The following is a 72,089-nucleotide window of genomic DNA, read 5'->3' on the forward strand; positions in this document are numbered from 1 at the left end:
GGATCTGGGCAATCTTCCATATATCAGGAAAAATACCAGTTCGCAAAGATTCATTAAAAATTAAAGTAAGAGATGGAAGTATAGCGAACAAGACACGTTTCACCAGTCGAATTGATATGTCATCAGACCAGTTGCATTGGTACTGATTCTGTTGATTACATGCAGGACATCCAACTGCATCACTGGCTTAAATTGGAATAGAGGATATGCATGCTCCGTGGGGGGCAGACTTTGTAGTTGGTTGATGTAATTTTGCAGAGCAACATTATTATTTGGTTGAGAAATTAAGAGAAAGTAATCATTTAAATCATTCAAGGGAACTTGGGACTGGGACTGAAGAGGGCTGCTTGCCAAAGCCCAACTTTTTCACATTACGCCACATGAATCGTTGAAGTCTGTTTCTTATTAGCAGAATAACGTGTTGATGTATCTCAATCTAGAATTTCGAAGGCTCTGCTTAACCCTGTTTCGGAGTCGGCGATACTGATCCATGGCCACCGCATCACCAGTCCTCCTGGCCTTCCGTAGACTGCGTCTCGTTGAGCCATTAAATTTAAAATTTTCTTGTGTGAGCCAAGGCACTGGGCGCCTTTTATTCACTCGTTTTTTTTAACAATTGGAGCATGCTTGTTGAAGAGTGACAGAATCAATGAGTTTAATGTGGCAACCATTTCATTAACGGTCGACTGAGTTTCTACAGAGTGCCATGGTGCTTGAAGTACATCTTCTACGAAGACATTCTCATTCAAACGCCTAAAATCCCTATATTTCAAGAATCTTTCAAAAGGCTTAGGCGTTTTATAGGAAAGCACACAGAAAATAAGATCGTGTTTTGAAACTGCAGGGATTGGAAGTTGCCCTTTGTGAACAATATCATTAAGATCGCTAACTGCTATAATGTCTAAGAGGGTGTGGGATTCAGCAGTGTGGTGTGTAGTGTCCAGTGGTATAATAGTCATGTTGCAACAGTTAAACATAGTAGTCAGTTGTTTTGTAATCATTGTTCTGTGTTTTCATGAGTAAATCAGTGTTCATGTCACCCATGATTAGGACAACGACTGTAGCACGGCATCAGGCGCAAGAGAACATCCTCAAAGTCAGTCAAATGTCCAATCTTAGGAGGGCGGTAACAAACTCCCAGAAGTTAGGGCATCCGAACCAGACAATCAAATTTCTAAGAACAGATATTCTGGTATAGCCGAGTACTCCTGAGGTGAAGCATCCAGTAATTTAACCCTTAAAGTTTGTCTGGTGTATACCGCAACACCTCCACTCCCCTCTATTGATTCTGTCGTTTCTGTGGAGGACGTATCCACTTATTGATACCTCACTACTGGGAACACTCGGCTTTTAGCCATGACTCTGATATTAAAATAATGTCAAAAGTTTGCTGCCGAAATATAGCACTGATATCGTCCACGTGCCCCCTCAATGACTTGAGCATTAATATGGCAGCTTTTAGTTGTTTGGGATAAGGGGACAGTTCATGTAGCAGGACTTGAGCGGTATCAGGCGGAGGAATGGATGGGGGATGGGGAGGTGAAGGGAGAAAGCCGGGTCGGAGTCACTGTCAGCCGCCGACATCCCCACAGCTGAGCCGCGACCGCCGGGCGCCCGCCCCGCCACCAGACCACGCTGCTACAGACACACATACACACACATTCATACAATCCTTTCATTTCAACACAATACATCACTATGAAAAAAATTAACAAATATTCCATGTTAGACACGAAGAGATACAAAAATACACACACAGCCTTGTACTCCATAGATAATACCAATAAATATATACAGTGGTACTAAAATAAATAGGAGAGAGAGTAAATAATAATGAACATCTAAATTAATTGATACCTCATAAAATTGAAATAGTATTAAGTGTGAAAATGGTATGTAAATAAAACAAATTGAAATAATAAACTTTTCAAAAAGTTGGTAAACAAAATACTTCTTGTTAAACATAAATTAAATCAATTATTACGTATACTGTATACAACATAGATAACACTAAAAGTTCCTACAAATATTATTATATTGTGTTGTCCTAAACTTAATTATTCACAAATATACACACACTCACTACTAAATTACTAAATTTAATACTGCATACAACCTCGCACAAGAACATGGTACCTGTATGCCCGCAATATATATCCAATTGCCTGCTAAATATAATCTTGAACCCAAACATACAAATACACACACACACAGCTCTACACCCACACATACAATTAAAGAAAAATATTTACTTATTTTTAAGACATTAGACATAAGACATTAATCTACTATCCTAAATCATTACATTTAGAATTTATGTCGTTATGGAGATGAGGAGAGGGATAAAAACACTAATTGTCTAATGACCATGTAGCCGAGCCCTGTTTTCTTCTCAGAGGTTACCCAGTTAATGCGGCCGTCTAATGGTCCAGACATTTCGCGCCCCATGCTTGGCGATCGCCTGCTGGAGCAGCTCTCGCCGATGGAGCGTCAAGTCCTCCCTAACGGTCACTGGAGTCCCCTTCAACTTCTTCTTGTTATTGAAGACCTCCCTCCGTACACGGTAGCTGACAAACCTGACGATTGATGGGCCGTGGTTTCGCCGGGCCGCGGTCATCAGGTCGGCGAGCAGCTCCGACGCGGTGGGAGCGATCTATGTCGGCCCAGGCTAAACACTGACCTCCCAACCTCTCTTTAAATAATTTTACCATCATCTCATCTGTGTCCTCTCCCTGTTCCTCCTTCACACCAAACACCCTCAAGTTGTCGCGCCGCTGATATTGTTCGAGCTCCATCAGCCCTCTGAGCCCAACCCCCGATTTACAAGTGACAGCTGTTGCCTAAGTCCCGCCACCTCTGCCTTTAATAATTCTATTTCTGCGAGCGCATTTTGGACGGTGGCGTTGAGAGTGGCTGACACTGTCTCAGAGACCTGAGTCGCCACGAGCTGGACAATGCGCGCAATAACGCTGTCGTCTGAAAAGGCAACCCGGACGGCAGCTATTGTGGCGGCCCTGCCTGCTATCAGGGCTATCTGATAAGGCCGGGTCGGACACACAGCTCGCTAGGCAGGTGGCTTGACCTTGGCCCCTGCTCCACTGCCACTACGCGTCTTGACAGGCGAATGGTTAACTGACATTTTTTGATTTTATCAAGTAATTAATATCAATTGATAAGTAAGTTCACACTATTGTCTTACCCTTACACACCAAAAAGGTCGACACAACCACTTAGTCAAAAGTCCAACAAAGTCTAATAACTTTTTTACCAGTAAAATTAAATATTTAGGCGGAGCACAAACGAAGCACGTGCGTAGGATACTCTATCATACTCTTATCTCGTCATTGACACTGGTTTGTGACAGCACAACTATAAGTGTAATTAGTTTCAGTACTATTTTAAATTTGAACACATTCTTATTCTTTAAAACATTGAGTAAACATGATAGTAACGACACTTCTCATTTAAACTTTTCTGTAACCGCTTTTGACCACAGAGAAACAAAATAACTAGATAAGAAAAACCTCTTTGCAAAAGTTGACTTTTGTTTGCATGTTTTAGCAAATATTAAGTTGCAGTGGTTGGTGAGAACTGCATTGCAAATACCAAAGACAAGTTAGTTACCATCTAACTTTTGCTATAAACTTAAAGACTGTTGTAATACCCATATTAGTTGTCTTTTGACCAAAGTTGGTTACTCAACCATTTATGTATATTCTTGATTAGATAAACAAGGCAACATTAACTATAGTAAAAAAATAAAATAAAATAATAAATAAATAAATTAAAAAAAATTATGGTTGCCTGTAAAGTCGGTTTTACGGGCGAAGATTTTACGTGACAACGTCTTTTTCTCGGTAGAATATTTATTGATATGAATATTATTAAATTGCACAATAGGAACAAGGAATTGAATGAAAATAAGAATTGCACAAATTTTAACTATAGAAATATATTTTGTTTACTAAAACATTGTACATAATTTGAAATTAATTAAAATTTGTTATTGTAAATGGTAAAGTTGAATAAAACATTTACTAAAATTGGAATTTGAAATTCTTGCTAAACACAGTTAAATTCTAACTCCGCGCGTGGTGATTGGTCGGTTTAGTTCGTTTGTTTGGTCGCATTGTTATGACAGGTTAGAGGTTATAATTTGTTATTTTAAATGTTTGACTAGCAATACGCGCTGTTTCTTCTCAATCGACTGAATTGCGATTGATTGCAGAGTGATTTAAACTAATAATTTACTTAACACTATCAACATTTGTCAATAGTATGACATAACCTACAAACTCAGTTTCTCAACTTTTGTGTCAATCTAACAATTAATCAATCAATCATAGTTTACGATAATGAAATATCAGTGTACAATTATTTACCTTTATTGTTGTAGTTGTTGTAAATGACGAATCTAAGCACTCCACATTTTCACGAATAAACATAGTTATCTGCTTTATCCCGTGCGGCGGACCCACGGTTATCTGCTTTATCCCGTGCGGATCCCGTGCGGCGGACCCACTGGACGGGCATCGTAACGTTACCGGGCGTTACACTTTTTCATGAGTGACTCCGAGCCGCAACCTAATTTAAGACGTTGTCATAAATTTTTTTGACATATTTTCTTGAACGTGTAATCGAGGAAACATCAACATTGGCGTCGGAAACATAATTCATTCGAACTTGAATTGATTGTACACGTGTAAAGCTACGTAATTGTGTGTGAAGCCGCGTTTAAATGCTAGTAATGTGTGCAAGTAAGAAGCTTGTTAACTAAAACTTTTTGGTTTTATACTTCTCTAGTGATACTATCATGCAAAAAGTATATGAAATGAAATAAAATGAAATGAAATATGCCTTTATTCAAGAGGCGGAGTTAGGGCTATTTAGCCCTCTCTACCACTCAACCTCATATGGTGTAATGCGATGATATAATTTATGTATGTATTCTTTTGCTAGTTATAATAATTACAACATATGTTCTAACTTCATGTTACCAAAGACGAGCAACTGTTTTTGTAGAAATATCATGTTAACATTTCTGAAGTAATGTATTATTATAAAGTAGCAACTTTAATAATAATCGTACATTTAAGTACTTGAACAACACACATAAAATACTTCAACTGCAATATATGAACAAAGCAAATTAAACAATGCCAACGGAAAGAGAAGGTCATAACCACTGACACTAAGTATAGGTGTTACTCCTTTGTTTAGATTATGCACATAACAAAAATTTTACATTATTTTTCCTCTACTTCTTTAAATTGTGTTGGACGAACTTATTGGAGTAGCACGGTAATAAAAATGTTTATGAATACCCAATTTATATATTTTTTTTTCAAATTAAAATGTACTATTGCTATATTTATTATATATTGAAACAAGGTGTTACACTTAGCAGACAAAGTACAGAATAATTTAATAATAAAATGTTTAATAGTAAGATAATAAGGTCTAACTGTTCTTTAAATATGTTATATAAATATACGTCTAAATATTATTCTCTGTTTATTAATAAAGTGTTTAAGATTCGAATAAGGAAAGATACATGTTAGTGACATATTATTGAGGGTAAAATAATAAATGAGTTTGAGATTTTGGCTAACGCCGTAGAACTGCTCATATAAGAATAATCGTACTGTATATTTACTGCCACTGTCAAATATTTTAAGTTTTCAAAAGACTGGTGCATTCCCAATGCTATAAGGATAATGACCTAGTTAGCTTTAAGCTGTGTTAAGTGCATGTTCATTGTATTATATGTTGTATTTATTTAATTTCTACTGTTATTTATTTAATGTTATATATTATATTTTAATTTATTGGCACTATTTATTTATGTTCGCTCTTATCAATCTTATAATTCCGTTAGCTAGTTGATTGCTTGTTCCTGTTGCACAGAGAGTTTTTATAAATATTTTTTCCTTTACGTAATTATTTATTATTCTACTTTTGTTGATATCTACCTATACTTTAGTTGTTTTTTATTGTTTTTTTATATAAAGTACAATTTATTTGAATCATTTTTCTGAGTTGTTTCCATACTTGAGTAATTAATTATTGTTGTTTGTTAATCTTTATTTTTATTTTTTGTTATGTTTTTGATATTTATAACTTGTTATATCTTTGGATACTTATTATTTATTATCAAATTTTTGTATAGGCCTACCTATTTTGTTACTTTATGTAGATTTTTCATCTGATTGTATTAATTTTTTCCCTGCTGTATTCTACCATCTATGCTTGTCTTTGTAAATTGGCTGCTGCCGTTGGAAATAAATAAATAAATGGTGAGGGAGAATTTTCTATCTTTTCTGTGGTTGAAGTCAAAAACTTTTTAGGAACATTTACCAGAATTGCAGTTGGTTTAAAAATATGTGTGCATGTTATGTACTAGGAAACTTTAGCTTCCCTTTTAGAGTCTTTGGATGTTATGTGATATAGAATAATTTTAAAATAGGTTTTGCTCCTTTTACGTAAGTGGAAGTACGTACATAGTATATCGTGAACTTACTGCAGTTGTTATTTTTAACGAATCTCTACTTACGTCCAATCTTTCACAAACATCGACAAGGATCTTCCGGAATATAAAAAATACACGGTAGATAAATATAGTCTATACAGAAGTTCTTGTTATTACAGTAACTGATTATTGCCCGTTTCAAGTAAAAACAATTTTCCCAACTTACGTCTGCCACTAATGTAAAACCATTTTGTCGAGAACTAACTTCATTCGGTGCTGTGGAATATTTTATAAAATTCTTTGAAGCCATGCAGCGTTTTTAAATATTGTGAATAAATATTTTTGTTACGTTGTAATAGGAAATTAAAGTTTCTATGTTGCATGTTCTGTAAATTTATACAACCGCAGGCTCCTAATATTTAACACAGTATTACACAACATATATCACTGTATTTCCTAAAAGTAAATGTGCTCACTTGCTGTAGATTTCAAGTTAATATTACATTGGATATGCTTGCTAGTATAAATAATATAGTATTGCTTATTAGCACAAATACAAAACAGTAGTCGGTAGCTTACGTGTTATTGAGTTGTAATTATTGTGATTATTTATTTCAAAATAAAATTATAAAATATCCTAAACTTGTATTACAATTTATGTTAATGTTGTCACCACATATCATATGTACAAAAAAGGTGCTTACATTTGTGAACAATCATCAGATCACAGTATAGGACAGCTAATGAGTTTTTCATGCAGAGGCGTTGGAAATATTTTCAAGCGTGTACCTTAACATTCTGTCTGCAATATAAACAACATGGAGACTGCCGACAGCAATGCATAGTTAAACATCAGCGTACACTAGCAATAACATTATACAGGGGATCCCGGGGACGAACTGCCAATATTTACAGGTATAGTTCTTCCACAAAAAATAGCCAAAACATCATAATAAATCATTTGAAACTCAAAAATTACTCGAATAGCCGACAGTCGATTTTGTTCAATTAACTGTTTTTAAATTGAGAACGGATAGCTGTACTTAGTATAAATTTGATATACAGCTTTATAACCTAAAGATAAAATTAAAAACAAAATTATATATATAACTATTTACCATCTTTATTTGTAATGTGCTATCTTCTTAAAATATTTGAACGTAAATACTTTAAAAACGACATAATATGATAAATATCAAAATAAGTATATTTTATTGACATAATTCAATAAATATACAAAGATACCAAATTTAAGAAAAATTTTTTAAGATATAAGGCAGATAAATGCGCTTTTAAAACACTTAAAGAACATTTTCCACTGTCATTATGTGACAGCACTGTTTGTGAGCCACAGCAATCTAATGTTTTTATTTTGGCTGCTCTTATCAGTTAATTAGTCCATTACAATGTTGAGTAATATACACACCTATTGCAGGATTTAGGTTTTTCTTATTCAAACACAAGAAAATAAAATTCTTTCAGTGGAATTATGAAGTAATGACTCACCATGAGTCAGTCTCTGTTCGCTTTGATAAAATGTAGCTTTACAGGTTAAATTCCTATACAAGCAAAAACGCGAATTTCAACCGTATAATCGTTTTTAATCTGTTAAATATATTATTTACATTCAGAAATATAAATAATGGCCCAAATCAGCTTTAAGTTTTAATTTTTTGCCCCGACGTAAGTTTACTAAATTTCGTATTATGTAAATTGATGTTTTAATTCGAATATTGTCAAATTAGGACTGATGATGTATTTGTGAGAGATATATGATTAATTATTATGAAATTTAAACGTTTTAATACATGCCATCAGTAAGTAACTGATGATTAACTATGTAATCGTTTAAAAAGTATATTAATAATTGAGTATTTTAGAACTGGGTTTATTTAATAGCTGCAAGTACGTAATTCAAAATCAAATTATGAAAGAGATATTATTAGGTTGTAATGTACGTATATATGAGGATCCCTCTGTTTAGTTTAAAATATATTTGCTAACTAGAATTCAGTGGTGTGGATTGCTTTAATGAATTTACCGCAATAAAAACATGGGTCACTCCCTCTCAGAGAGCCCTTACATGGTAACAGATGCAAATGAAGATTTATGTACGAGTACTTTGTTTTATACAGCGCAACTGGTATTTTTATTCCTTTTCCTGAATATTTGTGGGGAACGTAAGCTAATTAAGCAAATTCAATTTAAGCATTTCTATGTTCGTAATTTCATAACAATAATGAAAAATGCGAAAATGTAATATTTACATGTTTATATATTTACAGGTAGCAAAAATTTAATTCATTATACAGGTAAGAGGTTAAACGGCAAGAGTAAAATAAATGTCAATCATTTGTCTCTTAACCCACAGGAGGTGTCTGCCTCTTTTTTTGGCATTACTGTAGTTTATGAACTCAACTCGTCTATTCATATTGATTTCTTATGACAAAACTATCTTCAATTGATGATATTTTCTATTCGAGAGCTAATGCTTGTTGTTGTTAAGGAGAAAGTTGAGGGTATTTAGATAAAAACATCGATTCGCATTGTATTTTTTTCAAAGTAAATCTTGTTACTCCAGAGTACCTACATACTTAAAGTTAAATATGTTTTAATAACCGCTATCTTTTATCAGAAGTGCCTTCAACTATCAGTAATATACCCACGACAAGAGTAACATGCTTTACCCAATCTATACACTATTACACTTCTTCCGTACTATTCAACTCTGTGGCTCTATAACGTACTGCCGTGAGTCATCTCTCATATTCATAGTCGTTTTGGGCTTGACCAACCAAGTTATAAATTAACCATGGGAGAGGACCACGCAATATACTGACGTCAACGTATAAGCGAGCACGATCACTTTGTGATAGGCTTACACAAGCCGAGAGCGCCAACATATCACAGTTGAGAGGTATCAGTTGATTGTTGCTCCTGGCTTGTGCAAGCGTATCATTAAAACTGGTCGTGCTCACTTATTCGTTGACGGGTTTCATAAAAAATGGCCTTTAATTGTTATTAAAACTGCAAAATAGTTGCAATCTTGCAGAATTTTTATAACCTATGTAAAACAGCTATGTACCAAAAGACAAATTGTTTGCTGCTCCCGGCTTGTGCAAGCATACCTTTAAAGTGGTCTTGATCGTTTATGCTTTGACGAATTTCGTTGAAAGAAGTACCGTTGGATATAATTGTAATGACATTGTTGAAATAGTTGGTGTCTAGTAAATGCTTTAACTAAATGATAAAACATTTATACTGGGAGTTGTGTTATTTAACTTTAAAAACTTTCTACTGACAACATTACTATTGTATTTAATATTACAAAAGGTTACCCCATATATTTTTTAAAAATTTACTCTTACCTATTCAAACCTATGTGGAATTTGGTCTCTTATTTTAACTAGTTTTAGAGATAATAATATTTTAATACAAAATGACGGGTAGTGGCTAAACGAGACATTTCTCGACCTATAATTATACGTGATTGTTAGTTTAAAATTATGAGTACTATCAGGCACAGAAGTTTATGACTTCCTGTAAATATATATATATATATATATATATATATATATATACATATTATATAATTTCAATAAACATAGAATCGCAAAAAGTACTTGCTCCGCCGGGTCTCGAACCTGGATCTCTCACTTGCCGGGTGAATGTGCTACCATTACACCACAGAGTCCTCACTTTTTACGATTCAATTATTTAGTATTTGGCCGTACAATGGCTATTGCCATTTATACGAATTTAATATATATATATATATATATAAAATATATATATATATATATATATATACGAACAGATCTGCGAACCTCGGTTACTGTACTTCACAATATAGTAGTACTAATAGAGTATTACTACTAGTAGTACAAAACTATTGACATTGATATTCTTGTTAATAAAAGTAATTTTTAAAATCTTAAAATTTGCATAACAATAATGGTAGTTTGTTAAATTGTTGGACCTCTGTTATATTTCCAAGATCGAACATTGATGAAGTCACAGAAAGGTTATTTGCAATTCGAATGAATTCAATCGAAGAAATTTGTTCTCTTTGACATTTCTTGGTTACAAAATGAACCTGCAAATGCCCCTAAAAGGCTATTATCATTCCGTAATTACAAATATAGCATTTTTGGTACACACCTACAGCAATCGATATTTAACCTTTCGAAGCTCAAGAAACGCTCAAAAGTTTAGCTTTTAGTGTGAAATTTACGTGATATTTGATATTAAAATACCACAATTTATATATCTTAAATTATAATTATAAAAAAGATATTATAATACTTGCCCAGATTTATTATCTATTTGCTGCATGGTGCGCGTGGAGGTTCACTAATGCTTAGCGCAGGAATTCGTAAAAATTACTTTGTATACTTACACATTAGATTCGATTCAGTATGGATGATCTTGGACGCAAACCGTGAACAAACTCTGAACCATCGGGAACACTCCATAACTTGTTATACCAGACGCTTCTTCGCAGAAATTTACGTAAAAGTTCAACGTGGCAGCTGCCTCTCTAACAATGTTAAGCACTTATCCTCTTTTAAGTATACTTTGAAAGCAAGTAATTTATTTGGTGGCTAAGAGCAAACATTGTTATCTGTGCAAGTAAGAGAAATTAAGAGCTAAAATAACCTCTTAGATAACGAAAAATCTTTACTTTTTGTGATGTGTCTGAAGAAGATAGCCTTGCTATCGAAAGGCCTCACAAAAAATAAAAGTATTAAATATTGGTTTTATGTTTTAATGTAAGTAAGTTAATTATGAATGTTTAAGGAAAACGTAAGGAAAAAGCCTTGGTTAACACCAACACAATATCTATTGCACGATAATAACAGTTTTACTTACATTTAATTATAGCAATTCTCTATGCCAATTTATATATATATATATATATATATATATATATATATATATATATATATATATATATATATATATATATATATATATTGCAGGTGATCCAACTGAGTGTTAAAATTTGTTACGCATCATCAGTTGGCATTTAAAGAGGGCTAATTATATTTACCGTAATAATCAACGAAGAGACGTAATTTAGTATAGCCTGTAATAGAGCATTGCCAGAGCTAAATACAATAGTATACATTGCATAAAGTCTGTAGGTGCAAGTATAAAGAATGATGTTATCCAGGTTAAATAGATCCAAAAGTCGTAATTTAATTTTACCACTTTCTATGACGGAACTTACACCTTTGAGATTACTTCGAGACATAGTTGGTTCCATATTCTGTGCGTGAACGTGTAAGAAGTTATCCAGGTTCGCTGGATAGGTAATATATGACTGGCTTACAAAGTAAACTATACAGTCTAAAGAGTCATAAGTTCAGATTAACGCTATCTACGTTCACCTTTGAGACTACTCCAAAATATAGTTAGTTCCAAAGCCTGTGAGCAAACGTGTAAGACGTTACCCAGTTAGCCGTGGTAATATACGATTGGCTTACAAAGTAAACTCTACAGTCTAAGAGTCATAAGTTCAGATTAACGCTATCTACGTTCACCTTTGAGATTACTCCAAAATATAGTTAGTTCCAAAGCCTGTGAGCAAACGTGTAAGACGTTACCCAGTTAGCCGTGGTAATATACGATTGGCTTACAAAGTAAACTCTACAGTCTAAGAGTCATAAGTTCAGATTAACGCTATCTACGTTCACCTTTGAGATTACTCCAAAATATAGTTAGTTCCAAAGCCTGTGAGCAAACGTGTAAGACGTTACCCAGTTAGCCGTGGTAATTTACGATTGGCTTACAAAGTAAACTCTACAGTCTAAGAGTCATAAGTTCAGATTAACGCTATCTACGTTCACCTTTGAGATTACTCCAAAATACAGTTAGTTCCAAAGCCTGTGAGCAAACGTGTAAGACGTTACCCAGTTAGCCGTGGTAATATACGATTGGCTTACAAAGTAAACTCTACAGTCTAAGAGTCATAAGTTCGTAAGTAAGATTACTACTTCGTATGTAAGAATTTACATTCTTGAGATTACTCCGAATCACACTTAGTCAGAAAACCTGTGAATAAACGTGTAAGATGTTATCCAGGTTAACCGTGATAATATGTGACCTGCTTACAAAGTAAACTCTAGAAACTTAAGAGTCATAAGTTCAGATTACCACTTGCTAAGTATGAATTAAGATGTTTTAGATTATTCCGAAACACAGTTAGTTTCAGAGTTTGCAAGTGAACGTGTAGGATATTATCCAGGTTAAACATGGAAGAACGTGTATTAAAAAAAATTTGATAATTTATGTCATTTGTATATTGATATTTTTCTAAGTATTCGCTATTTTGTTTTAAATTCTTCAACAGCAGACGAAAAAATAAACACAGTTATTAATAACCTTTAACAGGTAAGTGTTTAAATTAGTTTAAATTTATTACTTAGCTTTCCAAGGTGACCAAAAAACTTTTTGTTTGTTTGAAAGACGTAATTTAGTATAGTATATAATTGAATATTACAAAAAGACATTGACCCTATAGAATATTTTATCTGTAGACATTCCAAGTAGTGTCAATATACTATTCACATTATAACTATATTTTACGACTTAAGCGTTCTAAATTCAAAATTACAACTCACTATCTAAGAAGTTTTCAAATTAAGAAGTATTCTGAACCTCAGGTAGTCCCAGAGCTTGTAAATGCTCATTTAAAGGCGTTATCCTCGGTAAGAAACAAGAAAGATCAATGACAATATACTACATGCATACAAAGGAAACTCTACTAGACGAAGAGTTCAGATTACCACTTACTATCTAGGGATTTACACCTGTGAGATAATTTCGAAACACAATTAGATCCAGAGCCGGTGAGTTAACGTGGAAGATGTTATCCAAGTTAACCGTAACCTGCTTACATAACAAACTGTACAGACCTAAGAGTCGTTAGTTAAGATTTCCACTCGCTGTGCAGGGATTTACACCTTTGAGATAATTCCGAAACACAATTAGATCCAGAGCCGGTAAGTTAACGTGGAAGATGTTATCCAAGTTAACCGTAACCTGCTTACATAACAAACTGTACAGACCTAAGAGTCGTTAGTTAAGATTTCCACTCGCTGTGCAGGGATTTACACCTTTGAGATAATTCCGAAACACAATTAGATCCAGAGCCGGTAAGTTAACGTGGAAGATGTTATCCAAGTTAACCGTAACCTGCTTACATAACAAACTGTACATACCTAAGAGTCGTTAGTTAAGATTACCACTCGCTGTGCAGGGATTTACACCTTTGAGATAATTCCGAAACACAATTAGATCCAGAGCCGGTGAGTTAACGTGGAAGATGTTATCCAAGTTAACCGTAACCTGCTTACATAACAAACTGTACAGACCTAAGAGTCGTTAGTTAAGATTTCCACTCGCTGTGCAGGGATTTACACCTTTGAGATAATTCCGAAACACAATTAGATCCAGAGCCGGTGAGTTAACGTGGAAGATGTTATCCAAGTTAACCGTAACCTGCTTACATAACAAACTGTACAGACCTAAGAGTCGTTAGTTAAGATTTCCACTCGCTGTGCAGGGATTTACACCTTTGAGATAATTCCGAAACACAATTAGATCCAGAGCCGGTAAGTTAACGTGGAAGATGTTATCCAAGTTAACCGTAACCTGCTTACATAACAAACTGTACAGACCTAAGAGTCGTTAGTTAAGATTACCACTCGCTGTGCAGGGATTTACACCTGTGAGATAATTTCGAAACACAATTAGATCCAGAGCCTGTGAGTTAACGTGGAAGATGTTATCCAAGTTAACCGTAACCTGCTTACATAACAAACTGTACAGACCTAAGAGTCGTTAGTTAAGATTTCCACTCGCTGTGCAGGGATTTACACCTTTGAGATAATTCCGAAACACAATTAGATCCAGAGCCGGTAAGTTAACGTGGAAGATGTTATCCAAGTTAACCGTAACCTGCTTACATAACAAACTGTACAGACCTAAGAGTCGTTAGTTAAGATTTCCACTCGCTGTGCAGGGATTTACACCTTTGAGATAATTCCGAAACACAATTAGATCCAGAGCCGGTAAGTTAACGTGGAAGATGTTATCCAAGTTAACCGTAACCTGCTTACATAACAAACTGTACAGACCTAAGAGTCGTTAGTTAAGATTACCACTCGCTGTGCAGGGATTTACACCTTTGAGATAATTCCGAAACACAATTAGATCCAGAGCCTGTGAGTTAACGTGTACGATGTTATCCAAGATAACCGTAACCTGCTTACATAACAAACTGTGCAGACCCAAGAGTCGTAAGTTAAGATTACCACTCGCTGTGCAGGGATTTACACCTTTGAGATAATTCCAAAATGTAGAGCTATAATGTTTACAGTATTAAAATAAAATGTGACTCATGAACATTATTTGTAATATAGTTTGTGGTAATGTAGCCTTCAAAATAGTAGCTTTGTTAGCTTTCCCTCACAAATATTTACAAAACATTTGTAATATGATTGTTTTGTATATGCCATACAAAATTTATTTTAAGGTATATATATATATATATATATATATATTTACATAAATATGTGTGTGTGTGTGTGTGTGTGTGTGTGTTGTGTGTGTGTGTGTGTGTGTGTGTGTGTGTGTATTATATGATATAACAAATTCAAATACTGTTATGTGGTAGTTGTTAATCTACAATTTATTAATCCACTCTTTAAATAACCTCTTTGATTACTTAGGTCAAACAAATCTGAAGAAATAATTATTAATATATATTCAATAATTTTATATATTCAATTATTTACAGATAACAATGGACTCCCCTTTAAAAGAGACTCACTGGAGTGTATCATATTTCTATTACTTCAAGTAAGAGCCTGCGCTTGTATTCTGACTCGAGATCGATTTTAAGGCTCCACGCACTGTTCTTTCTTGATTATCGAGTCCGGTTGGAAAGTTACTTAGATCACATTACAAAAATCAACTTGTTCAGAGACGTCTGCTGGAGAGTAGAGCTGGCCGTTAAATAACGTATTCGTGTGGATATCACTAATTTCAAGTTTTACCTGTTAGCTTAGTATTAGGTGATTGTTGGAACCTTGTTATTTGGATACCGTTCTTCTCTTGGATAGCTTTATTCAGAAACAAGCGGCTGGTGGGGCCGTTTCCCCCTGACTGTTATCGGTAGGTAGCGTTATTGCATAGCAATAGTGCTCTTATCTGGGACCCTATTATTTCGATAACGTTTCTGTACTGGCTGTTATCAAAAGCTGGCGTTATCTACTAACGATATTTGTAACATTTGAACATCTGTTATTTGGATAATGGTTTGTACTGGCTGTTATCGGTTTCTGGTGTTTCGGCAGTATCATTAGATTATTGAATGACCTCTTGTTATTCAATACGTGTGGTTAAGTAACTCTGTTGGGCATACACATAAACGAATTTTATTGAACAAGTAAACAATCTCGAGAATCTTTAACTAAATGAATATAAAAGACATTTGTAAAATACGGTTGATTTATTGTTTAGTAAGAAAATTTAAGGAACAACACAAAATTATATTGCATTATACTTTTTTATGTACTTCATTAATTTTAACATATTTTATTACTGTATTGAATTAAAAGGGTTGTTACTAAATTATCAATTATTAAAGCAATAGCCTATGTCTTTAGTTCATAAGTAGTACATTTATGCCATGATATATTTAATATAGGTGCAATTTTATGACTTAGTAGGCTAAGGTAGGTAAATCTTTTTTTATACATTCATAATGAACTTAATGCTATATTGTATAAACAATACCACAATAAACAGTTAATAAACGTACATAGTTATATTATGTAAACGGTAGTGACTACAATAATAAAACACTGGTTAGGTGAGATTAATAAAATAATTAGGTATAATCAAACAATGATAATCGGAATATTATATACTAAAGAAATATATGATTTCAAATTATTAATATTATCGTTTTCTTCTTAATTAATTATTAATTTTACTATACGGTTATTAGAGGAATTGGAAACCTAAAAATGTTATTGCATGATAGTTTTGATTAATCAGTAATAATTGGTGAAAATTGAAAGCTCGGTTCGTTTGTTTATTATTGGACAGTGGCAGTTCTGCAACAGACAAAATAATAGCGCAGTCGATAATAGTACAAGATAACTGTAACAGGAAATTCCCATTATCCAGTTTGAATAGGAAGGCTGATACATGATTTTCGTTGCTGGGGCTGTCTGGAATTAATTTATTAAAATAACAGGTTGCGGTTTGTGGATTAACACTCAATAACGTATTTGGTTTGATACAATCCAATACAACAAAACAACTATAATTCTCAACTATACTGCAGAGTAATATTACACCAGGGCTGATTTCCTTAGCAATGTTGGAAATGTTTCGATTTACTTTCAGTAAGCTTCTATATAATGTTGATGTTAGGGAACAGTTCCGCAATAACGGCTATTAGTCGATATTTGTAATTTAAATGAGAAGGGTTGGCAGGAATGGACGTCTGGAAATATAGGCTACTATTTAAAAGTGCTTAAATAAACTAAAACTAGTTAATGGAACGCAGAAATTTGTACACTGTGCTGAATTCTTGGGAGCTATCCTAAAAGTTCTTGCTGTCATTATATTCCTAAGGGAACATAAGTGTTCAAATTCGTAGATTCCAGGGATCTGTTGGTCGAGAAAATATTACACAAAGAAAGGACGTGTACGTTAGAAAGAACTACACCAAATTTCCTTCCAGTTTAATCGTGTTTGACTATTACAATTTTGCTGTTCTAGCCTCACTTAATGTGATAGATGAGGTATGATTAAATATATAAACAAACACACACTCGTACATATATATCAATGATGTTATCCTTCTCAACGGTTTATAATTGTGGTTTTACATCCTATAAACGTCCAAATATAAAATAAAAGAGACATATTGTGAGGTATTTGAAAACGTACTTTAATTATTTTCTGCTGAGATAAAAATCGTCTCCGAGTTTCTGTTTTTAATTCAGTATTAACAACTGCCAACACTGTACCTATACATTGTTGCAAGTGTACGATATTCAGGGTGAGTCAGATAAGGTGTTTTAAACGTATACTAGGTAACGGTTAGAACTATAACAAAGAAGTTAAATGCAAACCTTCAAAATCAATTACAACTAATCTAATTAAAATTGTGTAAATCTACTTTTATTGCTGCGGCTACACACCTTATTTAACCCAATTTGTGTAGCAATAACAGAAGAATAATCTCGTATATGTTATATTTCTATAAATATTATTTTGTAATGTAAAATAAAACAATTCTGCTATATAAAACGTTTCTCCTTTCCTTTACATTACAGAATTTTTTAACATTAAATATCTAGTAATTTATTGCAGTGTGTACGTAGATTAAATACGTTGTGGAAATTAAAATACCGTATATATAAAAATAGCATTTACTACGAAATATCTGTGGTGGCTAAGTTTATAACAACCAGGAACTATTTAAGGAATGTGTATCAATTTGTACAACACTATAATCCTTTCGCATGTACTGCAAGGGCACGTCTTCCTGAACGTCACAGTTAAGTCACCACTTAAATTGCGCTGCTTAGCAGTAACTCGTTTGAGCATACCGGTTATGTTGCAGGGCTTCTAATACTGTTGTAATGCGAAGTTGTTTTAACACATATGAAAGTTTTATGTCACTGAAATATGTGTGCAGTTATGTTACTGAAAATAACACAATATAGAAATAAAAAATTAGTTTCGTTATTTATTTATTAAAGGGGCTAGGGGGGTTGCTGCTGGAGGTCTGTGGGGTTGATGGGTGGTAATGCTTGTTGCAGTCATGTAGTCAATCGGTGTAACTTTGTTAATGAAACCTTCTTATAAACTATTGTATTTAATATATGTAGGGACAAACAAAATATACAGTTAATTGTCCGTGTGAAATCTGTCCAACATGTTAAATAAATAGTTATGTTGCTGGCTGGAACAATTTATGGTCCAAAAGCATTAACTAAATCTATTATTCGTGGCACTTTACAAATTCTCTCTGTCTGTCGTTCGAGATTTGTAAACGAATTAATCTATATATTTCCAATGTGGTATGAAACTTCATTTCTACGTAAGAAACATTTAGTTTTGAAGAGGATGCATGTCACTCGATGCGATTTGGCTAACCGTTATAAATATTTTTACATTGCTCTTATGGATAACGACCATAGCCACAAGAATACAAAAAGTTGTAAACTAACTCTGTTCAATCATATAGTACTTTAACAAGTGACATATTAAAACATGTAGCCTAATGAAATTATGTATACGCCTAACATTTTACTTGGCGATGTCTAGTGGAGTGGCGTACTCCTGCTTTGTATTTTTTTTGAATGTTTAGGCACAAACATTACCAGTTGAGGAATCATTTGTACGGTTTTGTCAGCGGTTTAGTAATTAGTAGGGTAGGGCTCAAATCTACGTCTGCTGAATTCCATGTAAGCCGCTAAGAACTTGTTGCCGGTCCGGTGGATTGGAACTGCAGGGTCTCATGAGCTACTACCCTCGATTTCATAAAAGGATTCCATTTCAATGTACAAATAAAAGGTCATCCGATAAGTGTGTATACAATGTTATGCGTTTATGATAAAAATAAATACAGAACATTGCTTATGACAGTCTAGATTGTAACTATCATTTTCTGTCCTCTATTTACATTCAGTAAGACTAGTGCATTTTAATTATAAACGAACATTACAGTTTTTGCCTAATGTATGAATATGTTCATGTCTCACAAAGCAGACATTGCACACAAAAAAATACAATACGGACGGAGTTATAATATTCAAAGTTCTTAAAATCAAAATTGTATAGTAATTCTAGCAAAAATAACTATTAATTCAGTTCTATAACATACATGGTTACTTCGTAATGGAGATAATTTTGGTGCAAACTGACTTACATAGTTTAAGAAGGTAGTATTTCAGTTTTATTTTTTAATAATAAAACACACAATCCAGTATTTATTTATAGTTTCCCCGGTTGGTAATCTTATTGGCTTTCCTTCCATTGCGATTAATTTCGTATTCTGTAAAGGTTAGCCTATACAATGTTTTATGGACCTTCGTGGGATGTGCATCTATAAATTTGTAACAATCGCCTTATTAAAATATTATTAATCCCTTCATATACTATTGCGGTAAAATTTAAAAATACAACTCAATAGCACACGTTTTAAATAAACCACTATTAAAATAAAATAAACCTGTAGCCTGTGCGACTAGTACATAAATATAAAGTTAGCTGCCAACAACATTGAAGAAATGGTTATTCCATGTCAGGCTGCTAATACATATCAGATTGAGGGTGTAGTAATATTCTTGATTGTGTCATATAATACTTTTAGAATTACGAAACTCGCTATTTTAAAACCCATCAAAAATCTAGATAGTTATAACCGCAAATCCAGATTCAAATATTTTAATCATGGAATAACTGTATCGTTATCATAATAGATTGCAATATGAATAAATGTCTTACATTATAATAGCCTCGGAAATAAATAAATTTAGTCGGTCAATCTATAGTTTCAAACTATACAAAAGGTTTTTAAATATTAAAGTCATCAAATTCTAATATTATACGAATCAGATCTGTGAGTAACTATAGTTAATATTTTCGGTCTATTTCACTGTTGCTGTTCCTGTTGTTTGTCTTGATAGAAGTATACAAATGAGAAACACTAACAAAGGAACAACGAAAGAATTTTTGGCTAAAATTGTTTTTTATTTGTACATTAAAAAGCTTTATTTTTAAACTTCAAGGTACATTTATTAACTGTAACTAACCTTTTTGATATCCTTGAATTAAAATTCTTCAATCCGCAATTTATATTTTCTATAAATTAAAACGGCGTTATTCTATAATAGTCTACTGATAACTTTATATTATTAAGTCAAATGCTTATAAAGGCATTTAAATAAGTTCTAGACTTCAACATGTTCCTAGCCAGTCGTAAGTTATTTAGCATGAGGTCCTGTTTTTTATATTTATAATATATAAGAAAATATAAGTTTTTCATACAAATATTGGAGGCCATAATCTTTACGGACCAAATAACGTAGTATTATACTTGGCCAGCATGAAATTAAAGTACGCCTATACTATTATCTGTCAAAATGAACACAAATACACTACTTTGTTTTCTTTTCTATTTTGAGAAGTAGGCAAAGGTTCAACACTCACGCTAAGCATGATATGCATAATAATATTAGTAATTGTATATCATACATACATACGTTTAAAATAATTCTTCCAGTTAATTTTAACAAATTAAAAAAGTTCAAAGCAATTCTTCTGAATTGCAAATTTAATTAAACATATGATCATCAATTAAGGATTTTAAGTACTGCATTTAATCTTCCTCTGTTCTAAGTTGATACTTCATTACACATTGCAAATGCAGGATGCTACATGCATGAGAGCTATCTTCAAAGAAATCTCCTTATTACAAACGCTGAACCATCGGGAACACTCCATAACTCATTATGCTGACGCTTGTTCGCAGAAATTAACTTAAAAGTTAAACGTGGCAGCTGTCTCTCTAACAGTATTAAGCGCTAATCCTCTTCGAAACAAACAGTTTACTTTGAAAGTAAGTCATTTAGATAGTGGTAAAAGGAACAAATTATTAGCTGTGTCAAATCCATTGTAAGACAATGATTGATATTTAATGTCAATCCAAGTTATTCGTAGATGACGATATAACTGTATTAATACTGAAATATATTTATATGATTGTTTGTAGAAACAGAATAAAACCTTCACTTTTATCATAAATATCGCATAGCTCCATGCATAATATAAATAATAAGAGTTTAATGGTTTGATTTTAAAATAACAAAAGAATTTTTCATTAATACGTACACTTTGTGTTCTATAAACGAGTTTATGTTTATTTACAGCCATCAGATAAGTGGCAAATACGTCCAAATATATATTATTATAATGTTTTCATGACTTTAGAAATATATTAAAATGTACTATAAAATTCAATTTCTTTAAATATTGCATTGCTTGTACGTATCTAGGTATAACATATTAATGAATATTTATGTTACATATAATTATGTAAAGTAGCAGTATAAATATTTTTATTTCATTCAGTTCAATATTTCAATCAATTTACAAATTCGATTGCCTAATATATTTGATAAAGTTTTAATTGTGTACCTGTAAAATTAGTAACCGATTTTGTTTGTATATCTTCTGATCACAAGTCGTTAAAACTTATATACAACAACGTTCACTTCTAGCTGCAAAACTATGCAAATATATTGTAACTGATGGTAAACATCATACTGATATTCAGATAGCAGAAGATATTTCCTTAATTTAAGCTCACAGAACTAGTATAGGACTCATGAAGTATATACGGTCAAGACTTATATGAGTATTTATAACTATACATATATTATTAATCTTTGTTGGATTTTGTTCTACTAATGCTGCTTATAAAAACATATTAAATATTTAAACGTCATTTGACGGATACTTGTATAATAAAGGTAAATGCTAAAAAACTTATGGACAAAAAGTAAGGGCTTTTTGAATGCTCTGCATTCTCATGTGCCAAGTGAAAATCCGGGTTCGAGCCCCGGCGCGATTGATTTCCGTACATCACCTTTTTCTTGTTAATATTAGACAACTGCCATTAATTAAAATCTAACGTAAATAAATAAATAAATGATATTAAATTAACGCCTAGTGTTAAACTATGTTTAAAATTTAAACCTCTTGCAAAATTGGTTCAATATCGATTATAATATTTCATTTAACTGAAATACTAGAAATAACCAATACAAATGTTTAGATAACCAACACTCTTTAGAAATTATTTATGAATATTGAAAAACCTATTTCCCAATAATTGTAATGCTAATTAAAAAAAATATTTTCACAGCCTTTACGTTTTCATTTCTCACTCGCAATCATTATGAGAGGGACTAGTATTAATTACACCTACCATGTTACACGCCATTACAGGCCGTCACGTACTGCAGTATACTATCAGCATGACCGTAACAGTCAATATCTCATCCGTGCAGTCTGTAATGTCAGCTACAGCTGCAGTAACTTGTTATAAACCATTACAGGCCGTCACGTACTGCAGTATACTATCAGCATGACCGTAACAGTCAATATCTCATCCGTGCAGTCTGTAATGTCAGCTACAGCTGCAGTAACTTGTTATAAGCCATTACAGGCCGTCACGTACTGCTGTATACTATCAGCATGACCGTAACAGTCAATATCTCATCCGTGCAGTCTGTAATGTCAGCTACCGTACAGCTGCAGTAACTTGTTATAAACCATTACAGGCCGTCACGTACTGCAGTATACTATCAGCATGACCGTAACAGTCAATATCTCATCCGTGCAGTCTGTAATGTCAGCTACAGCTGCAGTAACTTGTTATAAGCCATTACAGGCCGTCACGTACTGCTGTATACTATCAGCATGACCGTAACAGTCAATATCTCATCCGTGCAGTCTGTAATGTCAGCTACAGCTGCAGTAACTTGTTATAAGCCATTACAGGCCGTCACGTACTGCTGCATACTATCAGCATGACCGTAACAGTCAATATCTCATCCGTGCAGTCTGTAATGTCAGCTACCGGTACAGCTGCAGTAACTTGTTATAAGCCATTACAGGCCGTCACGTACTGCAGTATACTATCAGCATGACCGTAACAGTCATCCGTGCAGTCTGTAATGTCAGCTACAGCTGCAGTAACTTGCATTACAGGCCGTCACGTACTGCAGTATACTATCAGCATCGTTATCTCTATTGCAGCAGTCAAGCTGTCAGCTAAACCAGTACTGCACGTACTTATATGACCGTAACAGTCACAGCTCAGCTGCAGTAACGTACAGGCCGTGTACTGCAGTATACTATCAGCATGACCGTAACAGCATGCAGTCCGTAATTAGCTGCAGTCATATGCAGTACTATCAGCATCGTAACAGTCAATATCTCATCCGTGCAGTCTGTAATGTCAGCTACAGCTGCTGTAACTTGTTATAAACCATTACAGGCCGTCACGTACTGCAGTATATTATCAACATGACCGTAACAGTCAATCTCATCCGTGCAGTCCGTAATGTCCGATGCAGCTGCAGTAACTTGTTATAAACCATTACAGGCCGTCACGTACTGCAGTATATACTATCAGCATGACCGTAACAGTCAATATCTCATCCGTGCAGTCTGTAATGTCCGCTGCAGCTGCAGTAACTAATGCACTGATCTTGGTCAGTATTTCATATACTAATAAGACACATTTTACTTAGAAGTTTGATCAAATGCCTATTTATTGCATTTAACATGTGAGTAAAACTGTTTCCAAATTCAATATTACAACTATAATACATATTTATATTTATGGATAGGTCGTAAGTTCTGCTACAACTATCATTCAAAACGTTATCTCACAACGTCAGAAATAAAATTTATAGTAAAAACTAGAACTAAGAAACTATGAAATGCAAAAATTGTGTTAATACAATCTACTAGACCATCGATTTGTATAACATAATAATATCTCTAGAGGATATATCGGGAACAATAAATCTTAATTCAACAAAGAATTCTTCAATGAATATTTACATTCATAGATATTGGCTGTAAGCCAAAAGTTTGCAAACGCCAACTTAATTGTGAGCGGTTGGAAAGGAAAGAGTTGGAGTTTGGCCATACACTCGTTTACATATTTGAAGTGTGTAGGAGAAAAAATAACGTTATAATAATACTTTCCCCACTGGATATTTTGTTTAAGACCACATTGATGTGACTATTCATTGACTCCGCTGTAGGATCTATTTTACATGATTTCTTTGATATGTGCCTTCTCTAAGGTACCTCATGAGTATTACGAGAAAGAAATCTGTGAATTGTTTTGTCTTAATTCTTCATAACAGGTTTCCCGCTAATTCTAAAGGGGTATATTCTACATCTATAATTATAACATATTAACGTAATCTCTGAATTAAGTAATGTTTTTAACAACATATAATTTGAAGTTTATCTGTTTCATTGCTGCATTAAACATTTAACTCGAACTCAGAAATTGCGCCATACCCTATCAAAACGAAAAAAGAAGATTAAAAAAATTATCTATCTTTTTCTGTAATCTTACTATTTAAATAATAATTTAGGTTTCATACGATAGAAATCTTCATATCGAATAATTTTCATTTCACATAAATCTCTTCGAAACAGCAGAACGTTTTGCTGAATGAAAGACATTGCATCATTTCAAATTGAAAAATAAAAATTCAAACTAAAATGAACTCAATTCATCTATCTGTGTTGTCTTACTCTTCTAAAATCATTCTTATTGCATATGATGGCGAGTATAAAAAAGAATTCTTAAACTAAATATTGCTCTTTGTATATCTTATCGAAAAGCTTATGATGTTGCTAATTGTAGAACATTGCATCATTCTAAATAAAAACATCTAAATTTAAATCTAAACAATAAAATATCTGTGTTGTATTGCTCTTCTAAAATTTATTCTTATTGGATACGATGGCGAGCATAAAAAGCCTTATACTGAATAATGGTCATTGGATTTAAATGTATTAAAAACTGCAAAACGTGTTATTAAGAAATAATAACATTTTTACTATGTAAAATGGACCAATTAGCATGTATTAGACTAATTTCTAAGAAATTAAACCTATTATTATCACCTAGTCACGACTTTGACACCAAATTTACGCTTCATACGTACGAGAATGAAATTGAAAAATTAATATTACAATAGACCGTTCTGTATTCATAATTACTACTTGTAAGAAAATATTTGCTGCAGTTCATTCATGAAAGAATGCAACGTTTATTGCTATATCATATTAGTATTTTACTTATTGGAGCTCTGGCATTTCCTTACTTCAATTCTGTTCTGTATTTAAAAAAAAACATTCCAAGCATTAAATTATAAAGGGTATAAATTTATATTTTACAATTCTAATTGAAATTGCAAAAAGACAAAACTTTTACCCCATACTACATTATTACGTCAATGTTATACGATGTAAATTCAACTTATCCGAGAATGATTAAGGTACGGAATGTGTTTTAGTATGACAAATAGTCCTCTGAGATACTTTATTAATCATTTTAATTAAATTCCCAAAATATATAAAACGCGTCAAAATACCCGTACCAGCCGTACCCATGTGGAACAACTCATAATAATTGCTATTATTATCTTCCACCATTGTTACCGTAGAATATACTACTATGCTATTGTTTACGATGGGTAGGAAATATTTATACATTAATTTAAATGTGTAAAATAAATGAGTTAATATACATGATCTACGGCAGAGTTATGACGTTTACCTTTTAGCTGAGGTAAACTAAATATTTCAACTATATATGTTGTAAAATAAATAAATATACATCCACTTATAGGAATAAATATCACTGTTGTTATATGTTTTCTTTGTTATGCTTTATGATTTGAGAAAATTAATATTTTATAGTGGAGTTTAATACCAATCATCTATAATTTGACATGTTTCCAATATCAATACAGTAGTAAAGAAGAGAAAGACAACACATTAATATGAAGAGTCACATTCCGCCTGTCTGTAGTAGTGATGTGAACAGTGGAGTTAGCCTATATACCAATCATCTATAATTTGACATGTTTCCAATATCAATACAGTAGTGAAGAAGAGAAAGACAACACATTAATATGAAGAGTCACATTCTGCCTGTCTGTCGTAGTGATGTGAACAGTGGAGTTGCCTATATACCAATCACCTATAATTTGACATGTTTCCAATATCAATACAGTAGTGAAGAAGAGAAAGACAACACATTAATATGAAGAGTCACATTCCGCCTGTCTGTCGTAGTGATGTGAACAGTGGAGTTGCCTATATACCAATCACCTATAATTTGACATGTTTCCAATATCAATACAGTAGTGAAGAAGAGAAAGACAACACATTAATATGAAGAGTCACATTCCGCCTGTCTGTCGTAGTGATGTGAACAGTGGAGTTAGCCTATATACCAATCACCTATAATTTGACAGTTTCCAAATACCAATACAATAGTGATGAAGAAATGTTTGTTTTTTATGCAAGAATACTGGGGAATATCCATTTTAGTTGTGCTGATAAATTGTTTAGCCAGTTTGTCGAAGTCAAAGAATTTATCTGACATGTTTTGGACACAAAAGGGATGTTCAAGTCTTGTTTCAATGATCTTATTTTTAACAATCTTCAATGACGTGCATTTTAGCAAATTTACCTCTATTTGAATTAGAGCAAAGTCAAGATCGGCTATAGAGTAACTGTGCCAAGATACTAAAAACTTGTGGCAAATCGAATCAAACAAGCCGAAAATTTCCAGGTAAATGTATTAAAAAAGTGTAAATACGATTCTTTATCTGACCTACACAGTTGTCACTCCAGATGAGTTTCTTTTTGTAAGTGGCTAGAACACCAGAATTTATTTCATTCAAGATACAAGACACATCATTTTGGTCAGTTACATGAATATTCAAGTTGTAACATAACAATTATTTTAAATATTACATCCTTCTGTGTGTCATATCCTGCAATAGAAAACAATTTTTCTAAGTCCACTGTAATGTTGTATGATTGGCTATCAGGTAGTGTCATTTGTTAACTGGCATCTGTTATTTTCAGATTTCCTATGATGCGACTGAGTTTTATCTAGGGTTGATAGAATTGGATTATTCATCTTAGACTGTTTGTTTAGGTTATCACACTGTTAACATGTGCCACTCCTTGCTTTTCTAAATTATAGTTTAGAGAAGTCCTTTAAAAAGACTTTCCGATAAAACTTATAGATGACATAAGTATTGGGATACTGTTCCTAAAAGAAGGCGTAAAGTCAGCTCATGTTCAAATCCTGCCTAAGGTATTCTATTTTAGATATTGTACGTGAATCATCTAGTCTAGCTGTTGTTATCTAGTCTCAGCTGGGAATGAATTAATATGGGAATTCACAGTCTGTCTGTCTCAGTATATTTGACTTAGTGGTATCACCACGGTTGTTCTTAAAAATTACATCCCCAGAGTTTTTCTCCTTTCCTATAAGTGCAACTGTCTTTGATGGAATAATACAAATATATAGAAATGTTTCGTTGCATACATTTAAAAAATCCCTAGTTCCGTCAGGTATTGTAAAACTTACTGTTGACTGAGTCTTAACATGTGGTGCATCATCATGGCTCCCATAGCTTCACCTTTGTACTGGAAAGACTTCTATTTAATCCATGCGAAATTTCCCTCGCTGGCTTAAGCCAAGTTTGTGATAGGCCGTAAATGATGTTGTTTCATGTCAGCAATCTCATTAAAACTATTTTATACTTGCAGGATACCTGGAAAATACCATTAAAGCCATTTGAAAACTACGTATGAATGAGGAGGCCTATATCTGTATTATTTACGTATAGATATGATCAGTTTGATATATCCTGACGATGGTATCTTTGATGTTGACAGGTCTCGCGTATAAAAATAAAATGTTTGGAAAATTGTAACTTTTCTTTCATCAATTATTAGAAAATAGTGTATTCCAATAAGAAGGGGCTCTTCCTTCAATGAAATAAATTACGTTGTTTGCGTTAAATTTTTAATTAAAAAAATATATTCTGTAATGCTAAAACTACAGTTCACATAGAAAGCAAAATCAAGCAAAATCCTTGCTGGAAACCCCTTCTTCTTTATTATTAAATGAAATTTAAAGTCATTTATGATGTGCACTATCAAAAAAATTTAACTTTAAAACATTTATTTTTTAATTTGCAAAATAAATAGAAAATAAATTAAATTAATCCTGTTTTAATATCCTTTGATTGAAAATTAAAAATGCATTTATTACAGAGGCGTAATTGAGGCTGTTACGCCCTCTCTAAAACTCAACCACAAAAAAGGAAAAGGGAAAATGGTATTACTTTTTATTTATATTTTTCAGTAATCAAGATGGATTTTGTTCAAATTAAAACAGCCTTGATTGTATAATATTTGTACAATTTTGCTAAAATGTGTTTTTAAGACATTATCAAATTCAGTCCTTTAGACATGATTCAACTTTGGAAACATGATTCCAGCCAGTCATTTATATAATACATAAGTGCTTATCTTATTCATACTATTATTTAAATCGAATAATATGTGTATGTGTTCATGTCTGTGTTTAAGTGTGTGTTCGTGTATGTGTTACTAAATCATTTAAACACTATTGCTATTGACCGATCATATTAAAATTTTACATAGAGATTCTTAGGGTCCTTTGTTTACATATAAGCCAATTCCTATTTTGAAATTCCTTCCGAGCTAAGCCTCACTGGTTTTGAAAGCTCATGTTTAAGTTTAATCAGCAGATATTACACGTTTGTCAATATTATAATGAGGTTAGTAAAACAAACTTTAGGAGCTGCAAACAACAGATACCTCTCAACTGTGACTTGTTTGGTGCTCACGTCCTGTGAAAGCGTATATTTTAAGTGGTCTTACTCGCTTATCCACTGATGCCGATCAATATGAAAATGTTTCCTACTCCCGGTTTGTGCAAGCTTAAATTTAAAATATCGTGCTCGCTTATGCCTTGACGGTTGTCGTAGAAACAAGTACCGTTAAAATTGTAATAAAAATCTTCAGATAGTTAGTATATAGTAAATCCTTAATAATTATACTGTCTGAGTTATTTTTTACTTCAAATATTTTCAACAGACGCCATTCTTTTAATATGAAAGAAAATGACACAAATATTTTTTCCAACTATCTATTGAAACTTATGTGACAAATTTAGTTGCTTCATCTTAACTAGTTTTAGACATAATAGTTTTTTTTATAAATAATACAAAATAGCGGCGAGTGGCTAACAAAACATTTAGAGACCCATGTTTTTATTAATTTTATTGTTTGAAATGATAAATACTATCGTCCTCAGAAGTTAGTAACAACTATATAAAGTAAGTGTAAGTGGTACAAGAGTAATGATCTAGTTAGGTAAAGTCCAGTAACAGAGCATCACAATTGTTAAAAATTGTGGTAATAAGTGTATAAAGGGAAATCTAGCCTGGGATATTCTAGAAGAAGAAGAAGATGAATATGATGAGGCAGTTGGATTTATAAGTAATAAAGAATCAAATGTACTTATGAATTTAGTACGATAGTAAACTCTAAGGTTGTGAATCATTGACGTGAAGAACTTCAATAATAGAGACAAAGAGGCTTGGGGTGAAAGATAAATAGTAAAACAGTATAATACGAAGACTAAGAGGCCGGAAGTATCTATATGTAGAGAATCTAGAGAATTGAGATTTAAAAAATTCAACAATCAATTCAGGGAAATTCGACGTCTTCAGGAGATTAAATATAAGTTTTCACCTTCTGATTTCCTATTATCCTGCTATTTGAATTTTAGTAGTATCAAACAAAGTTTTCACCACAAGTTGCAACCGGTTAATAAAAATAACAAATTAAGGCAACAATAAATATTTTACGTTCATGGTAAGCTCAGAATGTCATTTTTTACGAAACAACTGAAATAATATATATTCCAAGGTTTACTTTCAGTACTTATAAACGTAAATGCCGTGAATTATATGATGTAACACTATTTAAATCTGTGAAACTTTCAGCTAACAAGGTAACAGCTTGAAAGTGTAACGGGGTTAGCCTCATGTTAAATGAACATTGTGACAGTTTAATTACAAAGTTAAAACGAAAATATCTTCAACGCGGAGACTAAAGTGCTTGTTCCAGTTTACAGATTATTTACTTTACTGGTGTCCCTTAATTTCCTAGTACTTCAATACACAGTTGTATTAAACGAATTTATAGTTTTTAAGAGAGAGTATATTGTAAATTTAATGATTCGCAGAAAGTACTTGCTTAGAGTTTTCGACATATTTTCTAAATGATATTCATAATTTTCCGTGCCCTTCATGTTCGAGTGAGTTTTATAGGTTCATGAATATCAGGGCATAAACAACCTTTTTAGTAAGTTTGAACTAAATTAGTCTTAGCTCTTGTCATAATCATCATTATTATAAATATTAAATATTCTTTTAACACATTGTTTCACGACACTTTGTCTACTTAATCATGTGTGTGAAAAAAAGTTAAGGTTTCTTTGGAATAGATGTAAACATATAAAGGCTGTGATGTCTTGTTTGTGAAAGTGGTGTATCTGATTTCAGCATAAGCTTTATCAAATAAGGTTCATAAACAAATAGGTACAAACATAAATTGCCAGTGCAGCCAATGGATTAAAAATTCACATATGATGTAGAGTATATCAGAATATTACGAAATGTTTTTATTTCTACTTCCACTATGAGCGGGGTAGATTAGCCTATACGCAAATACAAGCGTGATGCTGCTGAAATAGCGAATAGAGGGAACGTCTCCATAATGAGCCGGATACTGATATGGTAGTAAATTCCACCTTGACTACTACTCATAGTACCACTATGGATCATAGTACTCGCTTTGAAGCTCCTCAATATTAAGTAGGAAGTATTATTCGTAGCTTATAGTATGTGACCAATCAGTCTCACCCTAAAATTACAACAGATCTGTCTAAAAGATGCAATTAATAGATTTCGATTTGTTCAAGAATAATCCAAACCCATTCGATATACTACACTAATAATGAAAGTCTCAGAAGAAAACCAAGAAAATATCTCCAAACTCTGTCAGCTATAAAGATTATAACAACTATTTTGTGGGATGCTATAGGTGTGATCAGGTCTATTTGCTTAAACAAGAATATCAAATCTACACAGAGAGGCACTGTGAAACATTGCAGAAGCTACAGCGAGTGATACATAACCAGATTAGGGGAAAATTGAGCTAACAAACTTTTTCCTCACGACAATTCACGTCCCCGTACAGCCAATCATATACGACAAATCTTGGATGATTTTTTTGGGGAATTGTTTGATTATCCGCCTTATAACACAGATCACATCACATCAAGCGAATACCACCTTTTTCCAGCGATGAATACCTGGCTTGCAAAGCAGCGGTTCGATAATGGCGTTAATCAGTGGTTAATACCTCAGGCGGTAGATTTATACAAAGCTGCAATCGAAAGACTAGTGTCACTTTATGATAAATGTCTCAAATTGAACGGGGATTACGTTGAAAATAGCCTAAGAGTGTTGTTTTTATATGTAAATAATGAAATATTTCTGTTTCAGTTGGTACATTTTTTATTCCAAAACGTCTGTTATTTTTTAATAGCCCTCGTATATTGAATAAACTATCAAGTACTAGGGCTGGGCTACTTGCCATGGCTAATTTTACTTTAGACTTTTAGATATTTATACAAAACAGTTACACCTATTTGACTCTTTCATATCTTGCTTGAAAGAGCATTATTTGTATTCTTAAAGTGTATAAGCAATATTCTGCGATGTAACCTTTATTCCATTTAAGCAATATTCGTTGTAAACCGTTCAATAAAATATTTATCAAGAGTATCGCAAAGAATGTATTTAATGAAATAGTGCATTTCTAGAAATGTATTAATTCTTAAGGAAAGTGTATGTTTAAAAAAGTTGTGCAAATGTATTCAAAGCAAAGTGTACCTTCACAAAGAATGAGAACGGGAGAACGTTTAACTGTGCCAGCAATATAAACCTTTGACCGGAAGTAAACAAATTGTGCAGAAGAAATTCCTGGAGAAGAAAGCACTGAAATTCTTTTATTCTATACGTCTGTGTCATTGGATGTGTAGTTCTGCAATAAAGAATTAGTTGTATTATGTCACAGCAAGCTTTGTTCGATGTTATCAGTGAAAGAGCTTTCTTAGGAATATGCGGATGGTATTGTTATAAATGAATATAAAGAGTACATTTAAATTTAAAAATTTATCCTTGAATACAATTAAATATGAAATATGTTAACCTAAAATAGTGTTTATGTAAGAAATGCATAGCCATGTCTATTTTGTTTATTTAGCAAGTAACTGTTTATATACTCACTAGCAGTCTGAAAACAGGGAAACCATGTTTATTGAGTTTTTTTTAATTACATTTCAAAAACTTGACATAAGTGATTGTCACGGAAAGATATTCCTATCTCCTAAGCTCCATTTTCAATTTAAGTGTAAAAAGCTGAATGTTGGGGTCCTGAACTCAGAGAGTGAAATAGATTTGTAAGTACCTGTGAATTACCTTGTATCTTTATCCAATATTTCATTATATTTAATTCAATAGCTCCAAAGATTACATTATCAATTTGCTTATTTTAGGCCAGTGAGGTTTCGTACGCATAGAGCACTTCTGGTTCACTTTAGTAACATTTCGTTGAGATTGACTTGTTGGCCCAATTAAGAAATGTTTATATCCTTAGATCTAAAAACCTTTTATGATAAAAAGGGGAATAGCTTTGAGCCTGTAATTTACTTCCGTTCTAAGGTATTCTAAGGTTCGTAGTTAATTATGCTATGATACTTCGAAAACGATTTATACATATAAATTCTGTGGAAAAATATAACAAAAAAATTATATGCATTTAGATATTTGAAGATTGTCAAGTTATTTCAATTGATATTTTGTATGTATTAATACTATTTGTAATACTTTTACTCGTACATTATAAAATGTGCCTCTAAAATCCACAATAAATGTAATATTTCTATCAAATATGAAAATTCAACACATAAGCCTTCTTTGTGCTGTCTCAGAGAATTTAAAATTAAAAGGCAACCTATTAAAAATAAAGTGCCATGTCTGTGTACGTGTTCATTGTAATTTATCCTAACCTTTTTTCATATTCAAGCAACTAATAAGATTCAATTCCAAGGGCGGCGTTTCAGTCTTGAATTGATTTAGCAAACACGCTTCTTAATGAACACTGCAAGCAAAACATTTAATAGAATTCAGTGAAGAAACGTAAGGTCACAATTTAGATGAAAATAATTAGAGGCCTTGTGTCTTATTTAAAAAGCACTGTACATTTTATAACGTATTAGGCCATTATAAAAAAAACAATCTCTCACTATTATCACTATTTTTCAACTTATTATTTAAGAGTCGGTCATATAAATAATTGAAGGCTTTGTAAACCACAAAACTGTTAAATGTATAGTAAAAATAATTTTTTTTATAAATAATATTACCAAACACCACTATTCTGTTGTGTTTACAGTTTACCAAACCTAATATAAAGGGCTCTGCTATGAAATAAGTATTTGACCAGCAGCCGGCAATATCCGCAGTGCGGCTCTCTCCGCACACTGGTTACTTTATTTCCCGTATTTATTTTGGGAGTTTTATATTATAAGCTTCACACCTCAGATTATTTTTACTTTGAAAAGTCTTATCAAAATTACGAACATTGTAGTTCTATACTTATCGAAAGCAAATATATTCCAATAACTTCTACATGAATACTTTAGTGAACTATACAAATAATTATAATGTAAAAACATTTTTAATGAATTCTTAAATATCTCTTACACCCTTAAGGGCATAGAAACGAGCTACAGACGACTGACTACATTAGAGGTGTTGAAGGGTCGCTGATAAAGTGGTGGGACGGTATTCAATGTTCGGTAAGTGCTCTATAATAGGGCAGCAGAAGATCAATCTTCATACTCTCAGCCGATTGGCTCTGTTGATTTGATGGATTCTATCTCGGCCGTTGGAAATTGGATACTAATACATTATATCACATTTTTATTTTAGTATACAATTGTTAGCACAATGTATCTGTGGAACTCTCATTCCTGAATAATCAAGTACTTAATATAATCTACAATATAAGAACTTAAGTTCATTAAACTGAGCTGATAGGTTACAATATCAGAAAATTTAAGCTGTTCTATATAGCTGAATCTATGTTTACTGAGTAGCAAAATTGTGGAAAACATTTTTAGATATATTTTTAAGAAGCTCTTTGATAGTATGACTAATTAGTACTCAATGTACAATATTGCTGCCAACTTGTTGCATTGCTTCAACCACACTCCATTGTGTTTTACAACGTACCATAATGTGGTACAAATTCTCAGCTTATTAACTCCCTTAAAACAACCAATGAAGTTCTAGAATCCTAGAATCAATATTTGAAGCTTCCACATGACACTTGAATGATCCGAATTCCACTGCGAGGTGGTTATCACCGGCACCAACAACTTAGCAGCCGGCGAGAGTGTAAAAAACTATATTGGTAAATCGCAGCATACTATCTAATTACAGATCTTTCCTTGGTTAACATGCCATATCGCCACAACGTCGAGAGGCCTTAGTAGTACGATCAACACTTAGAAGCTGAACTCGATGGAATAAGCTACAAGTTCAGTCTACATAAGAGACAATATGACCATATCTCTTACCGACTGTTTGCTAGATAACCACAACACTCTTCAGTCCAGCCAGCGCTCCTGTGAGGATGAGCTTCGAGGGGAATAGGATATATTCATTTTTATCTACTGTATAGTTATGTTTAGTCGATTCAAAATTTTATAATTGAAAAATAAGCGTATTTTTCCCACCTAATCTTAAATTATGTCCGTTATCAATAACAATAAATATATAACATAACATTACGTTTGTGTATAAAAATTAAAAATGGTTTAATTTTGTTCAAAACTGAATTTTCAAAATGTGTATACTTTTATTATTAACAATGTTACGATTCATAAAGGTCATTTTACCATACAACAATTTTAATGTTCAATTGTTTCACTCATATGCTTAATTAGATTAGTTATTAAATTACTAGAAAGATGTTTAATGTTTCATAAAGTAAAAACAAAAGTACGATAAGTTTGTGGGCATTAAAAACTAAATATTGATTATTGTTTCTTGTATTAGACCTATAAACCATACATTGTAATATTAGTTACTATTTATATGAAAGGAATCAATTTGTAAACAATAATACAGTTCAGTTTATAGCAAACGTTGGGATAGATAACATTGTGGCCTGACCCAGAAAAGGCTGCATTTTCTCTCGCAAACAGCCGCTCTGGCACATAACTCGCTTACTTCCGGTCAAGTTTTTGTTTATACCGTTATGTGGACTAAAGTATCTTTCCTTGTTAGTTGCTATTATTATTGAGTTTTATTTATTTTATTAGTTTTAACTTTATATATTTACAGATTGTGAAATTTACTTCATTATGAGTAGTTTATAGCCAAACATGTTTATTCGTGTTTTAATTATAAAAGAAGCATCTTATCTAAAGCTAAAAAATTATATTTAGCGTAATCGCCTCTTCCCAAAAGTAACCTACTTACATTCAAATAAATTATGGATATAAACGAGTTATTTGCTTAGTTTCCCAGAGAAGTATGTCCATATAAACCCTACAGTATATTTAGCCTAAAACTACGAATATCAGATATTGGGATACTAGTCCCTTTACCAGACCTTGAAATATGCCGACCACTTGATGACTCAATTATTGATAAGAGGAGAGCTCTTTGCCGTCTTCCTTAACGTAAAAAGTTTTAAAATGTTTTTGAACTATTAACTTCAAACTTTTTTCTAATTCTGAGTCTGAGGTCACATATATGTTCAAACTATTATCATTGGAACACCAAATACAAACAAATTGAATCGTAAAAAGTAAAGGCCCAACTAGAAATGTACTGGTACATTGATACTGATATACCAGTAGCATACTCGGCCAGAAATTAGAGATCCTGGTTCGAATCCCTGCGGAGCATATATTTGTTGAGATACGATTTTTATTGAAATTAAATAAGCTACTGATGCTTTTATACATTTAATGAATATTGTTACGTTTGTTTATTACATAAAATACCAGTATACAGAGTGCGTAATATGAATAAAAGTTTTAAATATCCAGCAAGAAAGGAGTAAATCTGAAATATATATCCAGTATTGTTGAGTCCGACCTAATAATAGAAATAGAAATAATTTATTTTCATATAGAGAGAATGTTTCTCCTGCTTGATTAGTACTTTTACTTGGAATCGTGTTCTATACCGAGAAAAACATAAGCATTTAATCTAAGAAGTGAGTAAAATATAAATAAAAAGATTATAACATTACATTACTATATTAATAACTGGCTCAGAGAAATACAAAAATAGTTAAATACTCTACATGCAGCAAATGGTTTAACTGTTGGGAGTTAATCTCCCTGTTAGGAGTTTAAAATATGTGTTTTTTATAACATACTTTTCAGAATCAATAAACTATGAGAGACTATAAGGGAGGCTGTGTGAGATTCTGATTACTAAATCAGTGATGATGGATTTTACGTCAGACCTTTCATTTGTAAAGACACTCATTAAGAGCTTTTTCATTTTTGTCTAAGAAAAGACGTCTCTTACCGTATGATTAATGTGTGAAGTCTTGAGTTATAACATTAATGAGTAAACCCATTCTGAAACTACTCTGTTCAGATCGAGCGGAGTTCCTATCTTTCTCAGTTAAAGTTGGGATTTCCTTATCCCACCCACTGACAACAATAAATTGCCAGTAAGTGCTATACAATCTGATCCTGGCTTTTCAGATAAACATGGGTTCTTTGGGTTTTAGGGACTAATCCTCTAATATATTTGTCAACTAATGAAATGCACGTTTTATTATCTATTAACTTTAAATTAAATACGAGTAAATAGTAGTGGTTTTTTACTCCATACACAACATTTTACTAGTCCAACTGATTAATTTACAATTTCCAATACACGATTTCTTAATCTCAAATGGTAGTATAAATTTCGTACTCCATAAACTAATAACATCCTTCATGATACTTTCTGCGTTACGCTGGTTTTATATTCTTCGTTAAATAAGCTTCCATCTCCATTTTTGTCGTCTCATATCAGCGCAATATTTCCAACAGTTTTCTGGATCGCTTGTAACCTAGACCGGTTGAGCGCTTCTATTTCATGAATAAAATATAGCTACCCTAGATCTTAGTTTTAAATCGTCAAAACTTTTTATTTTGTTTACAAAAGTGTACTGCCCCGAAAAAGTATATGTTGGGAAACCAAAATGTCTAACAGTGGTTTCTTTGAAAGTACTAACCTATGATTAGCTGAAAAGTTCGAATATATAAATGTCAAAATTAAATTTGTATGTGAATTTATTGAACAGCATTATGAACATCATTTATTACTTTTAGTGAAACTTTACAAACAAACTAACTCACAGATGCTTATAAAACTTATTTTCATTTTATAATTACACTTCAAAGGTTTCGTGTAAATGCAAATCAATAATTGCTCTATTCTTAGAACTCATATACTGTTTTTATATTAGTATCCCATAGGTATCCTCGTAGGTAATCCTATTGTTTTTATTGATTTCATAACCATCCATGACATTGTGTATAACCACAATTTCACTTGTAATTATCCTCTTATCACGACACAATATTGAACGCTAATGTTTGGAATAAAGAAACTTAGTATACTTCCCAATTTAGTAGCTAAGTAATGTCAAAATATACACAGATTTGTCTTATATTTTTTAATGACTTTCCTTATAACGTAACAAATAGAAAAATGGTACAACATTGGCCTAAATGTAAGTTTAAATGATGATAGTTTTGCTTGCTGCAATGTCACTATATTACTAGCTACAATGATACATAACTTCGTCCGTATTTGTGGCACCATCGACCACCATACACAAGACACTCGGTTGTCCCGGGAAGATGTGTAGTTACAGATATGAAACCCTTAAGGACAAAAAAATGTACCTACAATACAGAGCCGTAACTCAAAATTCAATTAAAACGTTTTAAAATGTTTTAAAAGAAATAAAACTTTTTTGGGGTCTGTTATTAGCATTTAGGATTTATTCTTCCCGAATACTTCCCTGCTGTAATACAAGCCATAATGTGGGATGTCTAGTTATTCAGCGAAGGAATTAAAATGAATGAAACCGTTTTGTTAGGACTACTGGATATTTAGAAATCAATTTAGTTTACAATGTCAGTTAGAATAATTTTGTGTAGTAGACTTCGCCAAGTGTATAAACAGTGTAGTGTCGTAAAGTATATGATAAGGTTGATGAAGATGACTTCATTTTATGAATGTGCTACTCCCTACGTAAACATCGGTATAGATATATTCGTCTATGCTTTTATTGTAATAGTTATAAAAAATGCCTTCATATGACGCAACTATTATAAAGTTATATTTGATAATTATAAAACATTTAAAAACGGTATTTAGCTATTCTTTAGTTTCTTAGTAAGTTTAGTTGTAAGTACTACTACTATTTGCGAATAAGAATTTCATTAAAATTCAGTTACGTTGTAAAAAGTAGTGTAAGAATTTGTCGAATGGTTATTAAAACATTTCTCATTTAAAGTGAATTATAAGTAGGCACAAACTAAATGGAATAAACAAAGAGAGCAACCAAATCACATGTCAGCTTTTCCCATAATTCGGTATTATTGCTAGTCGGTGAAGAATTTCGAGAACAACAATTGTAAAATGTTATCCTACTAACATTAAAACAAGGGAGGTGAGTGTGCCTGAGGGTTGTCTGAAGGTGCAGATAAGACCTAGGGTGGAAATCTTCCCTGTAAGGGTGTTCGAGTAGGGTAGGCAATATTGTAAATTCCAATGGCTTTTATGCTAGTGGGATGTTAAACGCTCACTACAATTGGTTATAAGTGTATGTTTAAAATAATGGAGTTTTTAATCGGTTTTTAATCTCGTTATCATATTTAATGGTAAAAAGTTTTCCTCATAAATACTGGAGTAGTCAGTTATATCGGTACCCAAAACTACATATTGTTTATTCACATTATCCATTTTCCAATATATCTAAGGCGTCATATGTATATACCTGTTTTTTTAAATCGTATTAAATAATAAAAACCTGTAGTGTCTAAACGTAACTAGTAAAGATGTTTAATTTAAAGACAGTCAATACTTTTCATCTCCTAATTTGTCAGTTTTTATGTAATTATAATGACATTACGCTACCAACAACGCACCATGGCCCGAGTTCGGTTTGTGTAACTTCATTAAATAGTTTCGTGTCACTGACATTATTATACCGTACAGTGTAGGTAATTAAGTTTTAACTTTACGTAAAACAGTCAAGTAGCGAATACAAAAAAGCGGTACTATTTAATAGTACCTGAGATTATTACCTTTCACGGCGATGAAATTTACTTATGACATTTTACCTTATTGACACCAGTTTGAATTTGAGATATATTTAATTTTAAAAACTTACAAGTAAATACTTATCATACGCTCAGTTAAAAAAATTATAATACAGGGTGATTCAAACAGAATACCACAAATTTAGAAATTTATAACTCTGCAGAGAATAAAAGGAGACCTAATCACTATATATCGGCGAATTAAGGAAGCTCTAGAGTTAAAATTTCGTTGCTCATTTGTTCACTTGATGCGCTTTTGACAAGGCGTCAGCGTCAGTTGATGCTAAGATGGCGACTGCTAAACAGAAAGCTTTTTGTGTCATTGAGCACGGCAGAGGTGAATCGATGACAGTTGTTCAGCGTGCATTTCGAACGAAGTATGGTGTTCAACCAGCTGATAGGTGTGTATCAAACGTTGGTATAAAGAGTTTATAGAGAATGGGTGTTTGTGCAAAGGGAAAAGTTCTAGACGGCCGCGCACTAGTGATGAAAATGTAGCATTTGTTCGCAGCCGAGGTAAATCGACTCGAAGAGCTAGCAGAGAGCTGCAACTTCCACAAAAACCTGTACGGAGAGTCCTTCGAAAAAGGTTAGTAATTGAAACCTTATCGTCTGAAATTGGTTCAAGCCCTTTCTGCAGCTGATAAAATCAAAAGAATCGGTTTTTTTGAGTTATCCTTGCTCAAATGGAAGCATATGAATCTTTCGTTTCGAAGATTGTATTAGTGATGAAGCTACTTTCCACACTATCGGAAAATTCAACCAGCACAATGTCCGTATATCGGGCACTGATAATTCGCAGGAAAAAATTGAGCATGAACGTGATTCATCTAATGTGAACGTTTTCTGTGCAATTTCAGCCAATAAAGGTTTTCTTCGAAGGTGCTACTGTAACTGGACTACAGTATATGGAGACGTTGGAGAATTTGCTGTTCCCTCAGCTCGAAAAAGAAACACATCAACTCATATTTCAGTAGGATGGAGCGCCACCACATTGGCACTTATCTGTCCGTGACTACATGAACATCAACTACCCGAGGCCATGGATCGGCTGCCAGGCAGCCCGTGACAGAGGACTTCATCACTGGCCTCCAAGAAGCCCTGACTTTACCCCCTGCGAATTTTTCTTATAGGGGTATGTTATGGATATGGTGTTTTGGCCACCTCTCCCATCCACCACTGGTGATTTTTTGAACAAGAAATAACAACAGCTATCCAAACTGTTACGCCTGATATGCTACTAAGAGTGTGGACTGAGTTTGAGTTCGTGTTTTTTTGCCCGAGTATCTGGAGGGGGTCATATTGAACATCTCTGAACTTGTTTTTGATTGAAAAACTTCTTTTTAATACTCTTTGTAATGATGTATAACGGAAGGTTCTATTATGTTTATTCCATTAAATACTTTTAAAGTTGTGGAATTCTTTTTGAATCAATCTGTATATTAAAAACTAATTTTCAAATTAGTTAATCACAAACAACGCATTATAAACTAAAAATATAACGATTGTTTTGGTCATTCATGATGTATTATTTGTTTTTGAATAAATGTAGGCAAAAAGTAATTTAAACATCGATAAACTGAAATAGATACTAGTCAATTTTATTATACAATGTTAAACAAGAGATAAACACATCTAATACTATAAATTGAATTATGGCAAAACTGAGAGTTTGGAGAGCAGTTTGTGGAAGGGGATTAGGTAACAAATACACAAAGTTGTGTGTACTAGCAATATCGTTGGATCTCAAAACTAACTGAAATAGTCCCCTAGGTCTTAGCACACCATACCCGTTTGATTAATGTATCTCTTGTGTAATTAATACAACTAAGTTATTTCTTGAAAGGTCCCTGAGTCAGTTGGACATGCCTTTAAATAACTTAACATCACTTAAACCTCACTAAATTGCAAGCACTACTTAACAATCGTTTTAAAGTAAATTGGGTTATTTTTACATTCCATGTTTGTTGATCTACTGACGTTGTTTTTCACCTTGATAGATGTGATAACTTTTTTTATCAATATATCATAGCGGTATTAATAACAATAGACGTCGCCGTATGCTTGGAACTTTTTAGTTTTTGCTTTTTTGACTTCAGTGTAATTTATTGGTTGGTTTTGATACTCTGTGTGTGTAAATTCTATTACTTCGGTATTGTTTGTACTTTGATGTGTCTTGGTAGTTTTATATTTTGTCTTGTTCTCTCCTTGTCGTAACAGAATAAATTCACATCGGCCTGTAGTATAAATACCTAAATAATAAAACATAAACTATAATATTATTTTAATTAAATCGCTTGTGGCGTTTAATTTTTATTTAAATTTTTTTAAAGAAATGAAACTGTTTTAACTCTGTAATATTTTATGGTCGTGTTGAAGTCTATTTATGTAGTTGGCCTTCTCAAATATAAATATGTTCTCTTTGGGTTTATATTTTCTAAATATGGAACCTCTGTCACCGTTTTCGAGCCGCACCTCCACTTCCACCTTAAGAGATAGAGAGCGGCTACAATATGTGGTCATGACAAAAAGTGTTTGGGAAAAAGATCCAATCCATTGGCATTACAAAATTATAATTCAATCTTCAGTACTCTTATTGACTTTAAAATATATAGTTTCTGTATATTCCTGATGAGTATCAATTAAGGATTAATTGAGTCGTGAATTTCAATGTATCTACAGTGGTTGTTAATTGGAGACATTCAAATCGTGTTCCAATGAGAATTGTTTTCTAATCGTCCGTTACAATAATAATCAAAATTTAATATCATGGTTTTATTAATGCAATATATTTATCGAGTCAAGAACTTAATTTAATGCGGATTATGAAGTAGAAGTAACTGTTTGACTTGTATTGAATTATGTTTCTTATTACATTTTACATACAAATCGTGTAAAGTAAGTAAATTAGGAAAAAGCATTAAGTTATTGTAAATAGAAGTGGTATAATATAAATTTCATACGAAAATTAATCTTTCACGTCATTGATAATGTTACCTTGCTATTTATTGTGAAAAAAAAATTCTCGGAGAATAACTTTTACTGTATAATACTCACACACGTTTAGTAAAACTTCGTTGTCACTGCTATTTAAAGATTTTTCTAAGACTTTCGATGTTACAGCTGTATATAAGCTATAAAGGTTTGTTGCTAAAGAATAATTTGTCTTTCGATATAAGAACTTTGCCTTACTAGTTTTCATAGTCATTAAATTTTGGATTCTGTCAGGCTTTAATAGCGTTGAAAGTACTAAACCTTCCGGTATTTTGTATTGTGATTTCCCTTGTATTAAATGTATTTTTCCAATGGAATTCCTGAACAGGAAACGATAAAATATACAATAAAGCTGTGGCAATAGTACCACATGGTTCGGTGAATGGCAATTATCACATGTTTTGATTTTTATGTTATTATCAAGACTGTTTCTTTACTATGAATATTTTGTAGTCAATTACTGTACTCAATAAACACGCATCTTGTTAACCTGTATATGCAGGTTAAAATTAACACTTTTCACTTTCTAATACGTATAAGATTTGAACTAGTATATTTTACAACAACGTAAAGTTTAATTCAAACCTCCTAGTACATTATTTCTTTTGCGTCAGTGAGATACTGTAAAACGTACTGAAATATATCTAGCTTTACAGAATATTTTATTCCTTAAATGTATTGAACACAAATTTTAGTATCTTTTTGTTATTCTCTTACTATGTAATTGTCCCGAGTGATAACACGACTACTGTTGTGTAAAATTTACGAAATACCGTGTAGAATTCTAACAGTAAATACATTTTGCACTAACAGTATGATAACACATTTTGCCATACATTTATTTAAATCAATTAATGCTATAGATCATTGTAAAGATTGCACTTCTTACAATTTGACATTTTTTGAGTAAAACCTGTCGATATTTCCTACAAACTTTCTTAGTTAGGAATAGAGTTTTAGGCTGTAAACTCTAAGGAAATCCTGGAGTTGAACTGGAACTGTGTCACGGAAACGCACAAAGTTACTGCTATGAATCTTAAATAGGAAGTTATATCTCCATTACATACTTCTGTTGAAATTGATTTTAGATGTTTTATATTAAAAGTTATTTATATATACATAACCGAACTCCATAATCATACTAATAGTCTTCCATACTAATGATAAGTATTATTGTAATATCGTATAGTATTACCGATATATTTTTGCATTAATATTTAGTTATTAAAATAAACTTGTATTTTCAAAATCATCCCACCACAAATAAGAGAATGTGTAAAATAATATATATATAAGTTAGAATGTAATAAGTTTAAAGAAAAGTCAAAATACGCCGTCTACCAAACACTAAACATAAGGAGCAACCTTCACTGCGGTTCTATAATTATTGTTTATTACTTTTTCAAGAGGCTACTTCACATTACTTCGTCTGTCGCAGTCAATTTGTTAAATAATAATGCTAGTGTTTATATTTACTCGTATTAAGTACTAGCAGTTATCCTCGTCTTCACAAGCAATAATCAAATTCTAAGGGCATAGCCTACTTTGTGAAAGCATTGATGAGGTAATATTTTATATCCCTATAACGTTTTTCAAACAGAAGTAGACATAATATATCATATATATATATATATATATATATATATATATATATATATATATATATATATATAAGACATATTATTTCAGTACCCATAGTTTAGACAATAAAAACGCAAATGAAATGTTGACTGAATAAGGTTTTATTTTAATTATAATTTGCATAAAATAGTATATACGCATATAACAATAGCGTACGATAACTTGCACAAAACAGTATACAGGGTGATTCATGAAGTTCTCCCCCCACTTCTACAGCACATTTTACTAGTAAAAATAATGAAAAAATGTTATATAAACATAGGTCCGAAAACGCTTCGTTAGCGAGTTACAGCTAGCGAAAGATTTCGCCTGAATTCCTGGGTAAAGAGTAAAATAAAGCCATACTGAACTTTTGGAAAGGTTAATTAAGTAAGAAATATCGTGGATTCTTATGTATTTTTACCTGATAAAGCTAATAAAATAGATTTCAGAACTGTACCTGTAGTAGTTTTTGAGGGATTCAGGGTTAAATGCAAAAAAATGGGGCACGAAACAATGTTTTTTTAAGTTTGATGTACAATAACTTTGTTTAAATTGGTAATTAAATACATAAAATCAACAAACATTAATTGTAGAGAATTTAATTCTGAGAAAATTGATATAATTAAAGTCTAAAATAAAACAGAAATAAGTACCAAAGAATCGATTTTATTCAGTATAATACATTATTAGTTTTAAGCAAAATTAATCAGGTTGGGCCCAACCGTACGCACCTTTTTAAAATATATGTTCGAAAATGAGGCCATCATTATCAATACATTTTTGCAGCACGTTTGTGTATTGCTTTTGTTGCGTTTCTTAATTTTTCAGGACTTCCCTGTATCTGCACAGCCGAATCCCATAATACGGGCAATTAATTCATCACGAGAATTCACTTTTGTCTTGTATAACAATGTCTTTCATCCATCCCCAGATGCAATAATCCAATGGAGGTATATCTGGTGATCTTGGTGGCCAAGGGTGAGGCCCTCCACGACCAATCCAGTGTCCAGGAAAAATTGATGATTTAAGTAAGCAGAAACGGCACGTGAAAAGTGGGGAGGTGCTCCGTCATGCTGGAAGTACAAATTTTGTCTGAGATGTAAAGGAACATTCTCTAACAGCTGCGGCAACTCTTCTTGAAGGAAATGCAAATAGAACTCAGCATTTTAGGCGTCCAGGTAATATGAAAGGTCCAATCAGCCGATTGTGCAAAAGGCCACACCAGACATTGACGCTAAATTGGTGTTGAAAGTTCTGCTCCACTACCTCATGTGGATTTTCTTCTGCCCATGAGTGTTCATTGTGCAAGTTATTGACACCATCCCGAGTGGAATTGTACCTCATCCGTAAACAAAATACGCTTGTAGAGTTGATTATTAATATACAAAAAGTTGCAAAACTCCAAGCGGAAGCGGGACCATCCCCTAGCTGTAGATGTTGAACCTTTTGTTTATGAAACGGATAAAATTTGTTTCGATTAAGTGACCTCCACACCGTTGACTGCGAAAACTCCTATCCGCCTAGAAATACGTCGTGTACTTACACCTGGACTGCGATGAACAGCATTAATAACAATATCATCATCAAGTTGGGATCAGCTCGTTCATAATTGGTTCTAGTACTTGGTAGTGATCATGTTTCCCGAAGAGTACGAAAAGTTCCTGAAATTGTTTTGGTATTTGGAATCCTCCTATTAGGGTAACGTAGTTCATATTCTTCTACAGCAGCTCCAGCATTACCATTACAGTAACCCAAAATAAAAACCATATCAGCGTATTCCTCTGATGTAAATAAGTAAGGCATTTTTTCGCTGAACAAACAATCGAATTATAATCTCACAGAAAAATTGCATTTAATAACACGATTCACAGAACCCGATCTCCTGCTGTAGCTTGCAAAACACCACTAATACACAGTTCTAACGTAACAGTACAGAATACCATTGTTGATCAGCTGTTATTCGTGCGTTACCAACTTAGAAATTAATAAAACAAAAAAACTGCATTTCGATGATTAGTAAACAATAATGGGAAAATGTTTTGCTTGATTTATTTTCGAACATTTGATGTAAATTTTTATATTTAAAAAAAAATACAACGTAATAAAACGTGATATTTTTATTTACAAAACAAATTTATTTAACAGTTAATCTTGTTTTCTCAATTTATCTCATCATTAAGGAACAAACATTTTGTTTTTGTTTTATTAATCCATACGGTATTTCTTTACAGCTAGTAATGTATTATACTGAATAAAAATCGATTCTTTGGTACTTATTTCTGTTTTATTTTAGACTTTGATTATATCAATTTTCTCAGAATTAAATTCTCTACAATTAATGTTTTTGTTGATTTTATGTATTTATTACCAATTTAACAAAGTTATTGTACATCAAACTTAAAAAAACATTGTTTCGTGCCCCAACTTTTTGCATTTAACCCTGAATCCCTGAAAAAACTACTACAGATACAGTTCTGAAACCTATTTTATAAGCTTTATCAGGTAAAAATACATAAGAATCCACGATATTTCTTACTTAATTAACTTTTCCAAAAGTTCAGTATGGCTTTATTTTACTCTTTACCCAGGAATTCAGGCGAAATCTCTCGCTAGCTGTAACTCGCTAACGAAGCGTTTTCGGACCTATGTTTATATAACATTTTTTCATTATTTTTACTAGTACAATGTGCTGTTAGAAGTGGGGGGAGAACTTCATGAATCACCCTGTATACGTAAAAGTTACGGAAAAGTAACTTGGCCAAAAAGTCATCCGTCTGTTTTAATTCGTTTTCTATACAAGGCATTTCCAGTGTCTTAGTTCAGTTTGCCTTGTGCACCAATCAAAAATATTTATATAAATGGAAACAAACTTCAATGAAAACTCGTCTACTTTCGACTTATAATTTACTTTAAATGTCTAAAATATTTAATGTCATAGTTATGTCAAGGTAACCAAACTCGAGTGTTCTACGAGCAAACATTCACAGCTTTCTTTATTAAGTTGGGTTTTTTAGTAGCGTTTATACAGTATTTCCAATGTATTACGTGATTTAAATTCGTCAGTGGTCGAGTACGTAGTAAAATTTAGTACTTCGTCTTTGAAATCTGCCTTATACTACTAATTAATAACTATATATTTAATACTTTTTACAGTTTAAATGTAAAACAATTTTTCTGCCTCTTTGGTAAACTTCAGCTGAAAGAGTCAATTGCAGCAGGTGTCATTTGAATTTAAATTATTGTTCGTTAACATTAAAATTATTTTCCCAATTTCTAAAATATTCCTGGAAACGTTTCTTATATTCTCTTGATCAAAACCTTCAAAGAAATTTAAAGAATATAAAAATATTTAGTCGAATAGGTCCAGCCGTTCTCGAGTTTAGTGCTTATAAATACGTTTAGTGTGTCATTTTTATTTAAAGTTGTTATTTTTACTGAAAATTAGGTTACAATTAATTAAAAATTAATAAAGGTAGAAAAGCTTTCGTAAGTTTTTATAAGAGCGATAAGCTAATTCTAAATAAGTATAATATAATAAGTATGAATTCTAAATTAATATATTACAGGATTACGACCTATAATTTATAATAATAAATTCTTATAATTATATGGAGCAGTAAATTTAGGAAAAAGTCTAATCCACACTAACCTTAGTAAGAAAATTGAAGAGTAAATTAAAGAGATCGTTTTATTTAAGAAGATAAAAAATCGCAAATAAAACCATTTTGTTCAGATTTAACACAAGTAAACCTAGTTTCGTTATGTAAATTATGAACGAGTCCGTACTGCGTTGTCACGGCCCCGACACGTCACAAGCCATAAATCCGTGTAATGTACTTACTGTCGTGTATCGTGTGTTACGTGCCTCTGACTGTTGCTGGGGGAGGGACACTGGTCAGTTGAGTCAGTGTTAAAGTAATATAAAAAGTATTACAATGTTTGTCAATAATTCATTTGGAAAATCAAAACCTACTACACTTTATCACTCTAAACCATTGGAAATAAGCTATTATTTTATAGAGGTACCAGAGGGGACCAAGAAGCTATATAGTCACATTGTAGCACTTCACATGTAGAAACGTAGTAAATTGTAGTAATTATGAATTTATATAAACATGAATTGCCAGAATAAAAACAGAGGAAACGTGTAGACTCAGTAACTACAAAGTCTCGTTTTCACTCTAAAATTGTTGACTATATGTAGCTTTCTATGATAGACCGACACACCTTTAGGTAACCTCTTTTACGAGATTCAATGTATCTTCTGGAAATAAGTCTTTATAGTATCGTTTTAACGCTTATAAGATTGACATTAGGCCTTATAAAGTAGTGAAAGTAGTGAAGTAGTGAAGTATTGTATGTTGAAGTATATTATTTAGATAAAACAGTATATTTAAAACCTAAAGAAAAATTGTAATAAGCGGATTATCATATAAAGCTGAAATTACACAGATTATATCGCCTCACTTCAACAATTTGAGAAAGAAACTCCGTTCAGAGATTGCCTTATCTTACATCAGCCTCAGGGCAACCTTTACATTCTCTTTACAATAAGGAGAAGGGTATCTCTATTATATATCTTTTTCCAGATGTTATTTAGTTATGTATATTCTTCGGAATAGTAGGGAATAATTGGAGTAAAATGTTTGTTAAAACTAAAATAGGAAGTGTTAGTGTTTGAGGAAATAAGTACATAAATGTGTGCTCAATATAATAACATTGCGGTCAAGTGAAATTATACAGTAAGTATATCACAAGCTTGGACGCTTATAATACATTAACTTAACTTCAGTGAACTTGATATTTCAGTATACACTGGTCGTGAATGGGGACGTTAGAACCGAATTAGCTTGACTTTCAAAAAAGGAAAGCGATGCAGCTTGCCAGGGACTATTTTGTTTTTATTAAAAAACTTCTTTAAAAATTATTGACGTTGCGCTCTCAGTAAAAATCTATAGTAACAATAGCTTTGCTAGGGTAGCATGCAAAATTGCGTATGTATGTCATTTTATACTTCAAATACACAGACAGTTCATAGAAAACAAACATAATTTGTACATCTCCCGTGGCAGACAAACGAAATATATTGCCAGTTTCTTGGTCTCAACCATATCTCACAGATAAATATACACCATCATAAAACTCATTCTTAAATATATATATAGAATATATAAATATATATATAGAAATCGATTTCTGTGAAAAATAGTAAACTGTAGATACAAAATCATACTCAATATATCTTACGGATTATTGTTTTAATACTTAATATATCTTATTATTCTAATCAGTGTATTTAAATCTTACTCTTTAACCTCGTTTTATGGTCTCAAAACAGAGATGTAAGTGGCTTAAACTAAAATATTTAAACTTTGATAACTATCTATACGAATGTTGAGTTCTGTTCCACTTCAATTTCCACTTAGTGCAATTTCAAGAGTCTGAAATATGACGCTCTCACAGACTCTGGTTCACGCCCGTCTAAAGTGATCCAAAATTCGCATTAGCTCAACCCTACCCACCTTAGATACGTTATGTGTTAAATACTTACTGCAATTAGTACAATACCATTCAAACCTTGGCATCGAATAGTGTTTCTGAGAATGGGATTGAAAATTTAAAAAAACATTTAAGTAGATCAATAATAAATATAGTTAGACGTTTTATTCAAGTTTGACGATTTATGACTTACTTCTCATGGCATTAAGTGTTAAATAGTTTTAAGAGCCTCAATATCAGCTTAACTGCATATAAACCAGGCTGATTATCAACACGCAGTAACTTTACTGCATAGCTCTACTGCTCACAAGCTGGGTGTTGTACAGCAGTTGATTACCGGCAATAACAGTTCAGTATACTGCGCATTGTTGTGAATAAAGCCTATTTTGCCAACATCCGTGTTGCCTTTAACACCAAACAGTATTTGTTCGATATGTCTTACAGTAAGGAGCGCTTCAAAATGATAAAGTAAGACATAATATAAATTACATGCGTATATTTTTATACATGTGCGAAAATATTAAAACGCCGACAGGTTGGTATATTCCTGTTTGTATTTCCTTTCCAAAAACAGTACTGTTAAGGACATCCCTATCTCTTAATGCACACACATCTATAAAAGAAAGTTTGTTTTGGACTTCCACTTCCATTATGAGGCGGATGGAAGGAGAAATACTATTAATGTTTTTCAAAAGGATCGACATAGACTTTTGCTCGTCGATTTTAAAATTGGGCTTAGTAAGTAGATTTTTTTCTGAACAAAAGACTTAGCCTCACAAGGAAACCAGCCACTCCGTTTCTCAGATAATTGTGCCGACTCGATTCCAGTTATGAAATCTTGTGATTTTTTGCCACCGTAAAGTTTCAACCTTTAAATACAACTGATATCTCGGCTTCATTCAAAATTTTAGAAGAGAAGTTGATTACATTTTTATTATTTGTGTCCATATTCGCGTTGCCATCTTTAGGCTAAACACTAAAAAGGTTTTCTTTGTATTCAATAAAGACATTTTTCTTTTCATTTCATTTCTTTTTATTGTGTATTTCAGAAACGTCTATTTTTGATGCTTACAAAAATGTTATTAAATTCTGCATCGATAAAGAATTTTAATTCAGTAATATTTTGGAGGAGGTACCACACTTTTACGATGATGATATGCAGTTATCTCTTTCTGTAATGATTTAAATGCAGAAGACGTACTATGAACAAGAGTTTTTAGAGCTAACCCAACAGGCATAAAGTTTTCAACTTTACATTTACGTAAAAACAATAATTGATTAGTGTGTTAAGTTGACTTATAATGCAAGGATTCAAGTTCTCTGATTTATGTAAGTACGGACTGGTTCCAGGTCCGCACTGAAAATCAATTCTTCGTTTGATGTTTGTTTTAACGATGGAAGGGTTGTGAAGGAAACATGAAGTTTTTGGACATTTGCTATCGTTCAGAGATACATTGAGTATAAGAAACACTACGTTTTCAGAATCTTATCTCTTCTTCGTAAATGACTAAATTAATGCAGGACTACAACCCACGTTAAAGTAAACAAAACATACCCGAGGGCTGTGACACGTATAAGTAAGTAATCACAACAGCCACATACATTGTGTGTCATAATCTATGCACACTAACTTTAAAACTCGCACGTAATAAAAACTAAACACATGGTATTAAAATTGAACTACACTATAGGTCTGCACTTACCGGCCAACCAAATAGAATTCACCAGCGAAAAACTAGTAAATGGCGATCGTCACGGCAGAGACAAGATGGCGGAGAAGGAGATACGGGATCTTTTTATTATTAGTTCATGCAAGATAGATTTGTTTAAAGCTTACTATGACTCCACATTGGTTTATTAAAAATGTCAAATCAGATTAATATTTTAGGTTTTACTGTTACTTTTTAACTCATCAATGTGATATTGCAAAAATTGCGGTGATACCCATAAATGAAGTGCCATAATAATTAACTGCTAATCTCAGTTGTACAAATCAGCATTACAGCATAATTTAATTTCGTTCAGCAGCTGGTTGTACACATGGCGGGTGGCAGTTAATTGTTGGTGATAATGCCACAGTTAACTGAGTAGTGTTGTAATACGGTTTTCTAGCACATCAACAGCCACATTCCTCAATGAACATATACTTGGAGTATTATTTATTCAGTATTTAAAATATACGTATAATTTGAGTAAGATAATTTTATTAACTCAAATAAAAATACAATAATAACTTAATATTTAATTAGAATAATTATTACAAGAAAATAATTCACATTATTCTTAGAGACGAAATTATACGAAATACTCCGGTAGCGGAGATCGAGGAGATGTTTGGACTACAACCCCTTCATGACAGAAGAAAATGTACTGATCTCGTCTTCCTGCACAGACTTGTCAGCGGATTGCTGGAATGTCCCTCACTTCTGTCAGACATTAATATCCTGATACCTAGAGGCACTAGATCGAGGTCTGTTTTTCTCAGAGGATATCAACGTACAAATTACGCTGCTCACCATGGAGTTAATAGACTTCTGCGTTTGGGGAGCCAAGCTACCCATATTGACTTCTTCGCCGATACTGTACACGCCGTGCGAATGAAGTTATGCGGCAAACCATGATTGGGTAGAAGTTTTGCATGAATATCTACCCTCACAATCACACACTTACCCACACGCACGCAGACACACACACACACACACACACACACACCCTGTCACATTACACCTCATCTTCAGTATTTAAATTGTTATTATTTGTCTGTTTGTTATTCTGTTACATATACTTTTATCATTTTTATACTGTTACATATTTATCTCATTGTTACATTCTAATATATCTATATCGTTGCATGTTTTTATATATTTATCTCATTGTTAAGTTATTATTATCATAATTGTTACATTGTTCTGTTTCTCTTTGCTAGTTGCTCCTGCATTATTTGGTATGATTGCTGTGTATTGTTATAAATTATTGCATAATGTCTTCCTTGTGTTGTCTATTATCATTACTAGTTTTGTTATGTTATTGTTGTTATGTTATATGATGTATTATTGAATTGACTTTTGTATGTTATTACTAGGATTGTTGTTACCACAGTCATTAGTCATTGTATGCCATCTTGATTAGTTTAACCTTAGTTAAGTAAACTCATGTATAAATGGTGGAACCGTTGGAAATAAATAAATAAATAAGAATGTGGTTTGCTAGGAATGTAATCAACTTGTTATAGTCTAAATATTTATTGGATTCTTTTGACAACCTCCTTTTGTATGTGTAAAAATGTCTAATATGTATGAAAAGTGCCTCATTGATTAATGTTTTCTCATAATTTATGTGTTTGTATTAAATCACCCAATCCCGATTCGTAATAAATCCCTGCTATTTATTGTAGTGGAGATTCACACAAATTTATCTTATTTAATTGATATAAACGATAGATAATGTATATGAACGTGTTTATTTAATTTCCAAACATTGTTATATACACATTGTTCACACATACATGCATTGTTCATATACACATATAACAAAAGGAAAAAAAAATATATATATAAATTATATATGTATATATATATATATATATATATATATATCTAAATTATATATATATATAGCAGTTATGATGTATAACATTGTTTTACTTGTGTGTGTGTGTGTGTGTGTGTGTGTGTGTGTGTGTGTGCGTGTGTGTGTGCGCGCGCGCGCGTGCGTGTGTGCGTGTGCGTGCGTGTGCGTGTGCGTGTGTGTGTGTGTGTGTGTGTGTGTGTGTGTGTGTTGTGTGTGTGTGTGTGTGTGTGTGTGTGTGTGTGTGTGTGTGTGTGTGTGTGTGTGTGTGTGTAATTTCAATAATCATTGACTTACCAAAAGTTCTTGCTGCACCGGAAATTGAAGCCGGTTCTCTCACTTGCCGGGTATATATATACATTTAGTAATATATTACTTATATATAAATGAACCTTCTTCGTCTGTACGCCGGTTCGTTTTCAAGATAACATACGGACAGACAGATACATAGTCAGAAATGAAATTTTTCACTAAAGCTCAGCTAATAAATAACACACGTAGCTTTTGTTATGTAATATATTACGTAAAGCACGTTTTGTTCTAAGTATCGGAAATAAACTGAAAAGTATACCTAAAATTTTTGTTTTTACATCCCTGTATTGTTGTATAAATACTTTAATCAAAATGTACCCTAGGACTGAAATTTGCTGGAACCCTCAATCTTTATATCATTTTTAAGATGTTATCTTTTGGTGTATCTACATAATTAGACAAGAACGAATGTTTCTCAGAAATTAATGTGAAGCTAGCAATTAATTATGTACCATAAAGAAAATGAAATACTACCGATAAATTAAGTACTATTCACGAATCCACAACAGCTAGATAGACTGTAAAATTTAATAGAACCAATCTACTGAGAGGTGTGGACATTGATCATCCTGTGCGTTATTATAGAGCACTTGCCGAACATGAATGGCCGCCCATCAGCATATCAGCGATTCTTCAGCAGTTCTCAAGTAGCCGTCTACAGTTTGAGTCAACGTTTCATTTCTGTACTTCACACCTTTATCGTATAATAAATGTAAAAATATATGTTTAATTATGTTATTATTATTAATTATTTATGACGAGGTTATATATTTTCATGGATGGATGAGGACGTTATGTTTTGTGTATTTTTAACCATACCAACTTATATATACTAGTAAATAAATAAACTTTTATAATATATATATATATATATATATATATATTTAACGTCCTTAATAAAATAAACCTAAATGATAGTCATTGTGTGTTATAAATCTGTTATTATTTAATAAAAGTATTATATTTTCGTTTGTAACATATAGTTTAGAGTATTTTATAAATAATATGTAATATAGTAAATTTTGGTTACGGTGCAGCAGAAAAAGTGTATTTTGCGTGTGTGTATTAGTGTGTCTTAAGTCATTAAATCACATTAAGCAAAAAGTACTGGTTCCATTGAAATAAAATTTTACTAAAAAATTCGTTCTGTTCATTGTTACCATAAGGTCTATTTCTATTTCAAACTTCGATGCTGTGTAAGGCTCTATGGTCTTGAAAACTCCAGCTTTTAGGCTTAATTAGAAGATGGTAGATATGTTTTTGTGATCACACGCTCTTCTTAATCATATAATATTTCACACACAACAGAATAATATGTTTAATTAATTTAAGTAACAATAAATTAGATAACTGAATTTGGAATTACTAAACTATTAATACATCTTAAATCTAATATTAAAAGATCATAACAACAGATGGAGAATACCCTTCAATTCTTAACAAACCTACATTAAGATACCCGTAATATTATTAATATTCTCCAACAAAATAAAATATTTTATTCAAATAAATATATACTGGGTGTCCCAAAATTACAGGACCAAACTTCAAGAAATTGTTCAGGAGGTCAAACTGAACGAAAAATCTCATATAATGTATAGTTCTATCTAGTTGTAAAAAAAATATTTTTTTTTAAATCTTATGTGTATTTTCAAAATGGCGGCCATTAAATAACGGTTGGTTTTCAAGTTATTTACGTTTTAATATTTTAAATGGCCGCCATTTTGAAAATACACATAAGATGAAAAAAAATATATGGAATATGTGGAAATATAATTAATACAATTCATTACATTTAGATAGCCACAGTTACTACTCAACGTATAAAATGTTTAGGAATTAAAACTCTTAATCACTACCATGAATCTATGATTTAAAACAAGCAGTTTTTTGTGACAGTGACAGTGACCATAAAATTTACCTGCAAAGTGTCTGACCCTCCCCCGCCACAGACATAGGCTCGTAACATACGATGCCCACTACATGGTGAGTCCTTTACACGGATTTATGGCTTGTGACATGTCGGGGCCGAATGACGCAATTTCAATCATTCGTTATTTACGTAACGGGACGAGGTTAGAGGGGTTGTGATCGAAATTGCTTCATACATATTTTTTCTGGCACTGGATTAATGGATTAATGGCACTGTATGATTTATATTCCCTTTTTGTAATCACATTTTACCAACCAATATATTATAGTTACATATTAATATATTAAAATTAAATAATGATTTTACTATCATCTCACGAATACATTTGTCTTAAACGTATAAACAATATTAATAATATAACTTAAAAGTTGTATTGTGGAATAGAGAGCCTTGATTCATTTTTAGTGGGAGAAAATACTTCTAAAACTAGAAACCTATTTTATTAATACTCATTCAGTTTGTTCCATCCTAATTTTATCTTCACGAATAAAATGCGCATATGTATTTAGATATTGAAAACTTTTTGCATTGCAATCTTGTATAAAGCAAATTTATAAAGCTTTCGTTTCCAGGTTACTGCATAAAGAAAAACAGATTAAGATGTGTAGTTATTACGGATGAAGTTGTACCGTAGTTATTATCATTTTGCTGAATCGCGGTAGGAAGTAGGCTCCATGTTAACTAGACGCGGTGCGTGGACATTGTTTTGTTGGTTAGAGATGTCAAACAGCTGTTAGAGATCTACACGGTGATACGTTCCCGAGCCGGTTGTTTTAAGAGGGAGGGGGCAGTCTTCGAGTGGAGAGCAGAGCGTCCAGACGTGCAGTTCAGAAGCGATAGTGCTTCGTCTAATCCTATACTTCTGGGATATAGAGTAAATTTTTACCCGGTGTGATTTAAGTCAAGTTTTTAAATTTCTTTTCTTTCTTTAAGTGCGTAATAGTTTCTTTTCAGCCTCCATAGTCTTCAAAGTAGTAAGTCCCGTACCAGCGTTTAGTTTAACATCTTTTATTTTATACTTTGTGTGTTAAAATTTCTAAAGTTTGCCATATATCAGAGTCTGATAATTAATTCAATTTTGAAGTATTGTAAATTAGATTTTGATCGAAAAGTTTACATCAAGCTTTGTGTAATATGTTTTTAAATATTTTGAGAAGAGAACTTTTTATTTTATTTTGTTAATTTAAACCATTTTGGAGAAGTATACCTTTTTAGTTTCATTTTTAGTTTTGATCAGACTCTAAATTAGATTTGACCGATTGAGAGAAGTTTTGAAGAAAATCAAATCAAGATTTTGTAAACTTTGTTAATTTCGGAATAATTTAAGTATTTCCGAAAAGTTGTTCTGATTTATAGAAAATTAGCTCCAGACTTTATAAATATATGTACTATAATAACGGTACAAAGTATCGTTTTAATTTTGATTTCTTTCTGCTTGTGAATATGACTATGAAGATATTTTCAAAATGGGTTAACAAACTTATAACAGCTGAAACAAAGTTTTAGAACAAATCAACAATCTCCAGGCAAGCCAGTTCTAAACGTATATCCTCATTATGAGGGAGGAACGACCTTAGGTAATAGAGATCAAACTCCGATTTCAAAAAGATAGAGAACAGAAGACATGTTGGCCAAATAAGCTAGCTAATGTTTAAAAAAATGAAAAATGAAATGAAAAATGACTTTATTTACAGAGGCGAAGTTAGGACTTAAAAGTCCTCTCTACCACTTAACCTCCAAAATGTATGTTTAAGATGTATATTAAAGATAACAAGCGTTAAAAATAAACTTAAATGGTTAGCACTGTGTGTTTGAGAACTATTATTATTATTCATTATATAAATTATATATATATATATATATATATATATATATATATATATATATATATATTTGTATTTCTTTAGTCTACTACTGTTTAAACGAATTTATTATATACATTTTATGGTTATTTTATAAATTATATTTTATATTCTGGTTTTTAATTATACTTAATTATTGACACATTATAAAAGAAAGAGTGTTGTGTGAAATATAAAGTATGCACCAATGGCAATTAGTGTAACATAGATATAAAATACCAAATTGCCTTATAATTTTTACTACAGATTTAAGGATTGCTATAAGACGCAATTTAGTTGTTTTTGACTGAAGTATAGACAAACTCATCTGTCACACTTGAAATATGTTGTACAGGATTAAACTGCAATGGCCATAGGTATATATTTTTTGACCAAAATAGGCTTGTCACGTGTCTTGATCATGATCGGGGCATCAGCCCTAAACTAAATCAAATTCCGTTTCAAAATGATATAGCCACATTATTTATTACATCATGAGTGGGTGAACTCAAAAACTAAGAACTTCGATTTAAAAATTTGTATACGCCGGACTAAATTGTCACAAAAATCTTTTATCGTGATATATTGGATAGAATTTGAGTATTTATTGGCCCCAAATCTAAAATATTTAAACTTAAATCTAAAATTTGAAAAAAGATTAGAATACTTTGAAGTGATTTCCACCTCATTCAGGAGCAGGCTCGTTTTACCGAATAGGCACGGTAGGCACGTGCCTAGGGCGCTAGCCAATTGACATTTTTGGGGGGGCGCAAAAATGGAAAAACAAATTGCGGTCATTGTATCTGCATGCACCATCATTAAACATCTTTTTCTAGGCTGTCGTGAGCTGATAAGTGAATTTGATCCATTTCTCGCCCAACACATAGCGACACATGGTAACAAAAGCTAAGGTAGTGTATTATACCTCTCGTCTGCCATTTGCAGTGAATTTATTGAGATTATAAGCAAAGGTGTACTGAAACAAAATAAATGTTAAATGAAATCAAGCAAGCTCGCTATCTCTCTTTAATCATAGACTCCACACCTGACGTGTCGCACACAGACCAATTGGCTGTAGTACTGCGGTATGTTTCATTGCCCAATGCTTGCGCTAACGAACGCCTGATACTCTTACCAAGTGTATGCACAAATCTAGAAGTTTGAAAGAAGCAACTCTCAGTTTACTTGGGAAACTTGAGCTGGATGTCGATAACTGTCGTGGACAAAGTTACGACAATGCATCAAACATGTTGGGCATATACTCAGGTCTTCAGGCAAGGATTAACAGCAAAAATGATCTTGCTGACTATGTACCATGTGCAGCTCATGCACTAAACCTTGCTGGGTGTTTAGCTGCCGAGAAGGTGTGTCCAGATAACACACAAAATCTTTTACATTCGTACAAGGACTTTATGCGTTTTTTCTCGGCATCCACTTACAGGTGGAACATCCTAAAAAGTCATATTGAAAAGAATAACGAAGAAAAATTGAAGAAAGATCAGAGAAAGCTAATGGTAAAACCCCTGAGTGACACAAGATGGTCTGCTGGGGAAGAAGCCCTTCGAGCTTTACAAATAAGTCGACATGAATTAAAAGATGCACTTGAAGAGCTAAATAAAGACGATACTCAGACACCAGAAACACAATACACAGCCGCTGGGTTTCTAAAAACACTTGGAAATTTCCAAACCACGTTATTAACAAACTGTGATCTGGGACGAAATTCTCGAGAGTTGATAAAACAAGTAAGACTCTTCAAATTCAAGATTTAGACCTATTTGGTGCTACAAAGGAACTTGAACCACTATCCTCGTTTTTGAGTGAAAAGATAGATTTATTTGATGATTTCGATTCCAAAGCATTGAAACTTGCAGAAAAAAAAGAATCTGTATACGACAAAGTAAGAAAAAGAAAGTTATTGCCCGATGAAAAGAAGGACAGAAGCATGGAAGAAACATCTCCTTGAGAAAGACTTCTCACTGGGGTGTCTATTGCCATTGTTCACAACATAGCTTCGTAGCTCAGCAAAAGAAGGGAGGCCTATAAAAATTACGACACAAGATTTAAGATCTTACCAAATCTAGAAAAGAAAAATTCCAAAGAGGTGGCTTGTGAAGCTAAACTGTTAGGAGAAGTATACAAGAACGATATTGATGTGCAAGACTATGAACGTAGTTTTTCAGCTTTGAAAAGAGTGAAGTCATCAATTAAATCATCGATGGTTGATGAAACGCTTAATGGGTTATTGTTGCCGTGCACCCAAAACGACATTACTTTAAAATTAGACTACAAAAACATTATTGACGACTTTGCAAACACGGAAAACCAGAAAAAAATCTGTTGTATGAATCTCTAGTCAGTCTAGTTGTAAGCCAACAAAACAAAAATAATCCAAAGAAAATGTGATTACACGAATACTGTAAATAATTTAAATACTTCAAATGTAAAGAAGGGAGGGTGGGTGGTCCGTGAAGCCGTGAGGTATGTTACACGCATTCCCACCGGAGGCCAGTAGATACCTCACGGCTACCGGTTGCCAGTCCGGGACACGGCAGGTCCATAGGTGGTGGATAATGGGAAGGCTCTCGAAAAGAATCATGATAATTTGTAAAGGAGAGTTAAGAGACATTAAGTATAAAGTACCTCACGAGCCAAAACTGGCATTTCAGACTAAATCTAAAGTTACGGGGTGTAGGCGTTATGGTAGGGCTGGTGGGGGGGGGGGCGTAGTCAGCTGGCAGGGGTATAAAAAGGGGCGCAACTCTTCGTTGAGCCTAGGGCGCTGGCAGGGTGTAAAACGGGCCTGTTCAGGAGTTTTTATAGTGTAATTTAAAAAGAATATTATCACGATATCCCGAATTTTCAGTAGGACATTGCGTGCGAAACGACAAGCAACTGCCAGGTATTCACAATAACTTTGACTCAATTAATTCCAATATACAATAATTCATATTTGTACAGTATTACATGTATTTAACATATACGTTCATGGAGTAAAATGTTTTGCTACTCATCCATCAATCAGCTAAAAGAATAGTGATTATTATATTTTAAACTACGTGCGACGGGCTTGTTTTATAGAGCAGGAATTTGAAGGAAATACCTTTCAAATATTTTTGCTATGGTTCTTGAACATTCTATGATATATGGCCTTGAATACCTAAAACCACATGATAGTAAATCTAACTGGATACCTGTCCTTTTATTCTATAAAACTTTACTACAAGGCAATATTATACTTGCATTTAACTCTGAAATATTCTTTCCTCAAGATCCTAGGACATGAATCTGATCAGGGCTGTTAGGTGAAATATAATCATATCTACAAGCAAAACACTACGTTGATATACTATATGTCCTATATACACACGATATTTAGAGATATAATACATTTTAAACACTCTGGCAAATGTATAATGCAGAAAAAACCTTATCTATTACAGAATACAGACTAAGATAAAAATAATATTTAAAAATTTAAGCTATTTAAATAGCTTTTATGATGCAATTTGGTTTAAATACCATTGTCCATTATCCAAGACCATTTCATATACAATAGACCATCGCAATGTAATAAGTACATATACACTATCGATAAAGGAAGTTGTAAGTCTTTCGATATAAACTTTTAAAGCGGTGGTTTAAAAGACGTATACATACGATTAAAAAGTATACTATAGCAACGCATGAGAATGAAGTTGTGTTGGTACGTTAAGTACACCTTTTAATATACAGTATTGAATTAAAACATTCTAAATGGTCGACGGTTTGGTTTTAATGATGTCTTGTAGGAACAATTTACCTGTAACGTTTTAAGATGGTGGACTTGCAAATATATAATTTTTTTAATGCTTAACAATATACGACATATCAAACTTTGTTTGAATAAATTTTTGTATAATGTTAATATACCTTAAATGCAATATTTAAGATTATAAAACAGATTAAGAATCTCCTTCAATGCCTAACAAACCTGTATTAAGATATATTCCTATTAAGATATTGCAACAATATGTACAATATATTCGTAAAGTATTATTTCCGTAAACATATATTACCCTTTTCCAATTTCTCTTACAAATATAGTGAAAACTAACTATAAAATGTTGTTTTTAGTTATTCTTTTTGTACCAAAAAAACCCCTTAGTACTTGAACTAGTAATAAGAAGATTTAGGTAAACTTAAATTTAAAAGTTTCTAAGTATTTAAATCTCTTAAACAAAAATTGCTATGGCACCTTTCCTGTAGAAAAATCTGTCCAGTTTGTGAATGGTAGTAGCAAAGAAAATAAGGCAATTTTTCATGAAGAATATATTTTTGTTGCTGCAGAAACTCAAACTTATTTTGGAAGGCATGCTGGATTTAAACCATTATTTTATACTCCAGACATTCGGAATTTGGCAACATGCCAGGTATATAGTCGTTAGGAATACTTGTGGAGTCTAATGAGACATTAGTCTTTACAATGTCCTCAGATTTACTGCTACTTAAGAGTTAAATATAATACATCAGAACATTTTTGTCTATTTAATTGGGTATTGAAATTGTATTTAAACTTTTTGATGTATTATTATTGTGAATTAGTGTAAATATGGAAAAAATTTCAATAATTGAAATATGTCGTCCTGTTTTATATATTCCGAAAGGTACTTATTATCAGATATACTTAGTACAGATATTTTTATAAAAAATATTTTTGTGGTGATTTTTTCAACCGAATATTTTGGAAATTTTAAACATATTTCGTAGTAAGGAAAAACATATTAAAGATACGATAAAATTACTTTAAGGCGTAATTGAATATAATTAAGAAAAATAATAAATTTAATTAAATTATAATGTAACAACTTGGCCTATGTTTTATTGGATTGGATGTCTACCAACCCGGTCTCTAGCAGTATTTAACAATGAAGGAACATGCTTCGCCAAGTGTCGCTTAGGTTCAATGCAAATGTTTAGGTCTACAGCTCATTTAATTCTTGTAAACAGACCATCATACAGAAAATATTTGTCTACATCCCCTCGCCAGGCAAAGAGAAATTGTACCAGCAAGCGATAGGCTTTAGTGGCGCTCAGCTAAATTTCATAGACGCACTATCACAACTCGTTCTTTTCTTTTATATATATATATATATATATATATATATATATATATATATATTAAGTTTCATTGACAATATGAAATCTAAGAATAATACCTTTCTAGAAATCTCTTTCTACATACATTACTATCGTAAATGAGATGTTAAAAGTAGGGCATAGTTTGATAACAAATTTATTTATTATGAGATTTTTTACCATCATGGATACTAATAAGACCAATGTAAAAGTTTAAATTTACGCTCAGCTAATTTTCATAAAATAGCATCCACCATGCTCAAAGTCGTACAACATTGCAAATCTAGTGATCAGTTCATTCCCGAGATATCCTGTGGCATACAGATGAATAGACATGGAGAAATTAAATATGTACGAGAAAATCTTTTTGCTAACGCTCAGCTAATTACAAGATTTCAACATGAGGTGATATGATCGCAATAAATTAAGCTCATGACTATGTTTAACATTTCATATAAATAATGATTACTAATTTCGAAATTTCTATGAACAATTGATTGTCTGATGATTTATTTTGATTTCATGTAAGATCGACATATATATATATATATATATATATATATATATATATATATATATATATATATATATATATATAATATAAAGCTAACCACTGTAAGTGTAATAGTTTGCAATTAAATGTATTAAAATGCATGCATATTGTTTTGATCGAAAAAATAAGTAAGAAAGATAAGTTGGAAAAAAATATAAATAATTTTAGCCTATAAATAAATAATAATGTTATCACCTTAAACTTAGTTATGTTTACTTCATATGTAGCAGCATTACTAATGTGTTTGATATTAACGCGAATGCAAATATCAAACACATATTGGGAGTGCCGATGGCCGAGTGGTCTAAGACGTGGACTTTGGGTCTGAGTTAGAGATAGCGCAGGTTCGAATCCTGCCTGTGACCGTTGCATTTTTTATCAGTACCATCAACCTTGTACTGTGTCGACTCTCCCCCTTATTGTGTTTGATAAGATCCTCGCACAGGCCAGTGGCCCATGAGGACGGACAGAATAGGGCTTAAAAGGGGATCGGTCTCTCCTTTTTATAAAAAAAATAGTCCCAAAATACGCAACACAGCGAATATATGAATAGTAAGGCTCATTTCACTTCCTGTTATAACATGAAGCGGTCAATGTGTACGTATCCGTATAACACAAATTAGATATTTGACCTGTTATATTATTAACTAAATGACAGCTGCTGCTGTATTGTCTTAGACATGTCATTAGCATTATTTTGTTTAAATCTTTAGAAACAATGCATATTATGTCTGTTCTTATATGGGATTCATTATAGATAATTAGTGTATTATAAACTTTTCTAGAGCTTTGTTACGGAATAGATATTTTATATGTATTTTATATCAGTATTTGAAAAGTAGCTATTGTTAATATAGATTAATAACTTTATTTGTTTCGTATGTTTTCAATAGAAAATGTTTTAAAACATTTGAGATAGTTATTTACATTATATTTTATTTTAAAATTCCACACTGCAAACCATAAACAACCCAAGACGGTAAATAATAATTTATAATAAATATTAGTAATTTTATGCATGCGAATTGTATTTTATACAACCGTGGTGCCGTTATAATTAAAATATGATATACACGATAGTTGTACAGTACTCAAAAATATTTACCTAATATCCAACACCAGAACCAACAGAACATATATAAAGTACGCTAAAAAATAAAATTGGATTGCTGCAAAATATACGGTAAATTAAATATAAAATTACATCCCCAACATGATAATATAACTAACCAAAGTAGTCTATTTCCATGCGAGACTCCCTCAAGATAATTCTCGAACGAAACCCAGTTCTACACGTCAATAATCAAAGATCAATATGATCAATATGATTTTTTGGGAAAGATGATATACATACGAGTTAAAAAAAACACAGTATTAGAATAGCGCATTTTTAAAAGATTTATTTCAAGTGATTACGGACAATGCAAGATTATGAATTCAAGTATTTAAATTTACAAAATTAAATTACATTTATTTCTAAATATTATATATTTTATAACATTTCTAACAAATGTATAATATCTGTTGATATGTCACAAGGATTTCCATTTAAAGATTTTCGTCAAATAAATACGAGCAGTAGCTATCAAAACCTCTGATGAATAATCATTTCAAGCATTTTCAGCAATCGTTTAAAGCATTGGAATGCAATTTAATCCAGATGTAAATAAGGATAGCTTCTAGCACTGCGATATTTGTCGGTCTGCAGACTCCCTGGTAAGCCGCTGGATCCGGCGATATTGCCTTGCAAGTGAAGTGGGACTGTAGATTTCCCCAGAGCTTTCCACTCTGAATAGGTCAGTGAATTTAAAAAACGTTTGGAGGAAAATTACTTAATTATATTGTTTAAAATTTGTTTCAGTTTATGAAAAAGTTTATAAATATCGTTGTAATAGTTAATAAATATCGTTATAATCGTTGCGTTTGGCAAAAATATTGATTATTACACGGTTTTATACACACCAACCACACAATTAATGGCACGTTCATGTTAATACGACAAAACAACAGTAAGAACTTCCATCAAAGGTAAAATAAACATGTTCAGCTACTCATATAATTTTTGTATAAGTTATAAATTGTAACTTGGATAAAGTTATATAAATAATATGACCTAATTTAATAAAAAGCCACTAGCTATTGGTAAATAGATCAAATATTCCTTTATCTTTTTATGGATCACGAGTTAACACTTTAAATTACAATTACTGGGAAACCTGTCACGTCTTGCACAGCGACAAACATCCTCTACATTTTAAAGGTTATCACATAAAGTTCAAACAAATAAGGTTGTATGGGTGGTTGTAATTCGTTATGAATCTCTAACCCACTAAACTCTACATTGTTATTGAAAATGATAAGAATAAGAGTTAAGAGTTTTTTCGACGAGGAAGTAACCCTCTTGATACACTGATGTATCATGTTGGCATGGTTACTCTTACAGGTAACCATGTTGGCAGCAGAGAAAACTCACACATCTACGGGTTCTCCGGCTCAAATTTTTGATACGGCCATAAGGTTCCATAAATCTTCAAAAACCCAACAAATTTCTGTTTGCAAAACGTTCTAGAAGTCACAGGGATGGCTACTAACTTTTTTGGATGACCCTATATTTTTATTTATATACCTATATACTCATATACACTATATATATATATATATATATATATATATATATATATATATATATGGCTAAAGCAACTAGAGTAATATTTCGAAAACCTCCAAATTTGAAAAACAAACTTGTCCAACCTAAACTACCTAAATTACACCAACCCGTTACTAATGGATGTGAACCGTGCAACAAACCACGTTGCGGTTCTTGCAAAATTATGAAAAACTCTAGGGAATTCAAAAGTAACGTAACAGGTTTAACTTATCCCATCATTGGCAAAGTAAACTGTGACTCTAAGAATGTAATTTACCAAATTAATTGTAAATTTTGTGACAAACAGTACATTGGACAAACATCTAACCACCTTAGAGTCAGAATAACAGGGCATAGATTTGATATTTTCCATAAAGACAAGGAGAAGCCATTGGCCAAACATGCTGCTGAGCACAAAAAAGACAAAATTGAAGAATGTTAAAACCTTAAAGGAATTAATAAGGTCTTCCCTTGTCATGAAGAAAATTTAAATAGATTAAAATTTAAAAATCTGGAACAAGCACATCAATTACTTTTAAAATCAAAATACCCAAATGGTCTAAATTTAAGATAATTTTAACTTTTCCAAATTTCCATCTGTGCCATTAATGATATATCAGCTGGGTTTTTGAATGTTTTAGTTGCGTATTTACATTTTTGGTTATTTTATTTGTTGTGTTTCTTGTTTCTTGTTTTCTTCATTTATATTATGCTTCCTGAAGATGTGGGTATTAAATCCCACGAAATATATAGAAGCCTTGTAATCTTCGTTTTTCATTTCAATAAGTGAAATAGTATATATATATATATATATATATATATATATATATATATATATATATATGTAAAGTTATTGTAAAGTTTCCTTTTATATATATAAGGAAACGTTACAATAACTTTTTTTTAATAATAAATCTAATATTGAACCTTTAAAACGTATTCATGCAGCAATTATGATATTTCATGAATATGAATTCCGTCCATAAATTTCAAAGTGTTGACAACTGAGAGGGTTGTAAGAAAACTAGTACCTGTATATCAAAATTTAAATCGATAAATGTTGACGGATTCGGAGTAGTTCTCCTGGTCTGTATATTGACAGTTTAGGTACAAACTGTAAGCTTCTCACGCTGACTGGTTATGTTTAAATTCGTATAATATAATACTGTAATTTATAACAGGTGCAGTCATAGGAGGCTTTTGTTGAAAATGATCTTCACTAGTCTACAGTTTAATTTTAAAATGGCTAAATATTAGTTTAATATATTTTATATCTATATTTTATTTTAAAGTAGTTGTGAACACATTTTTACAATAAGAACTAATTATTTGCCGCTAAACTAAAATATGTACTACTTGAAGGCTAGTTTTTAAATACTAGTATAACGTTCATAATATTACTATATTATAAATGTATATATATATTATATATATATATATATATATATATATATATATATATATATATATATATATGTCTCTCGCTGTATAGAGACACAATTTAATTGTATATATCATACGTCAATTATGTTGTGAACTAACACTAACTGCATTTAGTATTACTGAAATAGTCCAGTGGATATGTAATCGAGTCAGACGTCTGCTGTAATTGCACTGGATGTAATTGTGCAGGATGTAATTGCATTGACAGTGGTGTCAATGCCTGTATTCCGCTTTACTAATTAATCCACGGTTTCATTAAATGTATTAATTTAAAAACCAAACTTTTAGTAAAAAAGTCTAAAATTTGGCAAATAAATTCATTATATTAAACAAATATAGCCCAATATTTTATATAGATTTTTGTTTGTCAAGAATGGCTGTTTCAGTACAATTTCTTAATCGAAGGAAAAGTAATAAAATTTAAAAAAACCAAGCAGTATATTAATGACAATGCAAGGTTCAATTTACTAAACGAATTGCATGCAATTTCTTTTATCATTTATGCTTTAAACAAAAAACCCATGTCTACATTGTATAGTTTCAGCTTGCACGATGGGGGTTTTTGTCACTCAGGAATTAATTTTATCACAAATTTTTTAAATGGTAAATAAGTTACCATAAAATCTAAAACCATGCATATATGGTGTGTAAAATGCTGCAGGGGCCTTTAGTTGATTGTATAGTTGTGATGAAGAAAACAAAAAATTGGTAACATTGTTATAATATTTTCTAATTACTGAGATATAGTATAATGTGTCAAAGAACTCTCAGTTCGGATAAGCCTTTATAAGTGTCCAGGTACTGAAGCACCATTGCAATACTAGAAGTTACCTAAGGCTTTGTCTACTATTTTCTGTCAAATAACAGGTATTTCACAGGAATATCTTGTTTAAATGCCATGATTAAATCATGAAAAAACTAGAAATTTGTTGGTTACTGGAAAATATACGGATATGTGGTAAATTTGAGACGTTATGAAAAGTTTAACAAAAATTCCAAAAAAGCATTTATGGTTAGAATCAAAAACATTTGACACACTTTACTACAGTTGTCCTTATGGATGATGTCAACACAATATACACAAGAAGCCTACATTAATCAACAAATACCAAATTTTTTACCTTCTAATGTTCTTCCGCTTTACGTTATTCACGGTATGCTAATAAAGTTTGCCTAATTATCCCGATCGATGAAACATGTCGCTCTGAATAGTCTAATTCAGTCAAAAAGCGTCCACTTCCAGCCATTGTAATCTATTTCTGACATATGATATTCTTGGTGACGTAGTACCATTTGTACTGTAGCCTTGATCAAAAATATATACATGTAAAAGGTCTGAAAACCGGCTTAAGCGAAACAACGGCTACCTACCTCTAGCGATTGTTTTCTACTTAGTATTTAAAGAATTTCTTAAGTGTTTTCGGTACCGTAGTAGCGTTAGAATCTTAACCCAATCAACAAATAATATATAAATAATTAGACCTGAATAGTTTTTCTTCGGTCAAATACGTCAACATCAATTAATAGTAAGTCAATTAGTAGTAGTCATCTGCTTTCAGGCTAAGGTGTTACCGGCGCCGTTGTACAGTTTGCATTGATGTCTCAACTAATAAAGTATATTATACACTACGTTGGCGTGAAAGGTCTACTTCGATAAAAAAGCAATTCGATTCGGCCATTTGTATTTATTTATTTTATATAAATAAATAATGTATTCTAACGTATTTTCGGTGAAGTAATGTTTAGCGTAATACATAATGTGTGCAATATTTCATCTTTCTGGGACAATGAGAAGTTCAAGAAATAGTAGTTCTTTTAGGGATTGCCATAATTTTTCAACTACTATTGTAGGATAATGTAAAAAAATGTGATTTGTATATTCAGAGCATAAGACACGTGTAGTTCTAATTTCATCGTTCCTCACATAGAGGAAATAAGAAATAAAAATATTCTGGGGACTACAATCCTATTTAATCCTCTATGGATCCTTACATTAATGTTTGTAAACATCTTATACACTTCGTAAATATATTTTATAGCCATCCCAAACATGTCCACTGAGATCTGCTTTTTCTATAAGTAAAACTTGATAAAGCTCTGCTCTTAACTATTTATTATTTTTGCATTTTAGTCTGTAAATTACAAACAATTTCGCACTAATTAATGGAAGAATACATTCAAATAAGGTTTTAGAAAACTTTAGTATCATTGAGATGAAAGTGACATTATTATTATAAAAAAACGTATTATAAAACAGCATTTAATGAGAAGTTTATAGATATTTACTAAAATATCTATAAACTTCTCATAAAATGCTGTTTTATAATATATATATATATATATATATATATATATATATATATATATATATATATATATATATATATATATATATATAAGTGCAGTATTACGTAACAAAATGCGCAAAATATGCAAATTAATAACATGAAATTATTAACACATTCTATTGGGCATTAGAATTGTAAAACAAGCATTATATTTAGCTGATATAGTTCTGCTGTAATTTGATATTAGTTTTCATTGCATTCATTTACATCCTTTCCTGTTACTTTTTCTGACTAAGCTCTATTTCTTGTTATGTTTTTACATTATATTTATTGTTTTATTTTACAATAAATTAAATTAAATTAAATTGAGAACAAAATAGATACCACATATTGGTTTTGATTGTATCTGAGTTCTTACGATTATCATTTTATAAAAATGTATATATGTAGAGTACTTGTGTAGTATGTTTAATTATTCTTAAATTGATATTATTACATTATATATTATTGCTTAAATTAATGTAATTTTTATGTTCTAGATGTAAAGTAACAATGTGGAATGTAATATTGTAATAAGCTTTAGACACCAAGAGGACAAACCAAATTCTTTGCAGATGTTCCTAAACCATCAGACGCTTAAATGATTCACTTTAATTCCTTTGTGCATCCTTAGTTAGCCTCTCAAGTATTGAGTGCTTCATCTAACTTTAAGTGGGTGATAGACTTTTGAGAGTTTGAGATGTAAACTTAGAAGAACTTCTGCCTTTTCAAAAATTTCTATATACAAAGGAAAGCCCTCACTCACTCATCACTTATTCTCCAACTTTCCAATATCCCAGACAGTAAAAGTTCGGTACTTAAAAATGTCTCATGACTGAGCAGAAAAACTGAAGTATGTTCATAAAGATCAAACACTCGTAGGGGTTGAAATGGGGTTACAAACTCCAGAACAACTATGCTTCATTTAATAACTTCTCTTCATTAAAACACTCGTCTCAAACTTTTCCCAAGTTAACATTTAACTCTCAACGGATAAATAAAATAGTTTTATGAACATTAGTCACCAATAGTGGTTGAAAATGAGTTACAATCCTTACAAAAACTATATATTTTTTTAACTTCCCAATTTCCTAAAAAGGTGAAAAGTTACACACACGTTCCTCATCACCTAAACATAAAAACTAAATCTTTCATGAAGATTAACAACCATAAAGGTTGGGTATCAAATAGTTTTGAAACCTATAGCCACAGTATTCTAATATTTTTTACCCTAACAAGTTTACACGCTGAGTGTTGGATGCTATGAATCTAAACCGTTACATAAATGTGTGGCCTTAAAATAGAACTTAAAGAACTTTCAGCTTTTTTGGAAACCAACCGAGATATATTTGTATTCTAAATATGTACGGTACTGTTTTGCTACATAGATGACTTTACATCTTTTTCCGAATATTGTGGTCCTGCTTATCCAAAATATTGTCTTCACCCATAACTCTGTAATGAATAAGACTCTTGATTACTTGTTCAATTGTAATTTTTAAAACGAATTATGGGTGGAAATAAAATCAACAAAGGAAATAAAATCATTCATTATATTATTTTGTTGACGATTTTTCAAATATAAAATGAGAAAGATACTATGAAGGAACATGTACCATCATCGAATTCGTTATAATTGATTTCGAGATGTGGAAATGATAGATATGAAGTTTCTTGCATAATTAAATATCTCTAGCTTAGTTTATTTTATAGATACCTAACTTACCTGCGTGAAAGTTTTCACTAACGGTAAACCATATCACATGGGCGGGCATGCACTAACATTCCTTCATTCTTTCATTCATCTTCGACATCGAATTTGCAGAAGTATAAAGAAAGATTTAAGCAAAATTGTTTCTCTATAACTGTATATGATCTTTTTATATATGCTGAAGACGGAAAAATGCCAGAAGTATTTTTTCAGCCTTCAATAGACTACTTTAGTCAACTATAAACCGGAATTCTTTAGTTTATACTAAGATTTATAAAGCTCATCTGTATGTTTCTCCTCTTTTTAACCATTTTTACTATTTTATTCAATATTTTCTATTAATAGGCATTAGAGTATGTTTCCATGTTTCACTCGTAGTGTGAAGTTAGAGAATGAACATTTTCTATCGTCTACGTGAGGACGTTTTAGAACATGAATAATCTGCATTAATATATATTTCAGGAAATGATCACATGACTCATAAGATATGTTCATTTCACGAAAAACTGACAGTTCATTTCCATTTTACGTTGATTTAAAAATATTACCGATTCAACATCTGTTTGTATACAAGGTGTTAAGAACCTTCTTTATTAGAAGCGGGAATAATGGGAACCAAAATTTATTTTACTCTACCCGTAATGGTACAATAAGAATTCCTAAAGTGAACAAAGAAATGTTTAGGCATTCCTTCCAATACCTTGCTCCTAAATATTTTAATCAAATACCAATTTTTTCTAGGACTTGTAATTCATTTAAAACAAATTGTGCTAAATTGTTCAATTGGCTTTTATTGCAGGAACATGTTAAGTTTTTAAATTATGTCCTCAGATAAAAATATGTAGTTCAGTTAGTTTAACATGAAATT

The sequence above is a fragment of the Homalodisca vitripennis genome, chromosome 1 (assembly GCF_021130785.1).
Source record: "Homalodisca vitripennis isolate AUS2020 chromosome 1, UT_GWSS_2.1, whole genome shotgun sequence".
Taxonomy (NCBI): Eukaryota; Metazoa; Arthropoda; class Insecta; order Hemiptera; family Cicadellidae; genus Homalodisca; species Homalodisca vitripennis.